Here is a 72,089-nt window from a genome sequence, read left to right as displayed (position 1 = left end):
TGGATGTCATAATTCCATTATATTCAGCCCTCATCAGACCAGTAATTGAGTACAATGCTTTCTTTAGCATATACCTCACCAGACACCTGCAACAATTGGAGAAACCACAGAGGTTTCTCACCAACAAATTACGGGGTACACAAAAAAGTCTTTCACTGAAAGACTGAAAGCTCTGTCACTGTATTCAGTCTCCTGAAAAGGCCACAGAAATACCTCACAAAGAGGATTACCAGCCTCTGATGCCCTATGTAGACCGTGTCAAAAACCTCCAGCTTTACTCTGTTGCATATTGCCTACTCAGAGGCGATCTCTGCCTAACATACAAACCCAGAGCTATTGGACATGCTCCACTTAAAGAAATCCCAGTCCCTCCGAGCTACATGGTCTAGGGACCTAAACCTTGTCACCACAATAAACAGAACACGATGGAGGGATAGATTCCTGTCCCAGAGACTTCCCATACTCTGGAACAAACTACCTATCTATATCAAACAAAGCTCCTCATTAGCACTCTTTAAGAAAAATCTTTACAATTGGATGGGAAATAGGAAATTCACCCCAAGGATCACTACTGTGGCTCTGCTCGACAAGGGCACAGGAAAATAATTTTCTTGGGTGGTGAAAGCCAGGGTATCATTTTGGCTAGGCTTATATAGGACCTAGGGCCAATAGCCTAGTACTTACCTATGAGCCTATGAACCTATGAAGCTACAAGATGCTAAGTGGTGACCTGTGCCTGTCTTAGAGGGCAGTCTCTAACCTGGCTCTAATGGAAATGGTACACATTCATAAATCAAACTGTAGGAGGGTCAGTCACTCCAGGGATCTTAACCTAGCCTCTGATGTGAGCAGGTGATGCTGGAGAGATAGCTACACCTCCCAGAGACTGACACTTCTCTGGAACATGCTTCCAATTCATGTGAAACAGAACACCTCCCTGACCCTCTTCAACCACAACCTAGATCAATGGATGGGTGACTCCAAATTCACTTCTGGGGTGGTGCCCATGTCCCTTCTGGACAGAGGAAGTCAGTATTAACTATTATAGACCCTTACCTGTGCAAACTTCAGTCACCTAATCAGCAACAATTGGGGCAACTCAGGATAAATGTGACTAGGCTTGTAAGGGCTCTAGGGCTGTCAGCCTAGTAACCTCCTCTTATGAACGTATGAACCAGTGTCCATGCCATCTCAAAAAAAAAAAAAAAAAAAAAAAAAAAAAAAACATCCTAAGCCCCTAGATAATCCTTAGATTGAAAGTTTTCAGTTGTAGTCATAATCCTGGTGAGTGAGCTTAGGTTTCACCAAGACATTAAATTTGCCATCAGTAAAACTGAAAAATATCATGATATGCTGTAAAAGCCTAAAGACTATGATGGACCATAGTAAATCCACTATAGCTACTGCATTCCTTATTGTCAGGCCTTTTGTATGCACTGAAGGTTCTGGCAAACATTCTCCATCTACCTATATTAATAAATTAGAGATGACTTACTATAAAGTTACCATTTTTGTAGTTAGAAAATGTCACACAAATCATTGTGAATGCCAGTCTTACTTAACTGCCTTGAGTTACAAAATCCCCTTACACAAACAAAGCTAAGTTTGGGACTTCACCTTGTATCTGCCCAAAACTGTATATCCTTATTCAAAATTCTAAAATGTTACTGTCCTACCGGATCACTAATCCCCAGGTATTAATGCACAGTGGTATCTATGCTAAAATCAAAACAGCAGCCAGTAGACATGGAGATTTAATACATACTGCCAAATGATGGATCATATTATCTTTAGCTTTACGGAAACCAACTTCCATGCCTAGATTTAAGCTGACACTAAAGTTATATCTTAACAAGAGCTTGTTTCACTACTGAGGATTAACTTACCACACCTACCAGTTTCATGAGATCCTTTAACTATCTTGATTAACTATGCTGTTTAATGTCGTAATCTTCCCCTCAGCCTATTTCTATAATCATCTTTAATCATTTTCTCATTCTACTCAAACCCCCTTCTTCTCCTTTTATTTTTCTTCTGTCTCTTACACCATCTACCTCACTTTTGAGGTTAGTCATCTCTTAAAGTTGAAAAGGTTTATTAATATATTTTCTCGTTAAAGTAATACAGTCATTTGGACAAGAATGTGCTTAACTTGCATAAATATCAATTAAGTGAGTTTGGGCAGAAGAACAGAGCAGCCGGTTGAATTTCTTTATATTTTTTATATTTTTTATGTCCACATATTATCCTTTTAAGGACAAAGGGCAACATACTTTTTCACTCTTAGTTTTATTTCTTCTGCTGTGAGAGCAGGCAGCTTGAATGTTTGCGTGTGTGTGTGTGTGTGTGTGTGTGTGTGTGTGTGTGTGTGTGTGTGTGTGTGTGTGTGCATGTTAGGCTGCAACCAGTTCTTGTGCAGTTACCCCAGTATCTCTTCTGCCTTCTTTCAGAGGACACCACAACTACAATTACATGAGCATAGGCAGAAAAACAGAGCACTCATTCTGAATGTCTTTATTTTTTTGTATTTTTTTATGTTTACTCTCCTGTCCTTTTAAGAACAAGGGAAAAGCTGTTTTTTTTATTTTATTTTTAATACTCCTGCTGTGAAAATATGCAGTTTGGGGGAGGATGTGTATGTTAGGTTGTCTGTCTTTGCATGTTAGACATGTTGGACAGTGGTACACTCTAATCCAGGGCATACAATTTTAAAGCCCTTTGTAAGTAAGAGTATTACTTTTCAGCCTACTGAATCTTCATTCCTGGGTATAAATTGAAACTGCGCTACATATTGTAATGTGCTATGTTGCTTCCTGATCTAAATTGTATTTACTCATTGTGATATCAAAATTGTATTTACTCATTGTGATAAAGTAAATCATTATTGAACAAATGGACAAATTTTCCCACGGGATCTACTCAGTAGGGGCTTTTTTACCCAATGTATCTAATATAAGATGTACAGTAGGGAAATAAATGTATGTGGTTCAGACAGTAAAATTTGTTATAAATGTAGTAATACTAAGCACCTAAATCCACTGACATTATATTTGATAATGACAAACAACACAATACTCACCCCCATGTTGGAGTGCATGAAAGTGTTGCGGTTAAATCTTTGGTTTCCTCTTTTATCAAGTTACTAACCAAGAGTGTCCAGTTGGACCTGTATAGCACAGGCAGGCTTTAATCTTACAATAAAAACTATTCTTTAATATAAGACCATCGTGAGTCAAGTTAGTTTTACCCTACTGATAATGTGTTGCTGCGATAGTAATCCTGTTTAGTAGGACAGGAACTTCAGGTTCAGACATTTGGTGTTTATGCTTGCAATTAATGCAATATAAAATAAATTATCTTATGATAAAAACTAACAAAACTAATACAAACAGACAGATATACCTTGAACTGAGAAACAAGGCCAAAACACAAATAAGAATGGACAAGAAAAGTCACTATTCAGATATTCAAACAAATCACAAATCTAGCCCTCAAATATTCTGGGCAGCCATCAATAAAATCCTACAGCCAGGGAAAACAAGTACTCCACTCCCAAATGTCGATACCGCCACTCAGTTTAACCAATACTTCACTAAATCCATTCTAAACCTCACAAATACCTGTTCGCCCACAACATATCCTAATTCCTATGCCTCAACAAGAGATCAAAACTACTTCTCTCTACAACCAGTACCAACCAAAATGATTTATAACTACCTGACAAAACTTAAACCCACAACCTTAGCAGCCAATAAACTTCCAGTGGAATACCTCAAAATTGCAGCCAAGGCCATCTGTTAACCTGTCTCCCTATTAATAAATAGGTCAATCTCTGAGCAATGCATCCCAACCCTCTGGAAATTTTCACAGATAATACCAATTTGTAAAGGTGGCAACTCAGAACTAACTACCAACCAATCGCATACTATCACCCTGCCAAGAATTCTACAGAAATGCATTTATACCTAGTTTAGTCAGTTTGTCTATAATTCCAGAGTGGGGGATGGTGCCGAAAGTCTTGGCGAGCTCTAGATAGGCTGTATGTACCACCTTACCCTCATCCACAGCTTTGGTGACCATTTCAAAGAAGTCTATCAGGTTTAGAAGACATGATCTGCCTTTTACAAACCCAAACTGGGTAGGGTCCAAAGTTTGGAGATTACCAGTGTCATAGTTTATAAGTTCCATGATGATATGCTCCATAGCCTCGCAGACCAAGCTTGTCAAGCTAATGGGGTAATAGTTCCCAGGGTCCGTTGTGGCTCCCCCTTTGCGGAGTGGGATAACCATTGCTGTGCGCCATTCAATGGGCACAAAGCCTGAAGTGAGGCTATAATTGAACATGGTACTTAGGTGGGGTGCCAGTTCATTCTGTAGTTCATGTAGAACGCAACCTGGGATGTTGTCAGGTCCCATGGATGCTGTGTTCTTGGCTTTGTAGAGTGTGTTTTTTACCTGTGCAGCTGTGATTACAGGTACTTTGCATTCTTCCGGTATAGAGATGGGTCCTTTAGGGGATGAGAAAGGGGTAAAGTTAGCACTGAACCTATCTGCCAGGATGTTGGCAATATCAGTTGGTTCTGTATATTTAGTGCCATTGTGCTGTAACTCAGAGCAGATCTGAGTGTTGCCATTGAGATTCTTGACATAGCTATAGAATGCTTTGTGGTTGTCTTTAGAATTAGTGGCAATTTTGTTTTCCTAACTAGCTTTGGAGGATTTTATGAGGGATCTCAGATTCACAAATTGGAGGGAATTCCAGAGTTTGACAATGAAGCAGGAATAGAGGGTATTGCTATGAGAGTTGGAAGGAGCCAGAGGCTAGGGATTTATCTGAAGATATAAGTGATCTAGCTGGAGAGTACCAGATCATGAGTGACTCAAGGGCTGGGCATTTGTTGGACTGGTTAAGAATTTTATGGACTTTTTTAAGTGTATTAGTTTGAGGAAGTTGGGAAACTCAAGCCACTGAAGCTCTTTAATTGGGACACAGTGGTGAGGTCTGGCAGAAGAGTTGGTAGCAATCATGGCTATTTTATTGTACATCTGTGCATGTATTTATATAAAATAAAATACTGATTCTCAGAACTTCAAGATTGTGGAAAATTGAAACCTATAAATGGAGATCACCATACAGTGTGGAATGGGAACATTACCATTCTCTTCAATGTAGTGTGATCTCGGAGTTAGTATATTTACATTGTAAGGTGTGTGGGGAGTGCATGGGGGCTTGCCCCCCTGCAAAGGTGGGTTTTTATATGCTCGTGTTTCTTTATTTTTTTCCTTTAATTTCAAGATTCCACAATCTCGAGGTTCTGAACATCAGTATTTAGAACGCCGGGATTGTGGAATTTCAAAATTCTGTAGTGGAGATATATATATATATATATATATATATATATATATATATATATATATATGTATGCATACACTTCTATATTGTTTTAGTCTTTCCCTGGGATTCAACAAACTTCCCTGCAGGAATAGCTTATTTCTGCAAGGAAGGGACCGTTCCCGTACAGCATGGCAGTGTGCCATGCATATTCATGAAGGTGCATTGCCATGTTGTTAAACGGACACAGTTCTGTGTATGAGTGCAAGCAGTGTGTCTGACAGCAGTGCTCTCATAATACACACACCCCCCCTGCACACCAGAATTGCCGTTCAGTAATTTAAAATGAGCGAGAATGCTCGTAATACCCCCAAACCATCAGGGTAAGAAATCTGGTCAAAGCCATAAGGGACAATCATCCCTACCAAGGCAAAAGTTGAAAGAATAACAGATGTAGCATAAGCACATAGCACACACATCCCAATGTGGACAAAACCATAAGGGACAATCGTCCCACAAAGCAGAAAGTTGATAGAATAATAGGTTCAGCATTAGCAGGGATATTCTGAAGGGTACAAATAATAAAACAGAGCAATCATTTTTTTTTTCTACATGCAGCAAAGTTTAAGCATAGCTGCACAGGTGTGCCCGTTGCTTAGTTATGCTTAGTCCAGCTTAAACAGCATAAGAATTTACATAGCAAGAGACACCCAACATAAACAGTACTGCAATAGTGTAGTGGTTAAGAGTATATGGTTTGCAAGCAACCATTCCCAGTTCAATCCCCACTATAACCATTTTACATGTGAAAGCATTACATAAAGATTTTTTTTGTAATTAGCTACTTAATAACATATATTTGTTAACCAGAGTACTGTAGTAGGTCCAGATGTGAGGTGCCAGTTTAATAAAGTTGTGAAACCTCCATATAAACAGAAGTGCCCCATACAGTACAGTCACACATGAATAAATGTAATGAAAGCACATTGGGGGGATGCCAGGGACAGTAAACAAATTTATAATGTGTAATGAATGATGACTCAATCCCATACAGCAGATAGTCTATAAAATAAAAAAAATAAGCTATGCTAATCACTGCACAGCTCTGCTTACCAGGTGTAAGCATTGTGTAAATATGACTGCTAAACAATGAGTAGCCCAGCTAAGTGGATTTGCCCATTGCTAAGCAGTGCTGAACCTGCCCCTTTAGGCACTACCAACCTTAGCTAAGCAGGTTTTTTTAGTTTAGCTTAGCATATTCAAAGCTGTCCAGTCATGGCTAAGGGCAGGAAATCGGCCGTATTTAAATACCGCAGGCAGGAATACAGCTCATAACTGGTTGCAGCTTCCCACTGTAGGCAGTATGGCAGGTGTTGGTAATTGCATTTGCTTCCAGGTGCAGCTCTGGGGCATACAGGAGTCCAAGGTCATGGCAGGACTCCTGGTAAAAAAACATGATGAGAGACTGCTGCAGGGCCAGTACCAGGGCTCCCAATATAAAGTGGAAGCCTGGGACAGTCTCCCTTATGATCTCACCAGTGCCACTGGTATCCCTCGGACTGGTGAGCAGGTCTGGCACCACTATACCAACTTGAGGCAGAGGAAAATGGAGCTGTTGGATGAGTGGGTCCAAGAAGCAAGGCAGAGGGATGATGTCCCAGCAGTGTGTAAGTATTCATATCAATAACTGTTTACCAAACTCCAGCCTATGTATGTGATGGATAGGTATGCCTAAATATTTCTCTATTCCCTGTACAGCTGCAGCTGAGCGGGCTGTGAATCAGGAAGCCCATGCTAGTAGGTTGCAAAGGCTGGGTCGCAAGGCTGGTGAGTAACAATCCTGCTTGTAGTAGTCATACAAAATAAATATGAAGTAGTAGAAGGTCTCCTGGCAGTATAAAAACTGTGTATGGGTTGTACTGAATAAACAAGACAATATGACAGTAATAGTCCCATAAAGGTGATATTTAAATAAAACTGTAACTGCCTGGCAATAAAGTTCTAAATCCTGGACTGGTTGTGTTTACTCTGGTATTGTAAGGCATTTAGTGTTACATTCTCTGAATAGTAATGTTGTGTTAACCACTGTTACCCACACTGTGCTACGTAAAAAATATATCTAGGAATGTCTGTATAAGACTGTTGTAAGTACAAGGTCAGATTGTACAACCAAGAGAGACTTAGACAGAAAACACTGATGGAATGGACAGTAGCTTCAAAATAGCTCACTCTGATGAAATGCAAATTGTTGTATTTTTAGCACACACAGCTATGGTTCGAATCCTGGGAGTGGTAGTAAGCTGAATGCATAATTATACCTCTCAACCGTACAGATTTTCCCAGAATGTCCACATAATTGGCTGATATTTTTGGCCTGTTCCTGTTTCTCCTTAGCAAATCACTGGGATGATTTCAGGATTGTAGTCACCAATTAATGACATACATTTGCACGTCAGACTTCAAATCCTTCAGAAAATGTATATTAAAAGAAATCCTGTTACTCTAGCAACTGTCTAAAAGTTTATAAGAGCAATATTCAAAATATGTCCATATTTGTACCCCCATGTTGACAAGCTTTGTCCACATGTTGTGCATTAAGAGATTGAGAGGTATGTACATAATTTTAACTAGGAATCTGGGAATACATGAAGAAACCATCAGGTAGTGTTAACAAACATTCCCTCACAGGTCTACCAGGTAAGAAAAGTAAAATTTAGATAAAAGACAGTTGATGTATACACTTGTGTACAAACATACCACTACCCAAACTAAGGCCATAGGGTAGTGTAATAATACCTGTAGAGTAATGATTAGAGCAATGATCATTAAAGTTGTATTTTGAATACTGTGATTTGTTTTATTTACCTTGTGTTTTACTTTTATTCTGCTTTACCTGCATATTAAAAATTGAAAAGAGACCACAGCTCTGTCTCTTGTGAGTCATGCAGAAATTGTTTCCCCAACCCTCCCACCTGGTTACTGTAGTGTTCTTAAACACCACTGTCTTTCTAGTTGCTTTCCCCTTATGTTAATTTGACCATATATCTCATTTCCTCTCTGTTTTTACTGGCTTGTGTGCATAAGCACAAAATTATCATTTTGTGAACTCACTCCCCTTCAATTATTTAAATTTATTGGCCATCCTACTGTATTCCATAGTACCAAAATACAAAAGCGACCATCCCCTTTCAATCTATCTTGCTGTTTTAAAAATAGTGACTCTCTGCTAAAACGTAAAATTTTATACAGGTAAACTTAAGTTACCTACTTTCAAATCTAACTCCTCTAGTGCACACTGCATTGTTTAGGATAAACTTTTTTTTTTTCATTTTACCTTTAAGCATTCCTGTGACTAGCACTTGCTTTAAAACCTGCTGAAAAGCACTAGGAAGTCTTAAACTGATACAAGCACTCAACTCTCTTTGTTAATAAGGAGAAATTAATCATAGGTACTAAACAGCCTATAATTGCAAATTACCTTGCTAAGGTAAGGAAAAAAGCTCTTGTACTTTACAAAAAAAAAAAAAAAAAAACACCAAACCAGGCATGTCCAAGGGTCAGCTTCCAATGATTACTCCTGTCCACCTGGTGAATCTGGGCACACTGGAGCAATCCAGCAATTGCCTCATGTACACAGACAACACTCTCCTCCTGCCACCCAACACTACAACCTGCGAAGAGATGCACTTACATAGCCAAACTGGAAGCAAAGCTCCCTACACCCAAGATTGTACTAGACAGTCAAGAGGAGAAGGTTAACACCTGCATTACACCTCAAGCAACACATAGCCCTTCTAAACATACACCACCAACACCCACACATAGCAACACTAAACCCACATATGTGGAGGCCCTTAACAGTTACCTGCCCAAGCAACAAGGACCTCCAAAGCTGAAATGCAAACAAACACCAATCACAACCAAAGTGTCACATAGCTCACAACACCAGTGTGCCACCCAAAAACAGCCCCTAATGCAAGACAATGTACCCAACACTTTAGTCATAGGTGACGCTATAGTCAGGCATATTAATGTCCCACTCACCCGGCTGAGCAAGGAGAAAATTACAGTCAGCTGCCTGTCGGGTGCCAGGATCCGCCACATAACACATGCACTCAAGTCACTCCACAACAAGTACAAATATGACTCTATCATTGTTCATGTTGGAGTGAATGACTTGAGATGTACCTCCCTGGACTACATGAAAAGAGATATGGAAGAGCTCTTGGATCATGTGACCAAGGCAGGTATGAATCTAACCCTGAGTAGCATCCTGCCTTTGCCCAGAATGATACCAAAGTATAAGGACAAAATGATTTACTTCAGTAATTGGCTAAGCTTCTGGTGTCATTCAAAGGGGATTCAGTATCTGTCTGCCTGGGATGTCATGATCAACAGACCAAGATGCTTTGCCAGAGATAGTCTGCACCTGTCTCCCCTGGGATTCAGGTTACTGGCTAAGGCTGTTGCCACCCCAATAGTGCCTTTTTTAGGCAAAGTTCAAAGGACAAAACCACGACCATAACAGGTACAAGCATGCAAAATCTGAATGTAATGCTACTCAATGCTAGAAGTCTAAACCTCAAAATGCACTCTTTTGAGGCACTCCTAAAAATGGAGAACATTGATATCTGTGCAGTAATTGAGATCTGGTTCAAAGCTCCAGAGAGCACCCCTGCAATACCAGGCTGCAACTCTTACCACACTTTTCGACCACCTAACCAGAACTGAAACACTAAAGGTGGAGGAGTGTCCATATTCACCAAGGATATTCACAACACCAGGCTAGTTGCCCAACACAATGCATCTGAAATTCTCCAGGTGCAACTAACACTATGTAAGACTGCATTCCAAATTGTAGCTTGCTAGAGATCCCCCACCATGCCCCAAGATTTTCACTACACCATTGTAAACATACTGGAAATATTAAGATACAACCAAACACCCTAATACTGGGTGATTTCAACTGCCCTGCCATTAACTGGGAAAACTACTCATGTACCAATGCCTTTGCCCAACGGTTCTTGAAATTCATAAATTTCAGCGCCCTGGATAAACTAATCCTTAGTCCCATGAGGGGCTCCAATATCCTAGACCTGGTCATAACCAACATGGGAAATCGATACTCCACACCTATGGTCACCCCTTCGTTGGTCAGGTCTGACTATAAGCTAATCACTGTTGACATCCACATCCCACCCCCACCCCCCAGTAAGGAAACCTCCGTAAAAAACTTCTCCAAAGCCAACTTCATGCTACTCAAGTCGGAAGTGACAAACTTCATGACACCCATGCAGATGGGAACTGAAAGTTCGACTGCTGAATCCTACATGAAGGCACTGTACAAGCAGATTCATTCATGCATGAATCATGCCATCCCCAATAGAACCAAGATGCTCTCCTCCATAAAAAGGAAGCCAATCTGGTGGTCCCTTACCATAAACAAACTTTACAACAAAAGGAAGAAACTGTTGCAGAAAAGAGGAAAATCCCAGGATGCAAAAAACTCCCTTACCAGCCTCAGTAAGAAGCTGAGATCCCGCATAAAATCCTCCAAAGCTAGTTACGAAAATAAAATTGCCAAAGATTCAAAAGACAACCACAAGGCATTCTATAGCTGTGTCAAAAGTCTAAATGGCAATGTTCAGATCTGCTCTGAGGTACAACAGAATGGCATTAACTATACTGAGCCCAAGGATATTGCCAATATCCTGGCAGATCAATTCAGTGCAAATGTCTCCCCCCCCACCTCCTAAAGGGCCCATCTCAATACCGCACTAAAAGAATCATAGGCCTAAAGCAGATGCCCTATGCTGACCATCTAAAAGAACGCCACCTATACTTTGTCACATATCGTCTACTCAGAGGTGGTCTCTGCTTAACATACAAGGCAATGTCAAACCCAGAGCTGTTGGACATGCTACACTTAAAGAAATGCCAGTCCCTCAGAGACACATGCTCCATGGATCTAAACCTTATCATCACAATGAACAAAACATGCCAGAGGGATAGGCTCCTGACCCAGACTCTGGAATAGATTGCCCATACATGTCAAGCAGAGCGCCTCTTTGGCCCTCTTCAAAAGGAACCTTGATGATTGGATGGGAGATAGGAAATTCACCCTGGGGATCATGTCAGTCACCCTGCCAGACAGGGGTCCATGGAAGTAAATACTGTGGGAAGAAACAGCCAGGGAGTTGTTATGGCTAGGCTTGTATAGGCCCTAGGGTCGATAGCCTAGTGTCAACCTATGAACCTACTGCAAAGATATACAAGTTGTTAATTGACATCTCCCCCCACCATATCTACAACAATAATCTAAACACACAAATCAATGGGGATGTTTACACCAGACCTACTGTTGGGACATATATCCTATTGTTCAACAAATATTGAAATGTGTTTCTATTAATGTTCCATGTTGAAATACTATCATTGGTGGCCTGCTGCTATCAATGTAACCTGTATGCCATTGTAATGGTCACTGTGGTTCAATATATGCATGTGTTCTGTTTGCTATGCATCTGTTGTTTTGGGTTAATGGGAATATCTATGCATGCTGTTATAACTAATCCTGGATTGTGTTGATTATTACTAACTCACATATGTTCTAAAACTGTAACACCATAGCATGTTTGGGAAGGCCGGTCCCAGCGGACCCACCTCTCCCACCTCTTCTGGCCATGGCACCGGGCCCCAGCATGTCTGGGACCCACCCTGGGACCTCCTCGTCCACTGGTCCTGCACCATCTTTGGGTGGAACCACCTCAGGGGGATGGGGCTTGTCCCCCCGGGAGTGGGTGTGGACAGAATCTTGTCACCTGCAGGACCGGGGTTTGGTGAGTAGTGAGCTCCGGAAGGATTTTGGAGATCTGCTACACCAGCATGAGGGCCGTGTGGCAGAATTAGAGTGTCAGCCTGCCCCACCAAGCCCCCAGCACAGCCATCTTTGGGGCCGTGAAGGTGCAGTAGTGACTGACCATGGGTGGGGACCTCAGTCCCATTGTTTCCATTTGGAGACTCATGGGCTTCCAGTTTCCAAACATCCGTCCCCGTCCAGGTGTTTACCCCCCACATGTGTCATATACTGCCCCTGTATGCTGTCTTGTCTGTCTTTCTATCCAACCTACCTCCCCAAATATACCTACTATCCTTTCCCAAAATCCCACTCTCACCTTAAAAAAAAAAAGGCAATCTGTTCCCCCCAAAAAATTTCGCCCCATACATAGCTGTACATTTCGCACATGTGTCCACTGGACACATGTAATCTGGTCTAATTGGCTTCATAACACATTATTGTTGTCCTCACCCTTCTCTCAGGGGTTTGAGTGTCCAAATCTACTTCCAAATTCAGTATATATGCACAGCTGTTGCTGTAGAAGAAATGGACAGCTATGGACCTTCCCTACACCTGTCCTGCACATCCCTAGCTATTTTCCCTATTGTCCTTCCCTCTTTGTGCCCCCTTTTTCAACACTTTCCTATCACTCTTTTTTTTTTAAAGAAATTAGCATGGGGGTAAGCGGGTGTAAGCAATTTTAAGCAGTAATAAGCGTGATTAAGCCTGTTTGTGTGGCACTAAGCAAAGCCTACACAAATTAAGCATTTTTAAGGCTAACTGTCTGTAAGCATATTTAATTGGAAGTTACTATTGCTTACCACCTAGCAAACCTGCACAAACCCGCTTACAACTGCTTAAAAGTGCCTTAATCACTCTTTATCCAACAGCCCTTGTTCTGCTCAGCAACAAAATAATCAGCACTGCCCAGTATTGGACCAAGGACCCTGTACACCACAGTCAGAGCAATGTACCACTACTCCATCAGAGCTGTATTACTGAACTTTTTTTTAAAATATATCATTCAATACAGGTATAGAATACTAAGGAACAAAAACTGTTTAACCAGCACGTTTATAATATATAAGTATACAAATATGGATGAGTATGGTGATAGATGCATATGAAAAGTGTATATATCAGATATATGTAGCTGCACATACGAAATTACACATATAGAATATGTACGTATATATCATAAAATAATATAATGTGAAGATATCAAACAAGAAATATACTGATATATCAATAGGCATATGTAAAAAAAAATATATATATAAATATATCTATACAAGGATAAATATATATCAACATAATATATACATATATATAAATATATATCTAGGTACATATATATATATATATATATATATATATATATATATATATATAATGTATATTTTATATATATATATATATATATATATATATATATATATATATATATATATATATATATACATACACACACACACACACACACATTTAGATATATATATATATATATATATATATATATATATATATATATATATATATATATAATGTGTGTACAGACATACATACATATACATACATACATACATATACAGATATAGATATATATGCATTTATACGCACACACACACACACACACACACACACACACACACACACACACACACACACTAGACCCATTTTAGAGTATAGCGCCCCTTTTGGAATGTACCTCACAAGACATCTGCAGCAGCTGGAAAGGCCACAGAAGTGCCTCACAAAGAGGATTACTGGCCTCAAACAAATGCCCTACACTTGTGTGCTCCAATATCTATTGAGTGGAATAGAACAAGCCCAAGACCCTGTGACTTCCCAGGGGTCATGTAAATCTTCACATCCCCCCACTGATGTGTCAGGCATGCACAATGCTTATGTGGACCAGGCAACACTAGACATCTGCCAAATATCTGGACATAACATCACATTAGGGAAAATACTGTGAGCTGCTAGCCATGTCACCAACATTATCCAAACTACAGGCAGACTGACACAACAAAAAAGCAATCTTGCTATGGGGAATACACATGTAATTGCACATATACCAAGCACTCCAGGGATGTAACAGCACTGAGAAACAGACACCAGTGTGAAAGTGCATGCAGTATAAGGAGTGTGTGAACCAAACTGTCAGCATGTTTGATACTCACACACTAGCCCTACATATAATGGCTCAATACACAGTGTAGTATGATGCCTGAATGTGTTATGGGGCATGTCACAGTCTTACCCTACAAAAATGTAACATTTGGTAGAGCACCAGAAACTGGATCTGCATGCAAAAGCAGATAGAAAAGGAAACATAGTATGTACACCCCCCCAAGAAGTACCATCTTCACAATACACTGCTACACAATCCTGACAGTCTGTCAACAATAGCCAGAAATACAAAAACCTCCCAAATATACACACTCCCAAAGAATGTCCAGGCCTTGTCATCATATACAAGGCCTCTTGCACATAAAATGTCTGGCAGTCTGATACCTAATTGGGGTGATATTATGAATTACTCACTAAGTAATGATATACCATATCTCTCTGGCTCCGACTGCATGATATATGGACAAAGTTTGACATACTAGTGGACAAAGGCCTAAACACAGGTCCAGGATAGAGCTATTGCTGTTATAAATTGAGAAAGTAGCTGGTGTAAGTCTAATCATATCTCCCTGTCACACACAGTGCAAATGTGAACATCCCACACTCTGCAGTGTCCAGCCCTGAATCCTGCCTGTCTGTACAATCCCATTGTCTGCAGCCAATATAATTTAGCCAGTCACAGTACCCTCCTGTTGACTTTACATATCATTCTTAATGGTACTTGTCTGTCACAAATAACTCCTGGCTCCCCTCCCCACCACACACAACCTGCCTGTACTCTCTCTCGTGCACCTCTCTCCCACACTGCCCATGACTATGACCTGGTGTTCCCAAGCTGTTAGACCTATCCACCTTCCAAACTGTACGCACTGCATTGTCACCATTCCTCTATCCCCCACCCCATTCACACATATGTATTCTTACTTAGTCCTGCTGACCATCATTCCTCCCAGCTCTACAACATAATCCCACCTCCCCAGGGTCTCCCCAACCTGTCCCCTAATCTCACTACAGATAACAATGTCATTGCAAACTGCACAGTCAACAGGGGCCCCTGTCTGATCATGTCTGTCAACCTGTCCCTCGCCACTGCAAATGTGAAAGGACACACAGCTGACCCCTGATGTACTCCCACCTCCACCTTAAATCCACCTGTTATGTCAAAACCAGAAATCACTGCTGTCACACTAGCCTCCTACATATCATGTGGTGTCTGACAGACTCCTCTGGCACCCCTGACCTCCACATACAATACCACAACTACTCTCAAGGCAGCATGTCATATGCTCTCTGTAGGTGTACATAGACACAATGCAGCTGCATCCCAGCCTCAGTGCAGAGCTGCATCAACACTTGTGGATCAACATTTGCATCTGTACTGCTCTTACCTGGCATGAACCCATACTGCAAATCATCAATCATCGCCATGTTCTCAACTTAGCTGCCACCACCCTTGACCATTAACTCATCCTGTGACTGATCAGTGTTATCCCTCACTTGTTACTACAGCTCTGCAGACCACCCTTGTTCATATAAGCAGTACCCATACATATTCACCAACATCTCACACATCCTCTCATTTTCCAAGATTACAGTAAACAATCCAGTTAAAAATACCACTGCCAGGTCTCAGAAACATCTTCTGGCATCCACAGGTATGTCACGTGGAACAACAGCCTTTCCACTGTTAAACCCCCTCATAGCTATCCTTACATTCTCCTTGATAATCTGTTGCACCTTCTGATTAACCATACCCCACTCAGACAACATTCCCTCCCTCCCCCATTTTCCTCATGGAACAGGCCATCAAAGTGATATTTCCATATGTTCTAAACACACTCCTAGCTTGTATGTTTCACTGATATTCCTTTAGCACCCTTTTGTGCTGAACATCCTTCCTAGGTATATGCCTCTGTCTAGCCAATAGCTACAGGCCCTATACACCATCCGTGCTGTCCAACATTACATACAACCAAAGACTCCAAATCTGTATGTCAGACTCCACATCCATAGCCATGTCCAACACTCTCTTTGCCATGCACCCCATCTCTTTATACTCATGTCTACTCTCTACATCTGTCTGTCACTCACACTTCTCCTTTGCCAACACCTTTCTCTGCATACTCCCCTGTACTTCTTCATTCCACCACCACATGTGTAGGAGCTGTCACCATTTGGGCAGCATATCAACGTGTGTCTGATTGAGCATAGTAGGTCACAAGTGCATTAATGTAATGCTGAGTATGAGTACAAATAGGACACATCCACTGAGGGCAATTGGAAGGCCATCCCCACATATGTCTGTAGTCTCACACGCATCTATCCAACCCATCCTGTAATGGAGGTCAGCCACAGTACATACACATACACACCATAGCTACAGACGATCAGATTCGGACATGTTTAGGACAAACATCACCCCCCCCCCCCTGTTTCAACATCAGTGTAGAAGGATATGCACACCACATGCACCCCTACCCTCACTATTAATCAGGTGCAAACTGCCTACTTACACATAATGCTATGCATGTCCATACAATTATGCTAGGTACTGGAGTATTATTTGATGTAATGTTGTGGCTGCTGATACTCATTACTAGTGAGCTATCTCTGTAAAGAGCTATGGACAATGTCTGATGTCCTGTGATATGTTTTTCCCTATTTATGTCTTTCAGGTGTGATGCAGAGGCTTCCAGCCTATGATGTCCAGGAGACAGCAGTCATAACTGAGGCCATCCTGGAACACTACCACATCTTCTTCAGTCAGGGTCAACAACATCAATGGGAGAAGACAGCCCTCTGGGAAGACCTCACACAGAGACTGAACACCTTGGGGAACCATGGCCGCATGTACAAACAGGTCAGGCACAGAGCAACTGACCTGATATGGTGTGCATGGCAATGGGCTGCAGCGGTGGCAAGGGACTGTTCCTCTACTGGTGGGGGGCCAGCCAGAGAGGCCCCACTTACAGCAATGGATGATCTCCTTGCCAACATGTATAGAGATTCATATATGTGGACAAATCTATACATAATACATATATATATATATATATATATATATATATATATATATATATAGAGAGAGAGAGATATGCATCCACATGTATATCCACATATATGCACACATATATATATATATATATATATATATATATATATATATATATATATATATATATATATATATCAAGATAGATACATACATACATAACATACATATATATATATATATATATATATATATATATATATATATATATATATATATTTAAATATATGTATATGTATACATAAATATACAGAAATATATGACAGCTACAAACACATGCAATCTGATGGTCATGCTGCTGCACACTAGACGTCTACATCTGAAAATGCACTCACTGGACATATTCCTTAAAATGGGGAACTATGACATTTGTGCTGTAACAGAGACCTGGTTAAAGGCAGCAGGAAGCACCCCTGCACTACCAGCCTATTGCCCATTCCACATCTCTTGGCTGCAGAATTGTGACTGAACCTCCAATGGTGGTAGTGTTTCCATATTCATTAAGGACCTGCAGGCATAGCTAACATTGGCTAGGACAGTGGATCAGGTCATAGCCTGCTATAGGTCCACAAACATGTCCCAACACTCACACTCCATGTTCCTAAACACCCTGGAGGATAATATTGTCCAACTTAATACTCACATACTGGTTGACTTCAACTACTCCACCATTAACTGGGAAAGCTACTCATGTACCAATGCATATGCCCATCACATCGACCTGGTCCTTCCAAACATGGGCGACTTTTGCTCAACACCAATAGACAACTGCTCTTTGTTATATCTGAACACAAATTAATCACCTTTGTAAATCCATAGCCCTCCCTTGCCCCCCCTGCACAGGTAACCACCATGAAAAGCCTTTCCGATGATGAATATTGTTTCATAACAACAGAGGTGGCCAACCTCAAGGCAGCCATGCAAATGGAGACTAGGTGCATGACAGCTAAATCAAACAACAATGCACTATGAACATGTACACACATGCATGGGTAATGCCATACCCAGTACAACCAGGACCCTCACCGCCAATAAAAGGAAGCTGATCTGCTGGTCCCCTGCCATACAGACACTGTACAAGAGAAGGAGAAAACTGATATGTAACAACATGAAGTCCCAAGACTGGAAATCAACCCTTATCAGCCTCAATTCCTCACACAAGCAAGGAAATGGGGCAAGGCCCACATTAAGGAATGTCCCATATGTCGGAACCAGCAGCAGTGTCCAGGCCCATAGAACAATACAATGTGGGCAACAAAATAATGGTATGGCAGTAGCAATACCTGACATTTGCACATCTGTAAAGAGGACAGAAGGTAAGTAGATAGCCAACAGGGTATGCATTAGGATGAATGTTTTGCAAGATACACATCTGAAACTAAAAGGTATGCCATTACTACATGACAGCAGTCCTCAATGACATGTCCAACAAACATAGTAGTCTACAGTTAATATCAACATATCAGATCAATATCTAATAGGAGATACATATAAACATACATTTCAATCACCAAGAACAAGATACTCTGTACTTAGTGTCCAGCTTTGCATGCAGGGGTATATAGTTACAGTACTACAATCTGAAATCTACTCTTACTTGAAAAAGCACTGTTAAATGTACTAATGTAATGATACAATATATGTTAAACTATTTCTGTCAACCAGTGCACTGTAACTGGTGTAACATGCAAGTGTGACTGCATATAACCTGGGATACTACCCATGTATGAAACAAATCCAAAGAGAAAATATCGGGGTACTACCTATGTATACCCTGGTGTCCCATACAGTATACTCACACCACTTGCAACTGCAATGACAGCACATAGAAGCATGTTATGTTGTTGTTGTTTGTCTTTCAGATTTTCCCGGTCAGGGGTCACCACAGCAGAACTCTGGTCTGCTAATGATTGGCAGTTGGTTTGTATGGTGTTGAGTTGCCAGCCCAACGCCCAACCTTCAACGAAGGCATGCCCATTCAACTCATGTCTTTCAAATGCCCACTCAACCGCGGGGAGGACATGCAGACTCCACACAGAAGGCACTATGTACAGGAAATAAAATACATTTATTAAAGATGTCATTTCCCTGATATTTTATCAGACTGGAACGTGATCACTGGTTACCAGGTCTGAGGTATGCTTAGCAGGTGTAAGCATTGCTTAAAAGTAATTGCTAAGCAGATTTGTGCACTGGTAAGTGAAGTCTACATGACGTAAGCGCCTATTTGTTTAACCCTACACTAGCAGTGCTTAGCTTCTCGCAAAGCTGCGCAAACCCGCTTAAAGCCATTTTAAAGCAACTTAATCACCCTGTCTCCTAAAGCCCTTGTTCTGCCCAGCAACAAAATAAATAGCCCATGCAGTTCTTGAACCCAGGACCCTGTACACTATAGTCACAGCACGTAACCACTATGCCATCACACTGTAAGGATTTCTGTTGGTTTTTCAAATATATCATTTAGTACACATGCTGAATATTAGTGAACAACTACTTTGACTACTACAATTGTTTAGTACTTGTAAGTGAAAATAGTGTTGAATCAGTCATGTTCTTATATGTAAATATACACATTTCAGATTAATATGGTGAGATACATCTGAGAAGATATATATACAACACTCATGTTTACACATAAAAGGATATGTGTGTGTGTGTGTGTGTGTGTGTGTGTGTGTGTGTGTGTGTGTGTGTGTGTGTATATATATATATATATATATATATATATATATATATATATATATACATACACACACACACACACACACACACACACACATATACACACACACACACACACACACACACACACACACACACACACACACACACACACACACACACACACACACACACACACACACACACACACACACACACACACACACACACACACACACATGTCAACATACATGTTGTGAAGGAAGGCTCTTCTGAAACTGACATGTACACCATCAGTTACTGACAGACATCATAAAATCATCATAGTGAAGTACCACACATATCACAGTTATGATCCTGTGGAATACAAAAGAAATATGATCAATAAACATGGACAGTCTGAAACAATCTGGTCAGTCAGGTTTTATACACAGAGCTCCTTAGTGCAAGAAATGTGGAACAAGCCTGACAAAGGAGATGTTTAAAGCCATGAAAATGGGTATATATCATGCATACTGGACTAGATAAGCTCATACAATTGATGCATTCGCACCCTCCTGTCTGTCCTAACACATATTAACTGGAGGAGCAGAGGTCCCAAGCCACATACCTCCCATTAGTTAGTGACATATATATTCACTGCAGCCCACTGCTTCATCAGAAATACACAACACATATGGTGGCCAGGCAGCAGTATATCTGACAAATATCTGGACATAACATCACACTAGGGTAAATACATTGAGTTGCTAGGCATGTCACCAAGCACTGCCTACACTACAGGCAGACTGCAACAACACTAACCCAATTTATCTATGGGTGAATACACATGTAATTGCAAATATAGCAGGCACTACAGGCATGTAACAGCCATAGTAACAGACACCAGTGTGGAAGCGTATACCCACAACCAATCTCAACACAGTCACAGTCACATAATGGTAAGCCTTAGTAATAGTACAGTATATAGACTGTGTGAATAATAGTCATTATCATGTTTGCCACTCACACACTAACCCTAAATAGACTGGCCCAATTCACAGTATAGTCCGATGCTTGACTGTGGTATGGGACATGTCTCAGTCTGGCCCTACAAACATATAGGCTGATAGGGTATCAGAAACTGAAGCAGCATGCAACATCAGATAGAACAGGACCAAGAACACTGACATATACCCCAGTCTGTACACAGGCCAAATAACATTATCACAATACACTGCAACATAATACAGACACTCTGTCAACAATAACCATAAGTACACAGACCTCACTACTGTACAGACGACAACAGAATGTCCAGGTTTTGTCCTCAAATATTAGGCCTCCTATACATTACATGTCTATCAGTCTGCTATATCACTGGCTTGATATCAGGGATTATGTCAGTAAATAATGGTATACTGTACATATCCACCTCTTCCTGCATGATATATGAACAAAGGGTGACAGACTTGGGGGACAGAGGCAGAAACACAGGGCCAGTATTGACACATTGCAGTTATAAACTGAGAACCATTTACTGACTACAATCATCAGAGTATGCTACTGCATTTATAAAGACAGGAAATGTGTGTGTGACACACCAAATCTAAGCCTCCAAACTTTGGCCAGTGTGCAGATAGCCCTACAGGTGAGAGTTTTGTCAACCACATAACACTGTCATTCCAGACTTTAAATCATGCAGAATAGCCATATCCACACAAACCCTGTTAAGCCAACATTACTTCAAATGTAGGACAGCAATACTTACATTCTGTCCCCATGTCTGGAACATCCCCTTCTAGTTAGTTAGCCTGTCTCCACAGTGTTTATTGTAAGAGGTATTTCCAACTACCGTCTGTGATGTTGTTTGCCACCCACCCACATGAAGTCCTGCTCACAATGAAGGAGAAGGGCCAACACCCACTTGCAGTGCTTACTTATAGGAGTGTGTTTCCATGCAATTGGTTATAAGAATGATACCACAGCTGTTCCACATGCAATTAGGAGGTGGAGGACTCCAATTCATGCACAAGCCATCAGCTGATCATGAGCATTACCTATCAATGTCAAGCTCCTGCCTATGCAAAACAGATGCATTTTCCATATCTACCAGAGAGGGGAGAGAGAGAGAGAGAGAGAGAGAGGGTGAAAGAAAGAAAGGCTGAGAGAAAGAGCCAAGCATGTTTTTGTATAATCTGTGGGTGGAGAGAGATCTCTGGGTATTATAATTGTTGCCTATATATACATTTATGGCTGTGGATTATCTACAACAACCTCTATGGTGTTTGACAACTGTTGGCCTTGTAGTGTGACATTGGGACATATGGAACCTCAATATGAAAATGTAGCAAAACCCACGCTGCAATGGATCTTGTTATTACACAATCACACCAACACCCACACAGGATACTGCTGACACACACGCATGCACACACTTGCCAGTACTGTGTTTCAAACCCCTACCTAGCTATGTATTGGTACTACAGTGTTACACAGTTATTGTAGGCACCATAGAGCTTATATGTTGGAGAACTGTCCAAAGTTATCTTTGAAGGTAAGTGACATCATCTGCAGTGCTAAAGGAGGGAAGAGGGAAGTGTAGGAAGTGTGAATGACCACAAAATCAGGTGTCAACAAAGACACACACTCTCACACACATCATCACAGTTGCCAGTGCCAGGATTAGAACTCCTACTTAACTAGTTTGCCACATTATGGTATTATGCAGTTATCGCATGTGCCACAGAACTTATAGGTTGAAGAGCTATCCAAAGTTATCTTTGAAGGTGAGTGACATCAGCTGCAGTGCTAAAGGAGGGGAGAGGAAAGTGTAGAAAGCGTGAATGACCACAAAATCAGGTGTCAACAAAGACACACACACATTATCACAGTTGCCAGTAACAAGATTAGAACTCCTACCTAATTAGTTTGCTACACTATGGTATTATGCAGTTATCACAAGTGCCACAGAGCTTATATATTAAAGAGCTGTCCAAAGGTATCTTTGAAGGTGAGTGACATCAACTGCAGTGCTAAAGGAGGGGAGAGGGAAGTGTGAATGACCACAAAATCAGGTGTCAACAAAGACACACACACTCTTACACACACATTATCACAGTTGCCAGGACCAGGATTAGAACTCCTACCTAACGAGTTTGCTACACTTCAGTATTACACAGTTATCACAAGCACCATGGAGCTTATAGGGCTGAGATTTCGCCAAAGGGTTATTTCAAGGTGACTGACCTCAGTAGGCATGCTAAAGTAGGCCAATGGCAGGTGTAGTGATGTGAATGGCCTCAAATTCATTCATCTCCATAGACATTATCACAGTTGCCAGGACCAGGATTAGAACTCCTACTTAATTAGCTTGCTACACTACAGTATTACACAGTTATCGTGAGCACCACAGAGCTTATAGGGTTGAGATTTGGCCAAAGGGTTATTTCAAGGTGACGGACATCAACGGTGTCCTAAAGTAGGCCACTGGCAGGTGTAGTGGTGTGAATGGCCTCAAAATCATTCATCTCTGCACACACACACACACACACACACACACACACACACACACACACACACACACTCTCATTACCACAGTTGCCAGGATCAGGATTAGAACTCCTACTTAACTAGTCTGCTACACTACAGTATTATACAGTTATAATGAGCGCCATGGAGCTTATAGGGCTAAGACTTAGCCAAAAGGTTATTTCAAGGTGACTGACATCAGCAGGCATGCTAAAGTAGGGCAATGGCAGGTGTAGTGGTGTGAATGGCCTCAAAATCATTCATCTCCACACACACACACATTATCTCAGTTGCCAGGACCAGGATTAGAACTACTCCCTAGCTAGTTTGCTACACTACAGTATTATGCAGTTATCATGAGCATCACGGAGCTTATAGGGCTGAGACTTGGCCGATAGTTTATTTCAAGGTGACTGACATCAGCAGGAGTGCTAACATGAGCAATGGGAAGTGCAGTGTGTGTGACTGGGCCATAAATCATTCCTCTGGAAACACACACACACACACACACACACACACACACACACACACACACACACACACACACACACACGCACACACACGCACACACACACACACACACACACACACACACACACACACACACACACACACACACACTCAGTCACACACAACTTTACATTTGACAGGACTGAGTATACAAATGCTACATGAATAGTGATTTGTACTATCGTGATACACAGTTATCACAAGCACCACAGACACAATAGGGCTGAGGGCTACCAAAAGGAATGTGTACAGTGATTGACATCAAAACATCATGTGATATCAGCCAATTGGATGTGTAGTGGGTGGGGCAGGCCTCATAATATAATTCTCTTTGTCACTGTCTGCTCTCTCTTCCCCACATCTCTGTGTGTATATGTTTGACATATTATAGTGTGTTGGCCTTGGATATGTGTGAGTATTCCTATCCAATGTGTGTGTGAAGCATGAATGGTGTGCAATTTGTTGTGTATGCACAGACATCTGCGAATGACAGATATGTATAGTCCACTGTGTTGTCAGACATGGGCTTCATTTCTCTAAGTGTAGGAGCATGCCCAGTATGACCTTCTGTATTGAGTGTGTGAATCCATTCCAGGTAGGGTTGTACTCCAGTCCAGAGTTCAGTGTTCTAAATATACAGCTAGCAACCTCTTTCTGCAGGATATCTGTAGACAGATTGACAATATGGAGTCACAATGGGAAACAGATAGGGAGATACTGTAACTATTGCTATCTGTGCTGCTTGTGTTACATAGTTGGTGTTAGCAGAGATATTCAGACATATGTACAGTTTTACACTGTGATGTATTATGTCATCAACTATTGACAGATATAATTATTTGCTCACAGTTATTTAGTGGGAAATACCAGATGAGTGAAGATGAGCCCAGTATTGTGGTCCACAGCCTACTCTTTCTTGCACATTCCTGCCAATGTGGAGGGATAGGTACAGACACTTGCTGATGGGTCAGTGTAAATGGTCCAGCACCTTGGCACTATGGTATCTGAGGATCCCCTTCTTGTACATATATCGACTTAACAGAACGGCCATATCCTGCTGTGGCCATACCTCTCAGCTGTACAGATTCACCCAGGTTACCCAGAGGCAGAGCTCATATATATGGTCAGTTCCCCTTCACATTGTGGCTTACGAGAAGTTTGGAGCCACCCATTAATGGGTTTGCAGGCAGGGGTAGTATGGGCATACATCAGAGTTCAGACTTCACACACTCCATGACGGCCATGCATCTACACTCCCCCCACTCTGTTATGCTATCCTTTTCCTAATATTATGCGAGCAATATCTGAGAAGTATCCCTATAGTTGACCCTTCATCCCAGCGGTATTTATGGAGTGTTCCACAGTTCATGCAGTGGGACATGGGGGCATGCTGCTAGGATTTGCCAACATGGCCTTGCATTTCTGTTCTGTTGACTGTGTTAGGTTGTTAGTTGTGATTTCATGAGATACCATACACTGGCACTACGGGTGAGGCACAAGCCTTTGACAGAGGACTGTATGCCATTTGGCAGTGATGCAGGCCATAAATAGCAGGCCACTGCATTCTGTCACTCCTACATTTCAAGGCTGCGAGCCAGTGGATTCCCCTGGGGTTACTGGGTAAGTGTGCAAGGTGTTAATGGCAATAGTTCCTGTCCATATTGATCCATTGGTCTGGATGCAGTCAGGGTGCTGCTTACAGCTAAGGGCACACCTGCATATCACAGCACTTCAGCATGCTGCATTCTGTGGGTATTCCCATACAGAAGTGGGGTCATACTGTACTCATTCCCAACAGCAGGGATATGACCTGTGATACACCTGTGGCTGATGGTGGGGTGAGCTGAGTGTATGTGTGATATGGAAGCTACTTGCAGCTGACTCACAGATATACCTGGGACATTCCCCTTATGCTGCCTTGTTCAGAGGCATAGACAGTCTCTCATTACTTCATAATTGTTGCTTTTGTGGTCTGTCAGTGAATGGTCGGACTGCAGCAGTATTCCATACAGCACAGACAACTAATGTTCTGCTAACCTGTATGTACAATTCCAAAGGTGTGTGCAGCTGACAGTTAAATTTTAAGCACTCTGTCTAGGGTACTTCAAACTGTGTACTGTGTGTATGTATGGACCCACATTCATGGCATGTCCATCTTTCAGATGGTGACAGATATTGACATCTGAACAGTGAGTATGGACAACTGCTGACATGGGTATTGCTGAGAAGCATTGTGTTTGGCACTGCAGTTGTTGGAACATGGCCCTGTTAACCACAGTACTGGCCATAGACCACCAAGACACAACCCTCCATGCCTACATACTGACCACTTCCAGACAATATTGAACACACAACAACCCAACACACAGACCCTTACATATTGTACACATGCAATAATCTATCCTGTAGATTGGGCCAGCTCAGGTAATCTGTGCTCCACTGATACTACTCACACTTTCATGTTACTGCATTTCTACATAGGATTATGGGGAGGGGGCACACCTGACAACATTAAACTGTGCTATGACTGTACTATGACTTTACTGATATAGCAGGTACTCTGCTGGCTTCCACATCATTTTGTATTCTGACCTATCATGTAGACTGGAGGCATATCAGTGGAGTACAGATCTTAGGTTTTATTGACCTACATCTCAGTTTCAGACTTCTTACCCTTCATAACTAACATACAACTGCCAGACCTGTTGCATTCTGTCTGTGTAGGTCTGGAGGGGGGCTGTTTACCATTGCCATAAATTGAAGGCCATAGCCCAGCCTTTCTTTATGATCATCTCCACCTGTCCTGCTGGCTGAGGCTGGTGGTGGGTATGTGAGCCTCACTGACATGCATATGTGTGTGTCCTATGGACACACATTTGGGCCACCACATGTACTGCAGTGGGATTTGTCACCTTGTCTAGTACTGCCTAGTGGGTTGACACCGGTATTTGTTATGTATTTCATGCTGCCCATATAGGTGTCCAGTATCTGCTGCCATCCCATTCAGACACCTGATTCCCTTGCATGCTCGCATCCATACCATACATACAACTAGCAGAACATACTACTCCATTCAGTAATTGATAAAAAGAGTGACTTACCTTGTGGCTGGGCCAGTATTGAGGATGGTGCTGGAGGGCTGACTATGCCGGATGCACATAGTACACTCCCTATACATGGTAAAGCACAGGTAGTGTCATGTTTGGCATCCCTTTTACTGTATGCGTGAGTCAGAGAGAGGTGTCATTTCCTGGGACCCTACTGTGTCAGTGTATGTGCTATGCATTGCCTCTTTGCCAAGGTCTGGGCATACTGGGTATGCCTCCTTCTGCCTACATGGACAGGCTCAGGTGGTTCCTCCTCCGAGTCCCTTTGTGCCTGTGCTGGCCTTGGCAATGGTGGGGGGCTTTGTGGCCTTGCCCCATGCTGTTCCTGCTGCAGCTGTTTCCGCAGGATCATATTGTGTAGCATGGCATATACTATGAACATTTGTGTACATGTAGGTGGAGAGTACTGCAAGGCTCCACCGGATATGTCCAGGCAGTGGAACCATGACTTGAGCATCCCAAACACACACTCTATTATGATTCTGGTTTGTGCGTGTGCCTCATTATGGAGTTCTTGTTCAGGTGTTTGTGCATTTCTGAGGGGTGTCATCAGCCATGGCTCCAGTGCATAGCCAGCATCCCCCACTAGGTGGCAATATGGGAAGTCCCCACTGGCAAATGACTGGTACAGCTGTATGCCAGATGTGGGAGTCTTGATAGCTTCCAGGGCTGCCAGTACACACATTCAAGATAATGCCCTGGGCATCGCACATGACCTGGCAGTTGATGGAGGGGAAGACCTTGCGGTTTAAGTAGCCCCTACCCCGCTCACCGGGTGGTGCTTTGATATGTATGTGCATACAGTCTATAGCATCCACTACCTCAGGGTATTCTGCTATTTTGTGAAAGAGATGCATACTGCTGGTTAATGCCTCACAGGTGATGGGGATATATATGTGCTTACCGGCATGTGCTGGCATGGCATCCAGGAACTGGTGGAGTACCCCGGATGCTGATGCCTGTGAGATCCCAATGATATCCCCAGTTGCCCTTTGGAAGGTAACTGTGGCTAGTATTCTTAGCCCTACACATACCTTGGTATCCAGTGGGATGGGTTCCCCTCTGTTGGTTTTGTGTGTGAGGCAGGGCTGGCACAGCTCAACAATTTGCTGTAGAATGTCCATGTCCATCCTATAGCACTCCACTATCTCCAGCTCATGTAGGCCCTGGTCGGTTACCCATCATCTGTCCACTGTTCTCCTCCTCCTCACTGTGGGATGGTCATCAGCATTCACATCCTCATCACCCTCAGCCTCTTGCACATATTGATGTATGAGAGCTAGAGAAGCCCCTATCATTTTGTTAGTTTTGTCAGGTAACATTTCCCAGTCTGTGTACACCGGTGATGTAGAGTTTGTAGGAAAAACCAGAGTGAAAGGGGTTTGCATATTTTATAGTACTATGCTGGGCTGGGCTGCTACCTGTGTAATTGGCTGCTTCTGATACATTTCACCTGCCAGCTATGCTACGTCTCCCTGATTGCCTTCCTACTGTTGTTTTCCCTTCCCATTGCCTTCCTGTTTAAGCCCCAAGGCGCGTCGCACATACCCAGTGCTCACATGTGAACTGAGCTGCTATTTCCTGTTTTTCTTTTTTTTTTTGTTTAAAACCTGTTGTGTGGCGTGCTCACCCATTTAAGCAGGGAAAACAGTGCTAACAATGGGAGACTCACCCCCTTCCTTAGCTCTACTTAGCTAAGAGCAAACATGGGCCGCAGGGCTCCAATAAGTTTACACCAAGCATGACACATGCTCTACTGAAGTCATCCTCCCATCCTGTCGACATGGTTCCCTATTCCTGCACCTGCACGATTAGGTTCAGGCTTCCACTAGGTAGAAATTTGTGATTCAGTATAGGTCCCTTCATTTGCATACCCCAGTGTGCAGGTCCATAGTTATAATTCCTAAGCACACCCTTTCCCTTTGGCAGCAAGTGCTCCCTTGTCTTGTTTACATTCTGTCTGCCATTGACTATAATGGCAGAATGCATATTTCTGTTAAATGGCAGTTTTTTTTTATTTTCGGCACCCCTGTGTTTGCGCACCACTGCCTTTAGCTTAAACGGCCGAGATCGGCCAAAAAAAAATAAAAGTTTTATTTTTAAAAAAATGATGTGGCTTTTCATGCCAATGGCCTTATATTTGGCCATTGGTTTATCTGTTCTACATAATACATGCTTTTCACGAGTTGTCATGCCTCCGTTTTGTCATATGCAAAAATGTATTCTGCTACTAGCTGAATACATTGTTGCACAGACACTATTCCTATACGGAATCAGTTCAGCTTGCTGGATTGCAAAATCACCTCATTTGCATGGTTTTCACCATCAAATGAGGTGATTTACACTCTGAATGGAATTCCATGCAGGAACAGTATAGGGCCACTCGTGCACACAAAAACTGCAGTCAGCTGCCTGTTGGGTGCCAGGATCCGCCACATAACGCATGCACTCAAGTCACTCCACAACAAGTACAAATACGACTCAGTCATTGTCCATGTTGGAGTGAATGACTTGAGATGTACCTCCCTGGACATGGAAGGGATCTCGGATCATGAGGCCCAGGCAGATATGACCCTAGCCCTGAGTAGCATCCTGCCTTCACCCAGAATGATACCACAGTATAAAGACAAAATGATTGACTTCAACAATTGGCTAAGCTTCTGGTGTCATACAAAGGGGATCCAGTATCTGTCTGCCTGGGAAGACATGATCTACAAACCATGATGCTTTGCCAGAGATGGTCTGCACTTGTCACCCCTGGGATTCAGGTTACTAGCTAAAGCTCTTGCCACCCCTATAATGCCTTTTTTAGGTAAGGTTCAAAGGACATAACCACCACCATAACAGATACAAGCATGCAAAATCTGAAGGTAATGCTATTCAATGCTAGAAGTCTAAACCTCAAAATGCATTCTCTTGAGGCACTCCTAAAAATGGAGAACATTGAAATCTGTGCAGTAACTGAGACCTGGTTCAAGCCTCCAGAGAGCACCCCTGCAATACCAGGCTACAGCTCTTACCACACTTTTCGGCCACAAAACCAAGACCAAAACACTAAAGGTGGAGGAGTGTCCATATTCACCAAGGATATTCACACTGCCAGGCTAGTTGCCCAACACAATGCATCTGAAATTCTCCAGGTGCAACTAACACTAGGTAAGACTGCAATCCAAATTGTAGCTTGCTACAGATCCCCCACCATGCCCCAAGATTCTCACTACACCTTTCTAAACATACTGGAAATATTAAGATACAACTAAGCACCCTAATACTGGGTTTTTTTATAACTACCCTGCCATTAACTGGGAAAACTACTCGGGTACCAACACCTTTTTCCAACGTTTCTTGGAATTCATAAATTCCAGCACCCTGGATCAACTAATCCATTGTCCCACCAAGGGCTCCAATATCCTAGACCTGGTCATTACCAACATGGGAGATAGATGCTCCACACCAGTGGTCACCCCCTCATTAGTCAGGTCCGATCATAAGCAAATCACCCTTGACATCCACATCCCACCCCCACTCTCCAGTAAGGAAAGCTCCGTAAAAAACTTCTCCAAAGCCAACTTCATGCTACTGAAGTCAGAAGTGACAATCTTTGACTGCTGAATCCTACACTAAGGCACTGTATGAGCACATCCACTCGTGCTTGAATCGTGCCATCCCAAATAGAACCAAGATGCTCTCCTCCAAAAAAAGGAAGCCAATCTGGTGGTCCCCTGCTATAAACAAACTATACAACAGAAGGAAGAAACTGTTGCGAAAAGAGGAAAGTCCTAGGATGCAAAAAACTCCCTCACCAGCCTCAGTAAGAAGCTGAGATCTCTCATAAAACCCTCAAAAGCTAGTTACAAAAATGAAATTCCCAAAGATTCCAAAGACAACCACAAGGCATTCTATAGTTATGTCAAGAATCTAAATGGCAATGCTCAGATCTGCTTTGAACTACAACAGAATGGCATTAAATATACTGATCCCAAGGATATTGCCAATATCCTGGCAGATTGATTTAGTGCCAACTTCACCCCCCTCTCACTCCCTAAAGAGCCCATCTCAATACCAAAAGATTGCCAAATTCTGGTAATCACGGCCACACAGGTAGAAATCGCACTCTCCAAAGCTAAGAATACAGCATCCATGGGACCAGATGACATCCCGGGCTGTGTACTACATGAACTACAAAATGAACTGGCACCTCACCTAAGTGTCATGTTTAATCATAGCCTCACCTCAGGCTTCGTGCCCACTGAGTGGTGCACAGCTACAGTTATCCCACTCCACAAGGGGGGATCCACCTTGGATCCCAAGAACTACTGTCCCATCAGTCTGATGAGCCTGATCTGCAAGGGCATGGAACGCGTTATCATGGAACTTATAAACAAAGACAGTGGCAACCTTCAAACACTGGTCCCCACCCAGTTTGGGTTTGTGAAGGGCCAATCTTGTCTCCTGAACCTGATTGACTTCTTTCAATCAGTCTCCAGAGTTGTGGAAGAGGGTAAGGCGGTCCGGTCCACACAGCCTATCTGGACCTCGCCAAGGTCTTCGACACCATCCCCCACTCTGGAATCATAGATAAACTTACTAAGCTGGGCATAAATCCCTATGTCACTCGATGGGTTGCCAACTGCCTTACTGACAGAGCCCAGACTGTAAAAGTAGCCGACTCCAAATCCAGCTCCAGACAAGTGACAAGTGGAGTAACTCAGGGTTCAGTCCTGGGACCACTCTTGTTTGGTATCTACTTCTCTGACGTACAGGCCAACACTAAGGGACTCTGACTAACAAAGTTCACAGATGACTGCAAACTGGGAGCCATTTTTGAATCCCCAAATGATGTGGATATACTACAAAAGGGCCTTACAGAAACAGATGCCTGGTGCCAGAACCATGGGCTCAAGTTTAATGCTAAGAAATGTATAGTTATCCCATTTGGAAAAAAAACATGTACCCATGAATTATCACATAGGTGGCATTATACTAAACATTGAAAGTGTGATGAGAGACTTAGGGACACAGGTAGACAGTGGTCTTACCTTCTATAACCATATCGCCACAACAGTCAGGAAATCCTTCTATGTGGCACACCTCACCACTAAGGGCTTTTCATCCAGAAAAAAGGAGGTCATTGTCCCACTGTACTCATCCCTCATTAGACCTATTCTAGAGTATAACGCCCCGTTTGGTATGTACCTCACAAAACATCTGCAACAGCTGGAAAGACCGCAGAAATACCTCACTAAAAGAATCACAGGCCTAAAGCAGATGCCATATGCTGACCCTCTAAAAAAACTCCAGCTATACTCTGTGGCATATTGTCTACTCAGAGGTGATCTCTGCTTAACATACAAGGCCACGTCAAACCCTGAGCTGTTGGACATGCTCCACTTAATGAAATCCCAATCCCTCAGGGCAAAACACTCCAGGGATCTAAACCTTGTCATCACAATAAACAAAACATGCTGGAGGGATAGGTTCCTGACCCAGAGACTCCCTATACTCATGCCCATACATGTCAAGCAGAGCGCCTCCTTGGCCCTCTTCAAAAGTAACCTTAATAACTGGATGGGAGATAGCAAATTCACCCCGGGGATCATGTCAGTCGCCCTGCTAGACAGGGGTCCAGGGAAGTAAATACTGTGGGAAGAAATATCCAGGGAATTGTTATGGCTAGGCTTGCATAGGCCCTAGGGCCAATAATCTAGTACCACCCTATGAACCTATGAATCAACCTAATCCACCATTTGACCACAGTGATTTTTTGTATAACACCTACCACTCATCTCTGTCTTAACTCTAACACAAGTGAACAAAAAGGATGTCATTGTCCCACTGTACTCATCCCTCATTAGACTGGCATGACCAGACAGGAGGAGATGGCAACCACACACACAGCAATCCCAGTCCCACATAGACCTACCACAACTGCAAACCAAACACATAAAAACACAAAGACATACTCGGAGACTCTAATAAAAACACTTACCAAAACAACAGAGGCTCCCAAAGCAGACACCCAAAAATCCACCACCTCAAAACAAAATACATGCAACACATACTTCAATAAATCAGTGTGTCGACCAATCACAGCCCTTAAGGCCAAACACCTTGCCTGATACACTAGTAATAGGTGACTCCATAGTCAGACACACTGATGTCCCACTGACCAGGCTGAACAAGGAGAAGGTGACTGTGAGCTGTCTATCGGGAGCGAGGATCCGCAACATAACACACGCACTCAGGTCACTCCAAAGCAAGTACAAATATGACTCCGTCATTGTCCATGCTGGTGTGAATGACCTGAGACGTACCTCCCTGGACTACATGAAAAGAGACATAGAGGAGCTCTCCGATTATGTAGCCCAGGCTGGTATGACCCTGACCCTGAGCAGCATCTTGCCCTCACCAAGAATGATACCACAATACAAAGACAAGATGATCAGCTTTAACAATTGGCTCAAGTACTGGTGTCATTCTAAGGGGATCCAAAGTCTGTCTGCCTGGGATGATATGTTGGACAAGCCACACTGCTTCGCAAGGGATGGCTTACACCTGTCACCACTGGGCTTCCGGATATTGGCTAAGGCTCTTGCCACCCCCATAGTGCCTTTTTTAGGCAAGGCTCAAAAGACAAACCCACCTCCTTAGAAAAAAAAATGGAAAAAAACTAAGGGTAATGCTGCTCAACGCCAGAAGTCTAAATCTCAAGATGCAGGCACTTGATGCACTCCTCAACATGGAGAACATCGACGTCTGTGCAGTAACTGAAACCTGGTTTAAGGCTCCTGAGAGCACCCCAGTGCTACCAGGCTATACCTCATATCATGCTTTTCGGCCCCAAAACCCGGGCCGAACCACAAAGGGAGGGGGGAGTGTCCATATTCATAAAGGACACCCACACCTCCAGGTTAGTAGCAATACATGAAGCATCAGAGACCATACAGGTGCAACTAACCATAGGCACAACTGCTATAAAACTGGTAGCATGTTACAGACCACCCTCCCAATCTCAAGAACCCCACTCAGCCTTCCTGAAGACATTGGAGGATATGAATGTATCACAAAATACCATCATACTGGGAGACTTCAACTACCCAAACATAGATTGGGTATATTATTCTAGCCCTAATACCCTAGCCCAAAGGTTCATGGAATTCATAAATTCAAATGCACTGGAACAACTAGTCACCTCTCCCACTAGGGGAGATAATATGCTAGACCTGATCATCACAAACATGGGGACAAAATGCTCCACACTGGAAGTATACCCCTCACTAGTGAGATCTGACCACAAACTAATCACCCTGGATATACATATCCCACCTCCACCCCCAGCACAAAAGACCACAGTGAAAAACTTCTCAAAAGCAGAATTCACTCTTCTTAAGACTGAGATGGTATCCTTTAAGCTCACTGTGCCAGTGGATTCCACATCCCACAATGCCGAATCCTTCACAAATGCTTTCTATGGACATCTCCAAGAATGCATGGATCATGCAATCCCAAACAAATCCAAGTCCCTCTCCACCAAATGTAAGCGTCCTGTCTGGTGGACCTCAGCCATAAACAAATTGTATAACAAAAGAAGGAAGTTGCTGCATGTCAGAGCAAAATCCCATGAAGGGAAGACATCTCTGATCAACATTAGCAGAAAACTACATTCTCTCATAAAAACATCCAAGGCAAACTTTGAGAGAAAAATCGCTAAGGACACTAAAGATAACCACAAAGCCTTCTTCAGCTATGTTAGAAACCTGGGCGGAAACCCTCAGATATGCTCAGAGTTGGTTCACAACAACAAAAAATACACTGAACCCACAGATATTGCTAACATTCTGGCTGACAGGTTCAGTTCAAATTTCTCGCCTCCTTCACCCCCAAAAGAAGAAATACTTATCCCAGCTGAATGTAATCTCCCTGTCATCTCAGATGTCCAAGTGAGAACCGCCCTAAACAAAGCAAAAACACAGCATCAATGGGACCTGACGGTATCCCGGGGTGCGTGTTACGTGAACTCCAAGAGGAGCTAAACCCACACATAAAAATGCTATTTAACCTTAGCCTTACTTCGGGATATGTACCTGAACACTGGCGTACAGCAACAGTGATCCCACTCCACAAGGGGGGTGCCTCTACAGACCCTGGAAACTACCGCCCCGTAAGCTTGACTAGCTTGGTCTGCAAAGCTATGGAAAGAATCATTATGGAACTCATAAACGGAGACATAGGGGACCTACAGACGCTTGACCCCACCCAGTTCGGCTTTGTAAAGGGCAGATCCTGCCTTTTAAACCTGGTTGACTTTTTCGAAACAGTCACTAGAGCCATTGATGAGGGCAAAGCAGTCCATACAGCATACCTGGACTTGGCTAAGGCCTTCGACACAATACCCTACTCAGGCATCATAGATAAGCTAAACAGCTTAAAAGTAAACCCTTATGTCACTAGATGGGTTGCAAACTGGCTAAAGGACAGAACCCATAAAGTCAAAATCACTGGAGCAATGTCAGACTCAAAGCCAGTCACAAGTGGTGTCCCACAGGGATCTGACCTGGGACCCCTCTTGTTCGGCATTTATTTCTCAGATGTTAAAGCAGACATGGGAGGGCTGTGGCTGACAAAGTTCGCAGATGACTGCAAACTAGGTGCCATAGTCGATACACCAGCAAATGCACACATCCTACAAAAAGGCCTCACTGAAACGGACAACTGGTGCCGTAGTTATGGCCTTAAACTAAATGCCAAAAAATGTATAGTCATCCCTTTTGGAAAAAACAAAGTACCCACAAATTATCATATAGACAGCAACCCACTGAGTACAGAAAAAGTAATCAGAGACCTAGGGACCCAAGTAGACAGCGACCTCTCATTTGACACCCACGTTGCCAAAGTGGTTAGAAAAACATTCTACCTTGCACACCTCATCATGAAGGGTTTCACATCCAGATCCAAGGATGTCATTGTACCCCTATATTCCTCCCTCATCAGACCCATGATTGAGTACAATGTGCCATTTGGTATGTACCTCACCCGGCACTTGCAACAGCTGGAGAGACCACAAAAGTACCTCACCAAAAGGATCAAGGGTCTCCAACATATGTCTTATTCTGCCAGACTAAAGAAACTTCAGCTCTATTCAGTAGCATACCGCCTGCTCAGAGGTGATATCTGCCTGATGTACAAGGCCATGTCCAATCAGGATCTGATGGACATGCTCCACCTCAAAAAATCCAAATCCATCAGGACCACGAGAGCTAAAGACTTAAACCTCGGCACAAGTATGAATAGGACATGCTGGAGGGATAGATTCATAACCCAGAGGCTTCCCATGCTTTGGAACAGGATCCCAGTTCGTATTAGGCAGAGCCCCTCACTGACTCTCTTCAAGAGAAATCTTGATGAGTGGATGGGAGATCGTAAGTTTACCCCAGGGGTCACATCTGTGTCACTGCTAGACAGGGGCACAGTAAACTAATTCTATTATATAAGGGGACCTTCACTGTGTCACTACTAGACAGAGGCACAGTATTCTAGATTTATTCTGTACATTTTTGTACCATTTCATGGGGTGGCAAAACCCAAATCACTATGGCTAGGCTTACAAATGCCCCAGGGCAGATAGCCTAGTACTATACTATGAAACTATGAAACTATGGAACTGCCCCTCCATGCGCACTTGTGCTGTGTGCCACATTTTTGCAAACTCAACAGCAAACTGCATAAGCAAAGAATTCTTTGAACTTTGTTGCATATCTCTGCATCTTTGAGCTGGGGTCTTATTTGGAGACAGTCTGTCATAGGATATGGCACACCACACTAGATCATTTACTATACGTACATACATAGATGTTAATTCTTACCTTATCTCCTAACCAGAATGACTTATGTATTTGTTTATGTGCCATTTGTTGACTGGGTTAGTCCCACTAAGCTAATACTCTCTTTTCAGGAGAGACCTGAGGTGGTATTTGCACTAATGGCAGTCCGTTTCCAGAAAGCAGAGATGTCAACATACCCTTGAATGACTGTATAAATTTGATTCTAGAACAGTTCCTAGAAGCTATTGATTTTTCCGTTTTTACTGTAGATTGTATAATTTGGAAAAGGAAAGGTAAAAAAGACATAATCCAGCACTCAAATATACATTTCTACATTTGTTCATCCTGTTGTATAAACAGAAATTGAAGTAACTTTTTCATAAAAAATATATTTTTCATTCATGTATGTTTGTGGAATTATACTGAGTCCTTTACTGACATTTTTTTCTACTTTTGGAAATTAATATGAAAAGAGTAGCTTGCTTAATTCTGTCTCAAACAATTAATGTTAAATTATTAAATTATTCTTGATCATTCAGGAAAACTCTAAGAATAAATTTGCATTCCTACAAATAATTGCTAATTTTGCTGTTTGCTGAGCTATGCCTTAAAGTTTGTGTTGTAAAATGTCATCTTATTTAAACCATTTTGTCTTTTGTTTTCCATACTAATGGATTCCTGGCACATCTATGTTTGTTATTGTCCACTAATAAAGTGTCACAACAAAAGTTGGAATGCATTCTGGGTAAGAATACAAACTACTTGTTCTTTTAGCCTCACTTTCATTGGATATTTAATCTTTTATCCATATGCTATCCTAATAAATCATTGTTTCTAAAATAAAGTGATAGAAGTATCTTATAAATATGCCTTTGGGTTATTATTATAACATGCATATACTCAGAACACTTAGTTTTAATTTTATGAACTATTTCTTTTATTTAAATTGGTGAATCATACTTCATGATAACTTTCATAAAATTTTCTAATTGCCACTTATCCCACTGTTGCTTGATAGGATTTGATAATAAGCAAGATTTCTAATTTGACTTCCTACACGGCTGTCATCTCAAAAACTTGTAAAGAACAATACAAATGATGTTAATTATATTTAGATTTATTTTCTGAGAATGGCAACTAATTTAATTTTAGTAGGAGTGTATTGTCCCATACTCTTTAAAAACATTCCTAAGTCATGTTTCTTTCTTTTTAGTGTCTCTTGAGCAACTTAAGAGCAAATAATATTTATAAATATTTGAAGAATGCATGACTACATTAAATTAATCACTTCCATTTTCAGTGCATACTGAATAATCCATGTAAGTATTAAGGGCCTCCAATCAAATATAAGCTTTCTTTTGATAAAATCATCACATATAGCTACTCAGAACATACAGGAATGTGACACATTTCCAGGTAAGTGCTAGGTATGCAATATGTTTCACAGGGAATCCGTTAAGGATGCTTCTTGCACTATACATAGAAATAAAGTAAAGGTATACTTTTGACAAGGTAGCATTACAGCAGAGTGTATAAATGTTTGCAGGTACGTGTAAAGGTGAAATGCCTTAGAAATAACAATGTTTTGGTGGACTGCCTTTAGCTAGAGGGAAGTGTCTGCCTTTTAGTTTCCTACTTGGTATTATACAGACTAACTTTTCATGTTCGTAATGAGATATTAGTGTGTTAGTGCCGAGTGCATGCCAATGATTTTTGGGGGAATTATTGTGATGAAAGGTATACGAAATGTGTTTCACAGTTTAGTGTTGTGTGGATTTTAATTTATAGGTGCCTGTAAGTTGTATAGAGTTTGGGAATCTGGTACTGTACTGTTTTTATTTATTTATTTTGAAAGATTGTAGTGACGGCTGTAGCTACAAAGAACTCTAATGCTGAGTGATGCAGTATCTTTTTTGACCCCACAGAGAGGTTATTTTACTTTCCTTGTCTTTTTAGAAAAAAAGTCACAGGGGAGCTGTTGCATATTCTGATTGCCTCATTGAATGCAGGTGTGTCATTATAAATCTGTTTGTTTCTGAATTCATGAAAGAGGTTTTGGACCTGATCATCATATGGACTTGGAATCAGGCAGGTTAGTCCATAAAGTTGCCTTTGTTTAGTGACATTCAGCATTCTTGCTGGTTTGTTTTAAGTACAGCATTTTCAAAAATGATGAGAATGAAATGTAGTTTATTTCATACACAGATGTAGAAATGTCACTTGCTTTGTGAATTTTGTTTTTGCAGTCATAGAAATATGCAACAAGGACATAATTTTTAGAACAGCAGTTGTGTATGTCAGATTCAGTAACATTGGATGTTGCTCTCTCTTAGTAATGTAGAAAGCTATGGCTGATCTTATGGATGCCCTTACCCATTGACAGATTAAGTACACCTTAGGCACCGGACATTTTTTAAACAATGCCCCCCCCCCCCCACACACACACACATGCACACACTCACACTTTTTGGACCACACCAAAATAATACTTTTGGACTTGCCTTCCTGATTTAAAGCCATTCAAACTGCTATAATTATATTCCACCAATGTCCATACCCATCATTTACTGTCACTTGGCTGTATACATTGCAATTGCCTAATTGTTATGGACAAAAAATCCAAAGAAAGGTATGCCAACTTGGTTTACACAAATGCAAAGCCAGACTAACGTCTGTTTAATTTGATCGTGACAGCCAGAGTCAGACGTTCTCATCTACAGAAATCCCCGATACCCATCAATTATAGAAACCATTGATGACTGTACATACCTTAGATGTATAATAGTAGTAAAAATAAAACTTATTTCACATAGCTACAGATTAGTTCTTCAAAGACAACCTGTTTAAACAGAATAAACAGGAAGGTAAGCTACTTTCTCCCATAGACTGCTATTTAGCTCCATTCACCACATCTCATTATGAGAAAATACAATAACTCTCAGTGATTTAGCACAGGAATCAGGCACAAAGCCAAAATGACAATAAGGGACAAAAGCCCAGTATGAAACAGATTTCTGCTATGTAGAAAGAAACTTGTTGGAATAACTGTTTTTTTTTCCATTAGTGTGCATTTTTTGAAGCATGTGAAGTCTGAATCTCAAATCTCTGATGTTACTGAGTGTAAGATCAGGTATCATTTAAATGTACAAAATTACAGTATTGTCTTTGCATAAGTCTAGAAATGCAGCCGTATTAAAGCAGACCCTCACAGTGTACATCCAGTCTCAGTGAATTTCCTTTCAATCAGTGAATACTGATAAGAACAGAATGTGAAGTACATAGGGTACAAAATGCATTTTGTTTGTATGGTACAAGGCTTGGGAATGAAGGCCAAAGAGTCGTATTGAAACTTACAGAGTATTGGTATTATTAGGAGATACTTCAGACACAGTAGGTTAAGTTAGTTCATTTTGGACTGCTATGCAAAAAGTCATTGCAGTGCAGTCCTCAGAAGGCAGTACAGACACTCGAGTATGAGTACAAATGTCAGGTCAAATATCCATCATTTCAGAATATTAATTATATTATTCGGGAGGAAAGGAATATGAAGAATATGTGTGTAAAAGCTACAGACTGTTTCACTTTATCAGCACTGTTACTGGAGACAGTATTCGGATACTGTTGACATCTACCGCCACTGTACATAATAAAGCATTCTTAACCAAACTACAGTGTTTGCAGACTTTATGCTGAAAGGTACAGGAGGATTTGGCCCATAAAGGAGAGACTGGCACCTCTTCAGCATAAGTTTGGGTTATTAACAGAGTAAGACATTCATTCCGGACCCACTCCAATTTCTTCCAGTTATTTCCAGTTCATACCAGTATTCTACAGTCATATAATTCTTACATTGAGTAACGGTGGCCCTCGGTAATGTGGCAAGAAAACCACAAATTTTATAAGGAAAAAACTAAATATATGCAAAATCAGCGGTATTCTGAAAAATAAGGAAGAGTGGAAAGTTATGTAATTTTAACTTTGTTTCACACAAATAGCCACAAGTATTTGAACTTATTTCACAAAAATGCACATACACCATCCTCACCTAGCACAGTTATATTGACTTTTTCAAATAATAATAATGTCCGTGTGTTACCCAGGTAGGCCCACTGGATTTGCAGACTCTGTTCAGGGGCAGCCTGGGAGCAATGAGTGGTGAAGTGACTTGCCCTTATCAAACTGTGATAAAATAACAACAAAAATACTAATAATATTTATTATTATTGCCATCGCTCGGAACCTCTTAGTAAAAGAATCAGGGACAACTCCAAAAAATATATGAGGAAAAAAAGCCCTAGATCAGGGACAAACTTTAAATATTGATCTTATATACTTAGAAATTTGCTAGAATAACATTTTTTTTGCACGTGCCTGCATGTTCTGAAGGACATAAAGTTTGAAAAGTCAAAAATCTCATCATTTATTGACTGCATTTCTCATTGATATGACAGAAAAACACAGATTCTGTGATGTATGGGCCAAAAACATAAGGTAAACTCTGGGACATTCTGTGAAATCAGTGACAATTTCAACTTTGCTTCACAAAAAGAATCATCAGAGAATAAACATTCCAATATAGTTTATACAAATACCCACACTAGACCAGTAAAACATACTTCAAAATAAGCAAACAAGATAGTAAGATGTTGTCATCCACACACAGACCTTCAAACGGACTTAATGACTGCAGTCCTCAATGATTTGCTGTAAAATGTCAGAATTTATGGGACTCAGACCAAACTTATTAGGCAGATTTAGAACCCTCAGTCATACTGGTTATATGCATAAATATCAAAGGCCAATCAAAAATACAGTACAGAATGAAGGACATTTTGTAAAAGTCAATCATAGCTGTCAGATATGCTATTCATTTTTACCAGTCCTGCACCTTTACCATCTTTGCAGAAACAGTCCCACTTGTAGCAAAATAACTGCATGGTTTTATATAAAAATATGGATTCATGTGGGGTTCATGTCACTGTACGTAATTATATGAACCTTGGTCAAACTGCATCTCAGAATTCATGCAGGAAGAGATACATACTTATCAGATGAAAGCACTTAATGTTGCCTTCATTAAATTTCCTTACATTGCAACTGCATGACGTCACCACCAATTTCAACTTCTTTGCTCAAGAATTCTGGACAAATCAAAAAATAATGGGGCAATGGGGGGATCAACACCCACACCTAAGGAGCAACTTGCAAATATTGCACTTATTCAGGAGGACAGCCACCTAGCTGACTTCTTTTCCGATTTATTTTTGAATTCACTGCCCCTCTTATCTACAAATATATTGTCAGTGACAAAAAAATAAAATAAATAACATAAAATGCAATGTTTTTGTTTTTCAGTGTAATCATGCTCTTTAATCCTTTTTGATAGCCTCTTAGCGATTATTACATAAAAGTGCAGGATATTGAAAACAAAGAAAAATGTATACAACCCTAAAGAAATTGCAAGTGTAATGATTCAAGGCTGCAATACTTTTTTCTAAATGTAAAAAAAAAACATTAAGGCCTTGTAAAAATGCACCTGCACACACTACAGTTACTACAAATATAAGTTTATTTTTTTATTTAGTAATAGGTGCCTTAAGTGTGGTGGTGTCAGTATATAGTAGTTCTTTCAAATTATTACTTTCTCTATACACAAAACATGGTTGAGTGCTAATAATATCCCTAAGCTCACTTTTACCTAACATCACCATCCAGTTGTCTTGATGATATTGTAACAGTGAATCTGTTCACTTAAGGAGCAGTGAATTCAAAAATAAATCAGAAAAGAAGGAAAATAGGTCAGAACATAATATTCAGGCTGACACATTTTTATTTATTTCATGTTCTTACTTATACCCATTGTCCATTTCTGAGAGGCATCACTCCTTTTTCTCATTTTGCTTAGCTACTGATAAAGTACTGTGAAGCATCTGCAATGGACTCCAAATTTCTTGGATCTCACTTTGTATTCTGAGGTCATTTGAGGACAAAACAAATAATGCCTCTGACCATTATTGTTTTGGAGATTGTTTTGTGTGTTTGAAGTTGGTCAAACTGAAAACCTTGTAAAAGTTTTCTATTCTATTCTTTTTCAGTACTTTGGTTGGATTAAACATTTTCTATTCTCATATGTCCATTTGCATAACTCCATATACTTGTGTAACTTGTCATGACCTATATCACCATATATACACATCTCTCCCACTTTATAGTCAGAGTTTAATAATTCTGCAGTTAAAAATCACCTGTGGTACTAGTCACAGTTATCATTTTCCACAGTCCTTTCCATTGTGGAATCAATTAAGGCTCCTATAAGTTGTATTGGAGATAAATAGAGCATAATTTAAGAAAAATGAGATTCAAGTTTTAGATTGACTGCAGTGTAATCCTTTCCTAAAGATGAAGGTGTAGAGATTGTTTGCTAGAAGAATTTTTTATTACAGCAGTTACATCTGTTCCAGCTCTTTTGAGGTTATCTCTACTGATGATATACTCTCTGCTAGTTTTTTTTAAGCTGATATCTTGGGGGTTACACTACCTTGTCATTCCTAAACATGTTTTCAATGCAATTTCATGTATGCCAGCTCATCCAGGTAGCAGATACACATCTAAGCTTCTGGTTAAGGCAGCTTCTTTCTAAGGCATTACAATTACAAAATGGATGATTTTGACATGTTTATTTGTAGGTTAGCATTACTGTGTCACACTATTATTATATGCAGCATCTTGAGTCCCTGGGTTCATATCTCACGGTTTCATTATGATCATGTATTCAGTAAACTGTTGTCTGGATATAAGTGAATAATTATCATGGCACTTTGCCATAATGTAACAACTTTAAGCAACATAAGCACAGTTACTAATAAAATAACGTGTCTATATAACAGACGACACATACTATACGTTACATCTTACAGCTTTTAACCAATACAAATACAGATGATGATTCTCCATTTATCTCAGAACTGATGTTCCTAAAAAATACCAGAACTAACGCCATTTAGTCTTACAGACTTTTTATCCTTTTAATCCAGTCTAACAACTTTTTTCCTTTTGCAGACCATCCTATAAAAATATCCCACCAATTATGGGCTATGTTTGCTTCATTTTTTCAGCTAACTTGATTAACTTATTTTTTACAATTGCAGAATTTAATTTGTGACTTAGAATTGTTCTATTAACTTTTTGCAACTGTTGAATTAACTTTTTACTTTTATTTATGACTTATGTAATGATTTTAATGAAAATCCTACATTAATCATTGACAATGCTTATGGATTTCATCGCAAAGGCATTGCCACCTTGCCTTCTAGAATAAACACATATGTGTCATTATACCATGTCAGGTGTGTAATATTGTTAAGACAGCCTACAAAAGGACATTGTTTAGTAAATGTTAAGCTCTAATTTGTTACAATACATATAAACTGTGGTGCTATTTCTGTAAATATTTCAAAATTAGAAAGTGAAATCTTCCATTTACACAAATTTACAGAATGTTGTAAAAAGCATGGTATATATACTGGTGAGTGCTGACCAAACACCAGTCCATTAGCTGTATGAGTAGAATCTTCAGTTTTATGAGTTCTGTTTTGTAAATCAATATAATTTCCCTCTAACTGGGATAACCAATACTGGTATGGATAGAATGGTGGTCCAAAAACCAGTGAAAAAACTACAACTTGGCACATTACTTTTGAACTTGTTACATTATAATGTGCAACTTTTTCTGTACAGTATGTATCTATGCAGACCGTTAGCTGCCCGTGCATTTCAATCCATTTGGTACTTGGAACCCATTTTTTAAACATGGTTCTCCACACATATTCATTATTGGATGTTAACTTTATTTGCAATTAATTCTTCTGCATTTGTACATACAAAGACTACAAATTAATTTAGTCCAATCTATGAATGTAGTAACATTAATATCAAACCCTAACCTGCTAAGTAAAGAGTCATTAAAACATTACAAAAAGTATTTTTGAAAATTCATATGTCTCTTCTGTGGTATCCATATAATAGGTAACCATTGTGCCTGTAAATGCACAATTTGTGAAATGTCCTCACCTGTCAATTTTAATCTGTTTGTCAATATCTCTATATCAATCAAGTTCAATGTACCTAAGCCTGTTTTCATCCCCCCTAAAAGAGTTTTGTACTATGCTCTTCATTCTCCTACAGCCAGTAGTGTCAGGAAGAACTAAGATATCAAAATGTATTACTGTTTTTTGGTATTTTTATCCCATTACCATACATGTCGATTGTACCCTGATTACTTGATCAGACTTGGCTGTGGGATTATTATTAAAAGTTCTGATAATAAAAAGACAAGGTTGTCTCCCAATAATTAATGAACTGTTGATACAGACCAGTATATTATTTTCCCACAGCTTTATTTTAAACCCTTTTGCAGTACTGTTTACACAGTGTAAAACTGAAAGAGTGCCCTTTCTCCTTGTTGTATGCAGCATTTTATAGCAGCATTGTTTTGTAAAGACGTATTTGCTTTACGTTGTGAGAGTTGGACATATACCTGTCCTCTGTCTGTCTTCCAGACTGTGACAAACTGGTCAAAGGAAAGGTTTCCAATCTGACATTTTTGTCTCCCTGGACAAGAAAAATTACCTTGAGTTTTGTTTGTAGTATCATTTACCCACCACAACCTTAGATTATTAATATTACTTCTGTATGCCTTTTCTGGTGGGGTATGTGCTATTTCTGTAAAAAAACAAAATAGATATTGGTTTAACTAACATATGCTTGAATGTTGAAATATGTAAATATGTACAGAACCATTTGCTATCGTCTGCCTTTTGCTCTGCTGTATTCCAAACAGGTGCACTTTAGGCAGCTTTATTTTTATCTTCTGAAAAGAAAATACATGCATGTTACTTTTGTGACTTCATTTTTTCACTGCTTTTAACTACTCTCATTTGATTTTTATGCACCAGAACTGTTCTGTTTTTCTTTTTAAACTTTTGATAGATTATCTGAAATGCTAGTTTAAAACGTTTTTTAAGACATCTATTTTTATTCTTCTACTGTAGCATGCTTTGTAGCAACCTTGACTGTGTGTATAAATCTGCTGAAAGTTTTGTTTAAATAATTAAACTTTTTAAAGCAGATACAGACAATATCATGAACACACAGCAGGCAATATAATCATTAAAAATGACAATTTATTGCAATATACAGGATAAGTAGTACAATTGCAAACATTGAATGCCTCTGATTGGCGCTTTTTTGTATTTAAGCTCTGATTTTTTTGTGCTATCTGATGAAGTAGTAGTTGGGGTTGCAGTGAAAGTGCTTATCCTGTATATTGAAATAAATTGTAGTTTTTAGTGATTTTATTGCCTGCTGTGTGTTCCTGATACTGTCTTTATCTGCTTTACATTTTTGGACTTTGTGACTGTATCAGGATTTGTTCAAGACTTGATGGCTTGCTCTTTACTTTAATTACATTTTTTGCTTTATGACTTTTACTGGCTTTGTCTTTTGTAGTTTTTTCTTTAAGCTGGGCTATTAAAGTTGTGTGCCGTAAATTATGTTTTGTCAGCTCAGCTAATTCATCTTTTCTATCCTGTAACTGCTGTTTACGGTCTGGAATTTCTTTTTTTTTTACTCTTAATTAACCAGATTTTTCATATCTTGTAACTGCTGCTTATGAGTTTCAATTTCTTCCTGTAATTCTGCATGGGCTGTCTGATATTTTTCAGTAACCTATTTTGCTGACTCTAAAGCTCCTATGCACATCTAAAAAAGTGTTTATATATCTTGCCTAAACCTCCTGAACTAATTTTGTCTGTCTTTTAGAAGTTTATTAAATTCTTCTGTTACTTCACTATGAACCGTGTCCCTGCCTTTATCTGTTTTGTGTTGTGCAGTGGCTTCATTCCACTTTTGTACATATTTTCCAATGGGTGTAACAAGATTTACAGGGAATTCTGGTAATAACTGATTTGACTGCTGTTTTAACTCTGAAATTAACTTTTCACATGTGGTGACAGGACATAACTGTTTAACATCTGAATATAATGAACGTATTTCACCCTTATCTGGTTCTTTTCCATAAGAAGATTTTTCTCTACAGTTTAACTTTTCAACAATGGTCTGAACTGTACTTTTATGACATTGCACACATAAAGCAGTTTCATATGACTCACACAATTAACATTTACTGTCGTACCACACATTATTTTGTTTGAGATACCAGTTAAATGTTGTAATCCATTTGCATAATGCCTATCAACTTGCCCTAATAAGGTTTTACATGTGCCAATATGCTGTTTACACCAAAATTGCATTTTGTCCCAGATTTTATCTGGTCATTCTGATACATTAAGAGTAAAACTCTGTTTACATTTTTTACTATGAGCCCTAATCCCATACACACTGTATGTGACACAGAAAAAAAATCAAACCACACAGCAGGTGATTTGGCTGACTTTTGCAGATGACTGAAAATTACTCTGTAGTGACTTGAAAAGCTGGTGAAATAAAACTGGCAGTTGCAAATTTGAAACCTTGGAATTCACCAACCTGGAGAATTTATTGCACTGCTACCTTACTACACGGCAGTCTCACTCCAGATTCAGACATCTGAAAACTGTACTGCTGCAAGCCATATAAGACCAGGGTGCTCCTGTTCAATTCTTACTCATAAGTTTTAATTACTGTGTCTTTACTGGAGTGACCATATACAAGGCACCATTCCACCTGTGTTTGAATACAGGCTAGGGTCCTCACTGAAAAATTAATTATCATGGCACTTTGTAATACTGTAACAACTTTAAGCAACTTAAGCACTGTTACTAATAAAATAACTTATCTATATAAAAGATGACACGTGCTATACGTTACATCTTACAGCTTTTAATGTACGAAGTTTGCTTTCCGATACAAATACAGATGATGATTCTCTATTTACCTTGGAACTGATGTTCCTATAAAATACCAGAACTGTCACCATTTAGTCTTTCAGTCCTTTTATAGTACTTTTTGGTACCATTTGGATCCTGTCTATGAAAGCAATCTTTTTGAAGTCTGCTTGATGTCATGCAATCTCCTGATAAGCTGTTTTTTGTTCTTTTTCAAGGTGAATTATGTGGCAACCTTCAAGACTTAGGGAGTGATCCCTGTCTCCAGTCATCCTTGCAGCTGTACTAGTCAGGAATTCATCCTTATCAGCAGTTTACCTTGCAGCTGCACTAGTCACAGAGCAATTATCACACAGTATGGATGCTAAACATATACAGTAATTAATGACTCTATTTTTTCCTACTCTTTCTTCTCATTTTCAACTAAGAAAGTTTTAACCCTTTAATATATATATACATATTTTAACAAACAAAAATGTACATGCACAATTGTAAGTGTTAAATGTACATATTCTAACAATAAGTATATTTTTTTGCCAAAGGACCTTTCTTCATAATCCATCTAGATAGTTTTAACTTTCAAGATTCCATTTCACTAATTAAAACTTTTGTTTGTAATGTTAATGGCAGACTTGTGAATAGGCCTTCAAAGTATAAGGTACTAGCAGTAGGTGAATGCAACCTTTTGAATGAGAGGTCAGCAATCTTTGACTGAGAAGTGTTAGATAGTTCATCAATAACCAACTCAAATGTCATATCAGGCACATAATGCTCCTGACTCCACTGCTTAGCATGGAATATTTGGTATTGAGTTTCATCATTTTGTAAATAAGTATTTCTGTCCATAACAAATTAAAAGGATAGTGTTCTCAAATGTTCAGTGGAAGTAATGGCATTTAATTAATTATCCAGGTGATACCACAAAACTGTGTAATGATTACTTAACAATGGGCTCCCATAGTATGTTTGAGGACTGTATGTGGAATCCTTGGAAAGATTTCAAGTTTTATTAGGGAGAAATATATATTAACTCCAAAACTGCTGTATCTCAGAATATTTTCTATTTTCTTACTTACATAAATCTTGGAGTTAGTATGTATAAGTGTGGAGGTGTGAGGCAGGGCTCGCCTTTTAGGTCTAATTGCAGGTTTTGCTTTTCTGTGTTATTTATTTATCTATTGACATTTGATTACTGGGAAAGTCCGACTGGGTATGCGCCCATTTTTAGCAGAGAGGCCTGTAGAGAAAAGCTCCAAAGTATTATGAAATATTTTAAAACAATAATTTTACAATCTTAAAAAATAATGCAAAAAAAACCTACACTTTAAATGATGATACCAATTTAAACATAATATGAAAACATTGCTTAATAACAGATGCAAGTTATATGATGATTATACAATATTTAGAGAAAAATTTAACAAGTTTATAGAGAAATTAAAAGTAAGTTAGTATAATACAAACAGGAATTGCAATATGAAGTGAGAGAAAAAAACAGGTTTATGGTACATTTAGAGAGAAAGCCAAAGGAAAGAAATTGAAAGAAGTAAGGAAATAAATGAAGAAGGGAGAGTAATGGGGTATAAGATATGAATGGGTATTTGTTCTCATTTATGGATATAATTTATCCTGGTATTGAGCAAGAGCAGAGACAACTTTGGCTCGGAGGTCTTTCAGAATGGTTTTGAAGGATGGTAGGGAGAGTATTGACCTGATGGATATAGGTAAAGGGTTCTAGGTATTATCATCATCGTATACGTATAAGCAATGTCCAGCAGATTTGATAGGTTTTGGACATACAGAAGATTTTGGGCATTGGATCATAGAATGTTGAAACACAAGAAGCGAGGTGATATACACGGAGTATACGCCACTTGAACCACAGGCAATTGCAGATAGCAAGAATTCTTTCCTTTTTAACACACTTTCTTTATTGGTGTTTTCGGAAACGGCTATGCGTTTCCTTCCTCAGAAAAAAGCAGCAGACAACAAACATTACAATGACAGCGTTCAGCCCTTACTTTTAAAACTAAAAAGCATCATGTGATGCTAAATGGGAAGACATTCCAATTCAATTATTAATTAATTGCTTAACTTAAAAAATCCCGATAAATCAGGAATAAATGTTCTAACTAAGCAAAATACTTCACAACATTCCATATTAATGCATACCAAATAAATCACTAATAATATTATACTAAAATTTAGCAACATTAAAAACATTAAAAATCAGACATGAATAACACTATGAGTTTATATTAATAATGAATAATATACTCCCTTAAAATATATATAAGCAGCCGACCTATTACTAAAAATAGATCCATTATAATGAATTTATATTCTTCATAATTGCATAAAGAAATGTGTGGCTATTCAATTACATTAACTAAAAAAATGCATTTTACCAAGTTTTCAACAAATAACCTTTTGATCAACTGATAAAAAATAATAAAATTGATCAAACAAAAAACAAATATAAGTACATTTTAGGTTACCACCAATAATGTAACACTAAATCATAAAATAAAACAATAATACAAATAATAATATTATTTTCCTTAAGACAAAACATCACCTCAATATAATATACACAGGGCAAGATCAATTTATCTATTAATTGCCAGTCTTTTCAAAACACATGTGATAGAAACGTGGTCATTAAGACCTGGGGAAAACGTAGCCCCGGTTCTAATTTGCCAATATAATTCTTGTATTTCCAAAATGATTTGCCAAGGTCCCACATAAGAAGCGTCTTCTACCTTCTTCAAGACCATAAAGACAAACTTGTGGTTTGGAAATTCCAAGATGTGGCAAGCAAGTGCGTTGTTAGTGTCCCCTTTTGCAACTGCATAATAGTGCTCATAAATGCGCTGTTTTAATTTGCGCTCCGTTTTTCCTATGTAAAACGCATGGCACATTGTGCACGTTGCTACATATACTATAGCTCTGGTATTACAGTTGAATTTACCTATGATTTTGTACTTAGTATTGTTAATTACGGCACTGGTTCCTTCTTTAATAAATTTACATTGACCACAACTACCACACTTGCTCATCCCATTCATGAGACTCTTCAATTTATTTTTACTTTTACCAGACTCCAAAAGAGTTTTCAGATTCGCCCCTCGCCTAAAAGTGATCGCCGGTGGGCCATCACATATATACTTATATTTGTTTTTTGTTTGATCAATTTTATTATTATTATTTTTTATCAGTTGATCAAAAGGTTATTTGTTGAAAACTTGGTAAAATGCATTTTTTAGTTAATGTAATTAAATAGCCACACATTTCTTTATGCAATTATGAAGAATATAAATTCATTATAATGGATCTATTTTTAGTAATAGGTCGGCTGCTTATATATATTTTAAGGGAGTATATTATTCATTATTAGTATAAACTCATAGTGTTATTCATGTCTGATTTTTAATGTTTTTAATGTTGCTAAATTTTAGTATAATATTATTAGTGATTTATTTGGTATGCATTAATATGGAATGTTGTGAAGTATTTTGCTTAGTTAGAACATTTATTCCTGATTTATCGGGATTTTTTAAGTTAAGCAATTAATTAATAATTGAATTGGAATGTCTTCCCATTTAGCATCACATGATGCTTTTTAGTTTTAAAAGTAAGGGCTGAACGCTGTCATTGTAATGTTTGTTGTCTGCTGCTTTTTTCTGAGGAAGGAAACGCAGCGCTTCCGAAAACACCAATAAAGAAAGTGTGTTAAAAAGGAAAGAATTCTTGCTATCTGCAATTGCCTGTGGTTCAAGTGACGTATACTCCGTGTATATCACCTCGCTTCTTGTGTTTCAACAGTTTGTGTAGCTTTTTTGATCATAGAATGTTATTTAGTGCTGGAAAAGCAGATAGATGCTGGATAATTGTATAGAAGCTAAGAGTCTATGTTCATGTTAGTTGATGGGGTAGTTCTAAACAGTTCAGGCATTTCAGTGTTATGCATTGGTTGATTCTGAAAGGGTATTTGCTACAAAATTAGCAACTTTGTTATGGCATTATTCAGGTTTTTGTTTTAACTGGACGTTAGTAAGGATCAGAACACAGTGAAGAAAGGTGAGGAGGAGATAAGTAGTGGCACATGTAGTTTTCATTGCATTGTTGAGAAAGGTTTTGGCTCAGTAAACCAACCATAGCATTTGATGAGTTTTTCTTTTGTAATTTTGTATATGCAGATAGAATTTAAGATTATCATCCACTATCACTCCCAATAATTTGCTATGATACAAAGGAAGCTTGTCCAAGTAAATAATAATAATCATAATAATTTTGATGCAAAAGTCTGTAACTTTTTAAATAGTGGTGTATTGAGTAACTCAATAGATGATAAGAATAAAGCTTTAATACTTAAATTAGTTAGTCAAACTTTTTCAAGTTTATACTGCAAAGTTTGTATGTGGAAATATATACATAGAATGTTTGTTACTCCCTATAAAATCTCTAAGTTTAGTAAAATGGCTTCTTCAATTTGTTGAAGATAAAGTAAAGATATAAAAGCTGATTGGACACACGTTGATGGATTGTGAAAAAATAAATGTATATTGGGAAGAGGTAAGTACTTTTTTAAGGGGTTATGGTCTGATAATTGTTTCAGTAATAATAATGAATGTTCTACTTCCTGTATCTGTAAAAGCCAAAGAGCAAAGACTCCTTTGGGTGGTCTTGGCAGTTGCCAGAAAAGTTATTACAAAAAATTGGAAATCAAACTTAGTTTCTATGTTCAAGGAATTTTTCAATTTAACAAAAATACTATGCAAAACTGAAAAATAAGTGATCAGAATAAGATGTATAAATTATAGTAAGACCCTTAGTTGTTGGGATAACCCTGAAATGTTGCTATTAAAATACCAATATTCTTAATGTGTTAATAGTATCAGATTAGCTTGATGATTCAATATATTCCTATCATTGTATAACAATATGTGAAGTAGAATTTCTTCCTTTCTAGGTATATATTATAAATATGCTCAATAAAGAAAAATTTTCTTAAAAAATAACAGTTTGTTATGACAAGTGATAAGTGATTTCTATGGTTGCAGTATCAAGAGTGAGGACTTTATTTCATGAGAGAGGGAGGGAGGGATTTGGGGCAAAAAGCAGTAGTTTATTTTTTAGTGTTGAGAATGAGTTGTGAGTTAAAAAGCTGTTTCAGTGGCTGTTAAAGCTTCCTGAGTAATTTATTGGAGGTGTGCCATGTTATCAGATGTACAAATGAGTGTGGAGTCTTGTGCATATGTATTAGGGAGTACTGTTGTGTAGATGTGTTGAGGGTATTGCTGAGAATATTAAAGAGGAGGGGACCAATGATAAATCCTTGTGGTATACCGGTGATGATTGGGAGGTATGGAGAGAGGATGGAGTGCCATTTTACTGACTGATACCTAAATGACAGGTAGCTTTTGAAACATAAAAGGGTGGGCTGAGGGAGACCGAATGAGGATATTTAAAGCAGAAGAGTCATCTGACAAACTGTGCCAAAGGTTTCATACAAGTACAGAAATAAGGAAGATTCTAGTTTTTTCTGTTATCTCTAGTTTTATTGACAGTATCTATAAATATTAGAAATTCAGTTTTAGTACTGTGGCAAGGACAGAAGATGTTTTTGTGTGGGGGACATGAGTTCCTCCTGCAGGATATAGTTTAGCAATTGGTTTTTAATATATATTTCAAGTATTTTGAAGAGGGGGATAAGATTTCTATAGGTTTAAAGTTAGTAATGTCTGTTAAATTTCCTCCTTTGTGCAAAGGGATAATATGTGACTTTTCCAGAGAAAAGTATTCTGAGGATAAGACATTTTCAGAGTTTCATGAATTACATTGGAGCATCTTAAAATTCCAGCAGGGTGAGCTTAGCTATAGCAATGGTCAAAATTTAGACAGACTTTCTGTATAGCATTTAAATAATCCGCAAATCGTAAATGTTGTCAAGAAGTGTTACTTGGCATCATGCAACACTAACAGTAACGTATATCACTGGCTTTTTCAGTGAGACAAATATCAGCAGATACCTTGTCATATTTAGCAAGGAAAATCCCAGCATTGTTCTTTTGTGCAATTAGTGTATAGCAACTTTCATTGCAGGGGAAAAACTGACAACAAAAGCAGACAGATGTTGGGTACTGTGTCACGTGTGAAATGTCAGAAATGACAGCAAAACTACATTTCTGTTCTAGTTGATAAGTTCTTGTTATAAAGAAGCAGCAATCAGTACTTTTGTGTTTCCATTGCAGGGATAACACACAACTGATGTGTATTTTAGCAGCTGTGCAAATGTTCAAATATTATCTTATTTTAAATATTAAATCTTATTTTAAACATTAATTAAACACTTTAATAGCTTATACAGTTTTTTCTATAATTCTTATTAATTTTGTTTCAGTTTAGCAATGTTTATGTATCTTACATTTCATGTGCATTGTTTTTCAATTCATGTACATTTTTCTCTTTATTTATCTAATTTCCTTTCATTATTTTGTATCTAATGTTGTGTGAGTGAACATTATTTCAGTGAAATGTTCAGTTTAGGGGGCAGTACAGTGCTGCACTGGTTACTGCTGCTGACTCAAATGCGGGATCTAAGATTTTTTTCCTGCCTCCTGATCGTTAAGTGATGTATACATACTTTCCTCATCGCTGCATATTGGGGGTGGCATACTGGTGCAAGGGTTTTCTCTGCTGTCTTACAATACTTAGGTCTGCAGTTCAGGATTTAGCTGGGGTGCTTTCTCTTCTGAGGTTTCATATCATTCTTGTTTTCATACTGTATTTTGCCATTTGCTCCTGTTTCATTCCATATGCTAAAGATACACTAGAGGTGAATTGGAACACCTCTAAATGGTCTTCAGAAATGCAGTGAGAGCATAACTCATAGAAACTAGTGCAGCAATACAACCTGTTCAGCACACATAAGTCAAATTGCACTGCTTTGCTAAAGGGTTACTCTGAATGAACCACATTAACATAGACTCATGCACATTCTCACAGCACTTTGCATAACTATGAATCACTCCACTGAGTAGTTTCAACACCTATTCTGCCGAGCTTCCCACCATCCTGCTCATAGTATTTTGTAAATGCAATTACATGCACATGTGCACACACAGACACAAACACTTGCATATGCACACACACAAAAACAAATGCATGTGTGAGCATATACACACAAAAATACAAATACAGACAGTTAAACAGATGCTCGCGCATGCACACACAGTCACACACACACAACACAAACTTGTGAAAAACTCATGCATGCACACAAAGGCTGATATGGACACATCCAGTGCCAGCATAACCTGCATCTCCAATCTCCCATCCAACATATACAAATGCCCATATATAGAGCTGGTATATTAAGTAATCATGCACACTAAATCACACTACCCACTCATCCACTATCCATGTATACACAGACACAGAGGAGACGCACTCATATACACACTCATACACACATTATACTAAACTGGACTTGCAGTCTGGCAGAATAAAGCTGCTGTGCTTCACCTTATGCAGATTCTCCCACAGAAATGTACAGGGTGAAATAAAAGTGCTGCGTGCATGGACTTATGCTTTTTCTGCACTGCTCTGCACAAATATTGCATAGTATATATGACTATGGATCACCATACTATGCAAGGCAGTGCATCATGATGCATAAGATCCTAAGTTACATAGGCCTTGCCTAAAGAATACCACATTTATATGTGACACCTTAAACTTTCTGCACTACTGAGCAGCTAATGAGTTGGAAGAGCTTGCCTATTACACACAAAAGTTCCCAATCCTGGTATGTGCACCGGTGCTAGGACTTTAAAAAAATGACAGTGTAGAATCCTCAAGACATGGAGACATTCCTACAATGGGGTTAGGTGAAGATCATGGGAAGGATGTCCTCCTCATTGTAGAAGGATGTAATAGTACTCAAAAAACAAATGATTGAGGATAAGGAAGAAATGATGTATTGTTACTATTATGTAAGAAGCCCAGAATTTCTAGATAGAAGATATTCAAAATGATTAAGAGAGAAATTAGAGGAAAGAAAATACTTGCACAAGAAAAACTGTCTAAAGCTTCAAATGGAAATCCGTGTTCATTAATAAAACAGATCCATGAAAACATATAGACCAAGAAACTTTGGAGCATTTGAAAAAAAAAGCAACAGAGGAAGTGCGAAAATATAAATGAAACCTAGGGATTTTTGAAAGATATAAAAAAGAAACCTGGACATAGGAAAGCAAGAGATATCTGATATGGTGCAATATTTATGCAAAGGAGAAAGCCAAATTAATTAGCAGAAAAAAGTAGTTCCAAAGATATTTGATAAGAAATACAGGCAAAGGTACCCAGATATGGAAAATTTCCCAATATAAAAATAAGATCACAAAGGGGGAATGTAAACCAGAAGATTAGTAAAGTAGAAGTTAAACAAATAGAAGTCAAAATTATGGAATACCTACAAAGTGAAGGATTTAGTGTAGAAAGTCTAATGCGGGTTATACGAGTCCCTAAAGTAAAGAGAAACAGGAGGAGCAGGAGACATATGAAGAAGAAATATGCACATGGGAAGGAAAAAGAAATGTAATATGGTGCAATATTTATGCAAAAAAAGAAAGCAAAAATACAAAAAGAGCAGTACCAAAGACATTTGAAGAGAAATATAGGCAAAGGCATCAGGATACAGAAAAGTTTACAATACAAAAAAAATAAGAAAATAAAGAGTGATAGTAGAAAAGATGATTAGTAATGGAGACGTTAAAGAAATAAAAAACTGAGGTTATGGATTGCCTGCAAAGTGAATGATTTTTAGTAGAAAATGTAACTCTAACATCACAGCAGGAGAGAGCAACGAATCCCCAAATTAAGGAGGAAACCAGTGGAGCAGGAAACATCTGATCAGTTGCCATATGAAGATAGTTTGCAGCCTTCCATAGGAAACCAGTACAAAAGTTCAGTTGGAACTGCACAGCAACGGAAGGAACACAAAACTGTGGCAACTCTGATGCAGTCAATGTTGTGGAGTGTTAGGCCAGTAAGTTCCCATATGAAAGAGCAATAAGATGACACAGGATAAAAGTGAAGAGAATGTGGCATAGGAAGATGCTCTGGAAATTTCTGGATCTAGGAAATTTGGTTACATTTACTATTGTCGTCATAAATGGGCGTGGCTATTTGCTAGTGACAAGTTGGTTGAGAACCGAGCCTACTCTGACATAAGCCAGGGATCCATGCTATTAGTGGGAGGGATGTATGTGCCTGAATTAGCCAGTGTGTGCCTGCCATAAAGCCCAGCAGCCCTCGGTCAATAAGCTACATGTTGGCCAGTGTCTAGCTGCCCAGCTTGTCATACCTGGAATAGATCTGTACTATTAGATTTTTAATTTGATGCTAATTATTTTTCCAAATTCTTAACTGGATGTATTTTATTGCCTTTGCTCCTATTTTCTGCTGGTTTAAAGGTATGTAAACGGATATACTCAGCAGAAGATGGACATTGCCGATACATCCAGAAATGTGACTATTTCTCAGCCAAATGTTTTTGAAACTCATCCTATTGAAGAAAATCTTGTAAAGTGAAAAAAAATCTTAAAAGTCACTTATGTGTGTTTGCATCAAGCAGGTGAAAAGCATTAGAAACCACAACATTGCCTCTGCGGCAGACTAATTTCAGTTGTGCACCATGTAGCTCAAGTTTAGCATTTGTTCTAGAGCTTTTGCCATTGTGAAATAACTATTTTTAAGCAATCAGTGGCTAAGTATTGTCTTAGTTGAATCCAGAATAATTAATCAGATGTTTTTTAATCAACACACATTAATTGCACTAAAAAATCAAAATCTTTGCTGTATCTCATATAAAACAGCAACATGCCAAATGCCACATGACACTGCTAAATAAATATTTTTTGCAGGGGGGCCTCCTTGATGTCCCCCATCCAGGATCTCTGTATTTACCAAATTAGGGCTCACACAAAGTTAGAGAAGCAGAAGAACATAGATAGCATAAACTCATCCTTTGTTACCCAAGTGGCACCGAACAAAAATGAATAGATAATGTTTGTAACACAGCCAAATCTGATGTTCTTGTTAGCTGACTACAGGAACCCTGTGAGATTTCTGATGTGCCTTTTAGAGACCTATCAAACACTGAGTTATAAGTTTTACCTTTCCTGTCTTAGCCATTGTATAATAGTTTAGTTCTGTGCATCTGAATTCTTTACACTGCTGATGAATAGAATTTATTTGAATCAGGTCACCTGCAGTGTTAAATATATTAACAAACACGCATAAGAAGGATATGCCTTGCAAAGCCCCATCACCAATTACAGATTATGGCATCATTATTTAAAGACATGCTCCTTCAGTGCTGATTCCCTGTAGCTAAGCAACTGAAATAAGGCTCAACAAACTCAAAAGATAGTTCTAAAATATCTTTTTCCTAGGGAGAGCTCTATCACAACTTCTCAGATGCAGGATGATAAAATAAACTGCTGCACTTGGGAAAAAATAATTTATCCTTTGTGGTTAGTTTGGTTTTGGACACCTGGGCATGACAAATTCAGCTTTGTCACACCCAGCTATGCACAATTGTAAAGTTACCCCAGTTACAACTATATTGATATGCATTTCCACTTGCAAATGATGTGCTGTCCTTTTTATCACCTTGCATTATCACAGTGTTCTGTGCCCACTGCAGTTTTTGCCTTTCATATCAGTTCTATGTCTCTGTCTGTCTGCAACTGTCCCTTTCCAGTAGCCATTACACTCTCTCTGAGTCTATTCTCATGTCCATATTCCTTGGAAGTTTATGCTGGATGTTACTTTTATGTGTGACATTTATTTTGCATACACACATCACTGTAGGACTTACTCTATTTGTGCTGAAACATGTTTTAACCTTCTCAGGAATGTATACGTGTTTTTTGTCTGTAAGTCCCCTTGTACTCAGAGTGTACATCAAATAAACGTCAAGTCTGCCTGCCTGATGCATTTGCCAATTTTTACGAGTAGGACAAATGTCTATTTGTTCATGTCTTAGCCCATTTGTAAGTATCCAAATTAGGACATGCAAAATCAGTACCAGGTACCTTGACTGATTTAGTTTATTTCCTCTTAAATGAGATGATGTCAGCCTAGCCATCTGCTTTTCCTAAATTTAATTTGCTTCCTATTTTTATAAATTCACCGCATCTGTGGAAGGCTGGTATTAGAGCTTTCTCTCACTGAAAATTCACTATCTTCAGGTTTATACATGCTGAATATATGTATAATGCTGACTTCCATTGTCTTAACCTTCTGTTACATACATAGTTTTTTGATCCACTGGCCTGTATAAAAAATAAAGAGCTGAAGGGATAGTCATGTATGTTGCTTTAATTCATATTGTTACTTAACTTCCTAATGACTAATGAAGTTGTGGCTTGAACTTGCATTTCATACAGTTATGTGCAGCCTTTTAAATCACTTTTGTCCATTTTTACTTTATTGTACTATAAATGGACATTAGTATTCAAAAACGTGCATGCTGATTGGACACCCAGTCAGCATGCCCATTGTAAATCGAGCATATCCCAATATAAAGTAGTTCATCTGTTCTCATCTTCTTGAGTAGCCAGCTATCTATTAGGATATACTGTTTTAGTTTAGTAATGAAAACTTTTACATGTAGGAGGGCAAAACATATCAGGAAAATAGACATTTTGCAAAAGTCTGGGCAGTTGAGACTTGGGATTACCATCAATAGAATCGTACTGCCAGTACCCATACCGCAAAACTGCCATACCTCTAAACTGCTCAGAATTTTACAGGATGTCCCTGATTTTCCTCATAGTTATGTTCCGTCTGGCATAACATTTTTGATTTTGTGGTAAATCACTGATGATTTTGTTAGTCAATGATGACAGACATTAAAATTTCATGGATTATTTATTTTATTTATTTATTTATATCTATATATATATCTATATATATAGATATATAGATATAGAGATACATATATATCTTTATTAGACAGATACAGATATCTATATCTACCTATCTATATACAGAGAGATAGATATAGATATAGATATAGATGCATGTATATTGAGAGATTATATGTTAATGTTCCCTTTTACTTCAATATTTTAAGAAAAGTATTTTGTTTTATATTTATTGATATATTTGTTACTGCTTCATGTTTTAGTATTAGTGATGTATTTATTTACTACTACACACATAATTAATATTACTATGACTCTACCATCAAGCACTGCACTTCAGGCTAATTAATAGATGAGCGTGCATGTGTGTGTGTGTGTGTGTGTGTGCGTGTGTGTGTGTGTGTGTGTGTGTGTGTGTGTGTGTGTGTGTGTGTGTGTGTGTGTGCGTGTGTGCGTGCGTGTGTGCATGTGTGCGTGCATGTGTGTGTGTGTGTGTGTGTGTGTGTGTGTGTGTGTGTGTGTGTGTGTGTACACGTTATAGTATTACAAAATAACAGGCCACCCTGAAAGTGAATAAAATGTAATGAATCTGAGTTAAGATTTTAGAATCTTTTCTGATATCCCATAGCCTTAAGCCAGTCGCTGAAAATGTTCTAAATGTATGAAATCTACATTTGTGTATTTTAAACTGAGGCATTCAATTTCAGTATTGGTTTGATTATATGAAATGTTATTAAATTAAGACTTTTGTAATGAGGCAATAGTGCTCAGGCATTTGCCCTGAGGATACATATCATAATATGCTTTCAATTATCCCATACTGTCTCTTGATCTCAAGTGCATTGCTAGTAAAATAAAAATACTATAAAGCATGATCCCGTAGATGCCGCAATAGCAGTACTAAACATATAACTATTGGTGGTGTAGGTGTAACAGAGATTATTAGCCATGTAATGCATTATGTTGTATATTTCAGTGTCATATTACTACTTATGTCTGTAGATTGTTGGGTCTGTTTACATTTTAGTTATATTTGCACACACAAATGTGAATTTCAGATTTTCTTAATGATAACGTTTGCAGTAATTAAAGGGGCAATGTATCAAGCAGTGCTCACGTGTGATATATATATATATATATATATATATATATATATATATATATATATATATATATATATATATATATGAATTGTGTCACTAAGAAGAGAGTGTAATTTGGCTGTGCAGACATGGTTACATGCACACATTCCAGCAATTGTGTTTGTGCACATATGCGAGCGCACACACACACACACACACACACACACACACACACACACACACACACACACACACACACACACACACATAATAGATGCATACATATATAACACTATATACACTGGATTGACTGTGCACTGGTACACAGAATCCTGTAAAATTCTGAGCACTTCAGACACACAGAATCCTGATGTAAAAATGTCAAAATTGCAAATGCTGACACATTCTGTCCATGCTCCAGGGATTAACCTAGAACAGAGCAAACCATCTACAATTCGGGGCTGCACCCATACCTGTCAGCTATCCAGATTTTTGCAGAATGTCCAGGTTTTAGGCTCATATTTTTTTGTCCATTTCTCATAAAATTGTTGTTTCCTGGCAAATAAAAGGCAAATCATTAAGGAATGAAGTCAGAAAATAATGGCAGACATTTGATACTCAAACTTTATATCCTTCAGAAAATTCATGCTAATGCAAAACCTGTAATTCTATCAACTTTCTACGTTTGTAAGAACAATATTTAAAATATGTCCCTATTTTTGAGACTGTGTCCCTTATTAATTGTGGCTTTGTTCAGATTTCTTGCTCTAAGAGGTTGAGAGGTGTGACTGTACCCCTAACACCCCCTGCTAATTATATACATTAAATATGACACTGCACAATCCCCAAAGGAATGGGAAAATGCCCATACCTGGGAATTGTTGATCTCACACATCTTTTGATCATCTGCAGACATCAATCAAATGGTGAAACCAAACAGGTATCTGTGTAAGTGCTCAGTTGATTCATTGCCTGACACCCATATATATGAAAAATATACTTAATCTGAATATCATAGTTATTCACTTTTCAGACAGACATGCAACTGCTGGCATATGGTACTGAGATGTGGCATACAGTCTTTTACAGCAGCAGATGACAGACAACTGCCTATGCTAAGAACATGACGTAGCTGTGGACATCATACAAATGTAGAAATATATGTTACCAGCATAACATGCCCACAACAAGCATTATAGTGGAAGTTTTGAAATCTACATTAAACAAAAGGAAGCCTCGCAAATATAAACAATATAACAATATGTAATTCTCTGAATTGCTCAGCAGCATAAATTGGGAGCCACTAGCATTTCTGAGGCAGGACATATGACTTATTGATATTAGCCACAACCCTGGATTACTACACTAACATGTAGCTCTTCCAGTGACTCTAACCTATATGCTGAGACGAGCGCTAGCAGGAAATCTCAGCAGTAGGGCAGTCTAAGAATTGGAATGGCTTACCATGAGGGGAAAAATGGCCATGTTAAGGCTTCCTTCTCACAGTAAGCATGTTTGAATACCAGCCAATGTTATGATTCATGCGTATATTACACATGAACTCTTTATTATACTATCTCTTTAATTACACCAAAAATTACACCTCCTTTTTAATTACTGTAAGCAGCATGGTATAAGATGTTTCAGAATCCCATCCTTTATCTCAGTATTTACACTTTTTAGCACATCACTATGTATACTATCCAAAAAAACTGTATTTCTAATACTCAGTATTTATATATCTTTCATCTATTTTTCAACCCTCATTCTTTTTGTTACGATCACCTTTTCCCTTATAATACTACTTCATTGGTTCTAACTTTACAGTATAATATTTTCTCACATATCATCTTTCAAGGACACCACAGTGTTACAAGAAATATTTATCTCATCTATCAGTTTCCATATGACAATATATTAGTTTAAATTTCTTGAAACTTTTTATATCTAATTTGTAGTTTATTTTTTCCCAGACTCCTTAATTCTGCTACATTTCAAAAACACATGCTCAATTTCTCATCCTTACATAAATTACAAAACCTTTCCTCCATTACATTATGCCCAGTATTTGCTTTCAGTGGCAGCATATGTGATATTAATCTCCAGGAAAAATGCTTTTCTTGTCTTTTCTTTCTTGCTTTCCATTTCCCTTCCTTGAACTTTTCCCAATGATATACTGATTAATTTCCTTCATTATTTTTATAAACCACACTTTCTTCCACATTGTACTTCTTTTTTTCTATTTCCATAATTTGATTTTCCCAGAATTTCTTTTTTCTAAATTCTGCAAAATTTTCCTATCTATCCTTTGTTGCTTTCCGCTTCTCTTCCTCCAACTTTCCCAAGGATATACTGATCAATTTCCTTCATTATTTTTATAAACCACCCTTTGTTTCACAATAAGACGCTGTCCGGTTGCTGTCCAGTTCGATTCTCAGCTAGAGCGTCTTCTGCGTGGAGACATGCGTGAATGGGCGTACCTTTGTTGAAGGTTGTGCATCAGGCCTGGCAAGCCAGTTCATAAAAATCAACTGCCAATCATTAGCGGACCAGAGTTCCGCTGTGGCGACCCCTAACCGGGAAAAGCCGGAAGACACAAACAAACAAACCCTTTGTTTCACCTTATACTTCTTTTTTCTTTTTCCATAATTTGATTTTCCCATTCACTTTGATTTCCTCTTTTATTTCTTTAATCACTTTCCTGCCATAAGGCCTCATATTTTTCTTGCAGAACAGTTTTTCCACTTTTGTCTCTCTCTTGTATTTTAACATATTCAAGATCCAAGACATATGCATAGACTTTCTGTATGCTATTGGTTTTATTAAATTCATTCCTACATTTTCTTTGCTATTATAAACTATTCCTCTTTTAATATGATATAATCATGACCCCCCTATAAAAAAGAAATATAATTCCTAATAATATTATCTCGTTGAGTAGGTAAAATTACCTGATGCCCTAGCCAGTTTACCATAGCTACAGTACTATTCTGGGTGTCCAGTGAAAGGAGACGGCTGGCCTAGTGGGACTAACCTAGTTAATAATAATAATAATAATAATAATCATAATAATAATAATAACAATACTACTACTACTAATAATAATAATAATAATAACAAATCCAATAAAATATCTTTTGATTTATTGCTTTACATTTGTTCATAGCATTCAGTGTATGTATAATCTTTTTTTTCATTGTTACCCCCCCCCCTCAAATACTTGTAGATTGTCAACCCTCCACAGTCAATCTGCCCATTCATTTCCCATCGGGTGAGATCCAGTCATGGAGGTCATCATTCAGGCAACCATCAGGGAATTTTCTGCTTGAAACATATCCTACACTTTGGTGGCTGGCAACAATGCCCATGTCACTTTGAAGGCTCTCCTCTGATATGTGAATGCTCCCATCTACAAGTTATTGTTCTGTAGTATAAAGGTTAAGGTACTGGTTTTATGTGCTAAAGGTTCTGAATCCAAGACCAGTCTTGTGGTGCATCATATTATGCTTTGACTTCTCTAACATATGTAATCAGAGAAGTTTTAGGGTCTGTTAATTAGTACAGAGGATTAAGCTCTCAATGAACTGCTTCCTGTAGTCAAAGGTACAAGGGTAAAGGGATTGAGTCTCTAATAATAAAGTATGGTGGTGCAGTGATAATATTTCTTTCTCATAGCTCTAGGGTCTTGAGTTCAGTCTTCTTTTTCAGGCACTGTCTGGATAGAATTTTATACTGGAAGATGGCAAAGACGGTTAAGGCTGTAGCTGTAGTTGCTGTGGGACAGGGTTTGATTCCTTCAGTCCTCCTTTACCTACTGTGCAACCTTGAATAAATCACATAACTAGGCATGCTCCTGGGTTGCACCTGAAAAAGGGATTGTGTATTCAGTGTGAATACTTGCTTAAACAAATTGGTATTATTTAGTCTGCCTGTTGCTGTAGACAGTTAAGGCTATGATCTGTACCAGACACTACTTAGGGTTAAGTGGGAATTTGGGCTAGCCTTCTCAGTGATCCCATGGATTGCAAGCCTAGTAACTACCAATGAACCTATGTGTATTTTGTGTGCTACCTTGGTTTAGTGGTAAGACACCAGACTCCAAAGAACATTTACATGAGTTTAAGACCTCTGGCCCCAAACGTTTCTTAATAAGGGCTGTCTTTAATGGCTTGCTAAACTAGGCCCATGCCACAAATGACAGCTGCTTCACCTGGATGCCTCCACTTTTTATGTGTTGAAACAGGTCCTATTCAGCAAATTGGCTCAACTTCATATGGTCAAGACCATATGATTGACTTTCCAAAATGTCAAAGCTTTTGATTGGAGATTGTGGTACAATGGGGATTGGAGAATGTACCCTGTTCTCCACTGTACTGTGATCTTGGAGTTGGTATATATAATATGCAGGGGGGGGTGTAGGGGCACTAAATGTGATTTTTTGTTATTTTATGTTGTTCAACTTTTGGGAAAGTCAATCATATGGTCTCAACCATATGAAGTTCAGCTTTGTGTTGAGTCAATCTGCTGAATGAGATCCATTGAAACAGATATTGTGATTACCATTCCCTGCCATTGGTTAGGCAAGCTGGTATCCACCACTCTGGATCTTCTAGCACCCAAGCTGCAAATCAAACTCGGGTCATCTGGGTCATAGTCAGGGCTTTATCCTCCATGCCACAGAACTAGGGAATGTATCCAGAACCTGTTACTTTCCACCGAGCCTGGCTCATTCCTGAAAAGGATCTAAGGACCAGTCTTCTTACTTTTATGTCAAATATCTAATTAAGTAAGTAAATAAATAGAGTAGAAAACCACAACTGCCTACAGCCCAGTGAAAATTGTACACAATTAATACAGCACTTTAAAGTGAAAAGAAAAAGTACACCAAGTTAAACAAGAAAAGGTACCAAAATAATAAAAAATAAGGTTGTCGATAAATAGAATATTAAAGCAGTTAACATAACATAAACATTAAAAATATTTACTAAATCATAAATGTTCAAAATCGCAGACTAACAGGATAAGCACTTCTATACAATCCTCTTCACTTGATCTCCCAGTAGCCTTATGTCACAAATCAATCAGTGTCTAAACAAGCATTCCATTTCAGAATAATGGCTTTAGACTGACATTATGGGTGGAATTCCAAAAAACATTATACCGTACTACTCCCAGTTGTAATTAAAGGGGCGTTGTAATTTTTATACCATACTACTCCTAGCTGTAATTAAAGGGGCATTATAATTCTTATACTGTACTACTCCCAGTTGTAATTAAAGGGGATTGTAATTCTTATACCGTACTACTCCCAGCTGTTATTAAAGGGGATTGTAATTCTTATACCATACTACTCCCAGCTGTTATTAAAGGGGATTGTAATTCTTATGCTGTACTACTTCCAGTTGTAATTAATAGGGCATTGTAATTCTTATACCGTACTACTCCCAGCTGTTATTAAAGGGGATTGTAATTCTTATCCCGTACTACTCCCAACTGTTATTAAAGGGGATTGTAATTCTTATACTGTACTACTCCCAGCTGTTATTAAAGGAGACTGTAATTCTTATACTGTACTACTCCCAGCTGTAATTAAAGGGGCATTGTAATTCTTATACCGTACTGCTCCCAGCTGTAATTAAAGTGGCATTGTAATTCTTTTGGGCAAGTAAAGGAGCAATGCAATAAACAAAAGTTCATGTGTAATCTGCGTGTGAATTATATTGTTCACTATTCAATATGGATAAGACATAAATGTAGTTTATGTTGGCTTAACTTACATTATGGTCTTCCACAGAGAAACACACACACACATATATATATTATATATGGGATCCGTACGGATCACCGAACGGCAACATAACCGAAACAGATTCGGCCTGGCATATTTGCGCGAAAGCGCTTTTCACCAAAAGGCACATTCGCGTAAGTATGCCTGTTGCGGAAATCGCACTACAGTGGGGATAAGGGAAAATTCCCTTTTCCCCACTGTAGTGCGACCTTGGAGTGAGAATATTTAAGTAGAGGGGGTGTGGGGGTGCAGGGGGGCTTGCCCCCCTGCAAAAACGTAAAAGTAATGTTTTATTTATTTATTTTTTTTAAACACACTTTAACAAAAGTTTTTTTTTGGTGAAAGCGCTTTCATTAAAGTATGTTCAGTGATTGTGGATTCGGACTATTGAACTTTCGTTCAATAGTCCTAGATCTATATATATATATATATATATATATATATATATATATATATATATGTATGTGTGTGTGTGTGTGTGTGTGTGTGTGTATCTATGTCTGTCCATATATATATATATATATATATATATATATATATATATATATATATATATATATAATATATATATAGATATATATGTGTGTGTGTGTGTGTGTGTGTGTGTGTGTGTACGTATGTATGGAATGGAATATATTTAAATGGTCAATCTACCTAAACATTGACCATCAAAAAGATAATGGCAAACATTTAAATGTCAGCCCTAAAGAGATTGAAAGAGGCACAATTATCATCTTCTGATCTATTAACCCCACCACTAACTCTGTCCATATTTTGTCTAAATAGTGGTAGCGTTATGGAAAGGGCTTTTCTGAGGTCAGGTGTAGAGTTGGTGTCACCAGGTGTTAGTAAGGTGGGCAGGAACAGAGAGAATTACAATGGCTATGACTCTGAAAGGTTTGCCATGAGCTAGAAGCTGTAACACCCCATGTAGAGTCAATTCCTAATAAGTAAATATCTCAGAATACTACAGACTTATATGACATATTAAAATTAATGAAGCCAATAAAACCAATAGTAAATGTATTTATTCTCCTGGTACCTCAGCCTTTAGCCTTCAAGGCTAAAGGCTGAGGTACCAGGAGAATAAATACCTTTATTATTGGTTCTACTGGCTTCATTAATTTTTTTTTTATGTTTATTAGTTTTCTATGGCGCTGTTGTTGTATGACATATTTTCTACCATTTTTTTTCTCTTCAACACCATATAGCACTAATGGACCTAGTTTACATTCAGTTTTCCATGCAGATATTTTCAGAATTTTAGGGGCTGAAAGCACTCAGAATCAAAGTGTGCCAACCATTTCTTAGTTCAAAAGTATGTGCCAAATATTTGCACACTATGAGTTTTTTTATTTTATTGTAGAGTCTGTTTAGATATGTGTTATATTTACTTTGGAAGGGGACAAATGCATCTGTGCAGCTATTTACATGTGCATAGAATTTGGCATTAAAATATTTTGCATATACAGGGGCGTCATCAGGTCAGAAGGTGATGATGAATTTAGCCTGGTCGTCACTCAGTTTTAGTAGATTAGTTTTAATATAATCTCTGAATACTGAGTTATTGGAGGATGCTTCTGGATTCACCACTATGATGAATGTAACAGATTTACAGTCCAGTTTGACTAGGGATGAAGTTAGAGTCTGATAGTTAGCTGTAAGTAGATGCCAAACAGGAGAAATTCCAATACAGTTCTCTGAAAGATACCACTGGTTACCTTCATGGTCTTGGAGGGTGCATCCCCTAGTCTTACTCTACTCTAATTCTGCACCTATTTAATTATTCCCTAAGGTCATCCATCTTAGGGCATATCATCTGTGTTTATTTCCCACACTCATATGTGTGGCAGTTTCCATTTTTGAATTAAATTCCAATCATTTCTGGTTTACACACTTTGTAGTTATATTATGTCTTGCTGGAGATGAGTTCTCATCACCTGTGGCCTTCACATTAGTCCTTATGTCATCAATAAATAAGTGTCTATTGCTGAAAAAAATGTATTATTGCTTACTTGCAACCTCTAAGGCTTTTATGGAGTTGAACTCTGTACTATAGTACAGTTCTTTGTTTTTATCTTTCTATTAATTTCTATAAATAAACTAAGTAATCAATATCTCTTAAATTCTGTTAAGAGTTTTAGGTGACCTCAGTGCAGAAAAATATATTGCAAGATGAAGTTATATGAGACTGGAAAAAAATATAAAATATACTTTGTGGCAGTGTTTTGAGCATCTGTTTGAGCAACCTGTTTATGTTCTAAATTCCTAGTTTATAATTGTTAATGTCTAATCCATGTATGGCTAAAGCATCAACTCTAGTAAATTTTTTAAAAAACACAATCAATCCTCCCATAAGAAGCAGTAAAAAATGGAATGCAGCAAATGTTTACATCTGTCCATAAAATCAACAGACAGCAACCAAGAAGTTCATCTTGTAGTAAAAGCACTGTAACCTTGCCAGCTCATATAAGTCAGAAGATGAATAACTACAAAAATTACTATTATATTAAATTTCAAGTCTGACTAAGCCTTCCTCAGAGTTTTGCTGTTTAGTAGTTCATGCACAGTGAACAAACTACTCCCTATTAAAAACGTGAGACCAATACTGTGAATCTCTACACTTGAGAATATAAATTGTGTTTAACTAAAAACAGCAAATTCTGAAACTCACTGTTAAACCTTTTGCACTCATTTTGCTACCCCTTTATATCAATATGGGAGATGGATGTGCCTACCAAACCCCAGCTACTTATCTATACTTATTGTGAGATCACTTTTTCTTAACATAGGATAGACAGAAAGAAGGTGCCACAGTCTCACACTTACTATTTGTTAGTTACATTCACAGTTATAATTCTTCTGTTCCATGTATGACAATTAGTATCCTCAGAATTTCAACATCAGTTAAGAAAACAACCCTTAGTTATATTACTAATGTTGTCTGTGAAATCCATTTTGTTGTTCGTGGTTACACCAATAGGATTGTAGGATCATAGGAGATTACCAGGCTATCAACCCAGAGGGTATTTTAAGCCTAGCTGTTTCAACCCAATGTAATACTATAGAAGTACCAGTCAATAGATTGCATTTAGTAATGACTGCCTGTGTCCAGGAGGGTTGTGGGCGCTATCCCCGGTAAGAATTTATAGTACTCCATCCATTCGTCAGCTCTGTTTCACATGAATTGGTAGCGAGTTCCAAAGATGTGGAAATTGCTAGGGGATAAATCTGTCCCTCCAGCATGTCCTACTTAAATCACAGGCTATATTTAAGTCCCTGGAATGGTTAGCCCTAGACCCATTTGATTTATGGTTATGCAGTAAGTTCATTAGGTTTGGATCTTGGGTTGTTCTATTGGCCAGGCATAAGTCTCCTGTAAGAAGACTATACGATACAGGGTATAGTGACAGGGACTTTAGTTGATCTGTGTAAGGCACATGTTTGAGGCCCTTGATCTTCTGTATTAGAAACTTCTGAGGTCCCTCTAATTGCTGCAGGTGCTTAGCACTGTACATGCTGAATAGGGTGTTATACTCAATTATGGACCAGATAAGTGCCGAGTATAGACGGGGTTATAATTTCTTTTGCTCTTGAGGTGATGCCTTTACTAATCAAGTAAGCTTCTTGGAAAGCTTTCTTTACAATGGTAGATACATGATGGTTGAAGTTAAGGTTGCAGTCAACCTGTGATCTTAGGTCCTTTCCACTTAATAGGTACTTAAAGTATTGTTGTTGATTTGATAGTGTGAAGGGGCATTGTTTGTGCTGAAGGAAATAATGATGCATTTTTTTGCATTCAGTCAGAGACTGTGGCTAATACACCAGTTTCTGGTCTGTATGAGACCCTCCTGGAGTATGCTGACATCATTTAGGGATTCAATGATTCCACCTAGTTTGCAGTCATCTGCAAACTTGGCCAGCCACAACCCTTTAGTTTTGACCTGAAATTCCGAGAAGTATACACCAGGGGGGGCCCAGCACTAAGCCCTGTGGCACCACCCTGGTAACAGGTCTGCTGGTTGATGTGGAGTCACCCACTTTAATAGTGTGTGTCCATTTTGTGAGCCAGTTGGCAACCCATCTTACAATGAAGGGGTTTACATTCAGTTTGCTAAGTTTATTGGTAATGCCTGAAGGTGGGATTGTGTGAAAACATAAGAAAAACAAACCAAGGAGCTGCAAACTGCCAAACTTTAATGTGTTCTGGTACCTCGGCTAAAATGCCTTCAGAGGAATAATTCAAACACACAGTGCAGTCAACTTTATACACCTTCACAAATTAATCAATTGAATTATTAATTACATAAATAAATAATTAGTTTATTAAATACATGGTCATCATAGAAACACAAACTTACATCACACATTCAGGTTTACTTCCAAATTTAACCCTCTAGGGGCCAATGTGCCAATATTTTAAATAAACCTACTTTCCATAGCTAATAATTTTTGTACAAAATTACCTCCCCCATTGTTCCCAGGACTGGCTAGCACACAAAAACATAAGGAATAAGCATTTCCCTTGTGTATTTTATGAAAGTGGTCAGCAATGGGACTTTCCTTTCTATAATTTTTAATATCCCTTAAATGCTCCAGAATTCAAATTTTAATCATCCTTTTTGTTTGACCAACATATCATTTTGATGGTATACACTCACAACCCACTATGCACATCACTCCACAAGACTGACAATCAAATTTACTTTTGGCAACATAACGTATCCCATTAATGGTAGTACCAGAAAGATTCTTCACCCTGCAACACACTTTAAATTTCCCACATTTAAGCATCCCAGTAAGTCCTTTCACTGCAGGTCCACTTCCCCCATTCAACAATTCTTTCAAATTAGAGTACCTGCCATATGAAAAATGGTCAAAGTTAGGGTTGAGTCAACCTGTGATCTCAGGTCCTTTCCACTTAATAGGTACTTAGAGTATTGTTGTTGATTTGATAGTGTGAAGGGGCATTGTTTGTGCTGAAGGAAATGATGATGCATTTCTTTGCATTCAGTCTGAGACTGTGGCTAATCCAACAGTTGTTGGTCTGTATGAGACCTTTCTGGAGTATACTGACATCATTTAGGGATTCAATGATTCCACCTAATTTGCAGTCATCTGCAAACTTGGTCAGCCACAACCCTTTCGTTTTGACCTGAACTTCTGAGAAGTATACACCAGGGGGGCCAAGCACTAAGCCCTGTGGCACCATCCTGGTAACAGGTCTGCTGGTTGATGTGGAGTAACCCACTTTAATAGTGTGTGTCCAGTTTGTGAGCCAGTTGGCAACCCATCTTACAATGAAGGGGTTTATATTAAATTTGCTATGTTTATTGGTAATGCCTGAAGGTGGGATTGAGTCAAAAGCATTTGTCAAGTCAAGGTATGCAGTGCGCACAGATTTGCCGTCATCAATGGCCTTCGTCACATTTT

The sequence above is a fragment of the Protopterus annectens genome, chromosome 3.part1 (assembly GCF_019279795.1).
Source record: "Protopterus annectens isolate FY-2018-M chromosome 3.part1, PAN1.0, whole genome shotgun sequence".
Classification (NCBI taxonomy): domain Eukaryota; kingdom Metazoa; phylum Chordata; order Ceratodontiformes; family Protopteridae; genus Protopterus; species Protopterus annectens.
This window is presented reverse-complemented; position numbering follows the sequence as displayed.